The sequence below is a fragment of the Saimiri boliviensis genome, chromosome 11 (genome assembly GCF_048565385.1).
Source record: "Saimiri boliviensis isolate mSaiBol1 chromosome 11, mSaiBol1.pri, whole genome shotgun sequence".
In the NCBI taxonomy this organism is placed as follows: Eukaryota; Metazoa; Chordata; class Mammalia; order Primates; family Cebidae; genus Saimiri; species Saimiri boliviensis.
The window spans coordinates 96,591,849-96,663,937 of NC_133459.1; the positions used below are offsets into that span (position 1 = coordinate 96,591,849).

At 45.2% G+C, this 72,089-nt stretch overlaps 1 protein-coding gene across 1 annotated transcript; it reads left to right on the forward strand.

Moving 5' to 3' along the window:
• Positions 1–2,110: 2,110 nt before the first annotated feature.
• On the forward strand, positions 2,111–53,760 carry NGF (nerve growth factor). Its single transcript, XM_003933507.3, has 3 exons — positions 2,111–2,165; positions 46,659–46,782; positions 52,869–53,760. Exon 3 carries the CDS (start codon positions 52,881–52,883, stop codon positions 53,604–53,606), a length of 726 nt encoding a protein of 241 aa, XP_003933556.1. The 5' UTR covers positions 2,111–2,165; positions 46,659–46,782; positions 52,869–52,880; the 3' UTR covers positions 53,607–53,760.
• The last annotated feature ends 18,329 nt before the right edge of the window (positions 53,761–72,089 follow it).

Here is a 72,089-nt window from a genome sequence, read left to right on the forward strand (position 1 = left end):
TGTGTGTGTTTGTTGTTTACATGTGTCAGGGGCAGAAAGGAGCTCTTATTAAACCAACATGAGCCAAAAGAATATGACCAACAATTTAGGGGTTGCGGATGGGGCATATAAGCAAGCTTATGCTCGGCTTACATCATTTAAAAATTTCCCCCTTAACATACCACATAAAAAAGACCCACAAATGCCCCAAATCCTTTTGTTCTTCTGAGTGATGCCACAAGAACACACACAAAAGCTTCCACATTCAACAACCAAATTCTCTGTTATTCTAAAAGTTTAATTTCATACCCAAATTCTCTAGCAGCTATTATGTAAGGCTTGGGGCTAGTGCTTTCCAAACAAGTTTATACATGACATGATTGATGGATGAATTCATCCTGTTGTCTGGAAATTCTTTTGTTTAATTGACGATGATAAATTTCCTAATGGATCACCCTGACTGTGATGCTACTTTTGTAGAAAGGGCCATTTACGGTGTTCCCTGGCCTCTTGCCCTCACCTCCAAAGACACCAGCCTGCATCTGAACAAGTCAGAAGTGGACAAGCCTTTGCTGGGAAACAACAAGGTCACACTAAAGTTAAGTCTGACTTCCAATTCCAGGGCTTTTTGCCTGCTTCATCCTTCTCAGAGCACGTGTAAATGGAATGAACTTTCTCATGGAAGCGAACGTGAAAATAGAAAGAAGTGAGACCCCAAGACTAATCTGAGTCAAGGGAGTTGGAAATGCCTACTCAGGGCTTTATTTCACTCAAGTGCCATCCACTGGGGGCAAAGGACCACTCTTGGACCTAGGAGTCCTCTGCCTCACTAAATCCCAGCTCCCTGGAGGGTGCCCTTCTGAGTTGCACTGGCTGGTGTCACCAGCAACAGAGAGATCTGTGCCTCACTTTCTCTCTCTGTTGCTCTCCCCACACCCACTTCTCCATTGTGGCATCCACACAGGGTAGAGGTCCAACCTACCTTTGCTAAAGGAAGAAGTGAAGACACAGACAAGCTCAACACAGGAGGAAGTGGGGCTGGAAATTTCCAAAGAGCTATGAGTCCCCTGGAATGTTACAATTAATGATGCACATTTGGTGACAAATCTGATTTCAGGGCTATTTCTCCCTTGCTAATTTTAGGCTGGGGTGGGAACAGCCCTGGCAGAGGGGCAGGGGTAAGTCAGGCAAGGTACCCTGTCAGGCTGAATCCAGGGAACTCAAGAAATCTTAGAGGGTCAGGAAGAAGATTCCACTTCACTTAAGGTGAAGCAGTGAGAATAAAGGGGAATTTGTGTGGGGCCTGGAGTGTGGAAAGCGGAGCATGGAGGTCTGGGCAGAAAGTTAGCTGGCTATGTCAGTGTGGGGTCACAGACCCGTTGCAAAACTGACAAAAGCTGCGGACCTTTGACCTGGAAAAGAATATTAGCCCTGCGCACAGTTGCGCACAAATCAGCCTACGGTTTCGGAGGGGCCAGGGACTCCGGAAGCTCCTGGAAGCCAGGGCCTTAAGTGAAGGTCGGGGTCTAGCACCTGACTCCTGAAGTCCTCTGCCCCTTGTCCCCATGCTGGACTCGCTGCTGCCTGGGGGCCTTCCCTTGTCAGAGGAGCTTGGGCACCTGGCCGTCGCAGAGCTTCCCCTGGGTGCTCACCTATCCCGGGGTGAGGACAAGCACCTCGGAAGAAAAGCTCCCTTAGACCGTGCCTGGGGCACCGAGGGTGACGCTGGGCAGACCAGAGAGGCACTGGCGACGGGCAACGCGTGGGGGCAGGGCGAGGGGGTGAAGGAAGCTTCGAACAACTCCGCCCAGCCCCAGCCAGTCGGCCCAAAGACCCCCGTCTGTGCCCCGGAAAATCCCCCTCCCAGCTTTGCGCGCACGGCCCCTCAGGCCCCAGTGGGTTTCCCTTTGACCTCTGGAGGTTTGAAGTCCTTCTCTGGCTGGGTCTGGCTAACCCTCCAGGAGCGATCGGTCTCTAGTCCCAGGACCCCCTCCAGCCGGGCACCACCGCCCAGCCACAGCAGGTGCGGGGCTGCGGGTGGGGAGCGGAGGGATGGGGGCCAGGATTTGGAGTGTGTGTGACTCAAGAGTCCGGGAGGAGGGGCTAAGGATTCAAGAAGCCTGTGTGAGAGCAGCTCGGCGCTCCGGCACAGCAGAGAGCGCTGGGAGCCGGAGGGGAGCGCAGCGGTGAGTCAGGCTGCCCCGAGCCGATCCCGAGAGGGGCGCAGCGCGGGCGCGGGCCGGGGTGACTGGGCTTCTCGGGGAAGTATGCGAGGATACCGGTCTGGTGAGCTCTCTGGTTAACCCCCGAGGCTCCCGAGGGCCGAAGGGCAGCCCTAAGAAATGTCCCAAGTGGGTGTGGGGGCGCGGGACCCTCGCGGGAGGACGAGTCGGACCGAGGGAGCAGCGTTCTTTCTGGTCGTGGAGTTCCTAGTCCTGGGGTGGCCTGAGGTCCAGGGGGCAGCCCTGGCGCCTGCAGAAGCCCACAGCCATGCCAGGGTCCAGCTCGAGGGCTGTAAGTGGATAACGCGCAAGAGAGGGAGAGCGAATGGGCGCGGAGAGGGATGCGCCGGCTGCAGGCGCGCGGGGCGGGAGGAGTGGTGGCCTTCACCGCCGGGGCAGCGCAGAGCGCGCGGGCCGAGGTGAGCGCCGAGTCGGGGAAAGTGCTACGCTGCCCCCAGGTAGGAGAACTAGTGGACAGGTCGGCTAGACCTAGGGCAGTTCCCTCCGCGTGACTGGAAGGGCTGGGAGTCGGGACTGAGGGGCCTGGAGGTTAATGCAGGAAGCCTGCGAGCCAAGGCCGGGGTCCGTCCGGCATTCCAGAGCCCTCCACGAAGCGGAGCTGGACAACCTCAGGCCGAGGTCACCAAGGTTCAGCCCTGCCCCTTGGGCCACACGCTTCATCTTCAGCTGTCTGCTGCCAGGTGTGGGAGAAGCTGGAGTGGAAGGTTGGGGCGGGCAGCACCTTGGGTTCAGGCGAGGAGGATCTAGGGGAAGGAGAGAGGACTCAAGGGTCAGGGAACTCCAACTTTGAGCCAGCAGAAACAAGCAGCTTAGCTCCCTCTAATTACAAACCTCCTTAAAAAAAAAAAAAAAAAAAAAAAAAAAAAAAAAAAACAACCTCAGATTCTTAAGGAAGGTGTTTCGCGCTTGAACTTTTTCTTCTCTTGTGATTTGAGAGATTAAAAAAGAACCTGCTTGCTAGGCTGGTTTTTGCAAGTTGTTCCAGGTTGGAAGTTGTAACAGTTCGAAGGATAATTTATGAGTTTTCATGCATTAAAGTGTATTACAGCAAAGCCTTTTGGGTGCTGTGGGCATTAAGGAAAACTTAGTGCACGTTCCCAGCTGGAAACCAAAATAGTGCTCTCCTGGGTGCCTCTGCCCCATCTGTCATCCGGGGCCAATGAAAATCCTGTAGAAAAGGCACTTGATTAATTGTCCTGGCTCCATCCTGTGGGCACACCCGCCGCCAGTGCCAGTCCCCTCCTTTCCAACCCATGCACAGCCAGCTGCATTCTGCAAATGTAGAAATGACAGTGGAGGCCCCACCAGTAACTTCTCTCCAGGGTCTTCAAACTCTTGAAGCTGTCAATTAAGTCTGCGGGAAGGGAATCTTTCCCCTTCTCGAGGCAGTGCAGAAGGGCAGTAGCCACTGGCCCCTGCCAGCCCTTCTTACCCTGTGTGCACTGTTTCCTCCTGAATGTCTGAAACTTTCTCCCTCTGCAGAATCACAGAAGAAAGGCTATATCAAACCTGATGAGTCTCTTTTGTTGAATAAGTCATATGTCAACCTGAGCAACCCAAATGTCCATTCATGACGGGCAGTGTTCCCAGAGGGTCAGAGGAGTAGGGCGGGTCTGGGGGCTGAGACTGGCCTGGCTGGAACTGATTCACACAAAAAGTAAACGTTCCTCTTGTTGACAAGGGATAATGTCACGTGTTGCCAAACTCTTACCGCACTTTTTCCCCAACATCATTTATGCAGGTGAAAAAGAGAATCCTTGAAGGGGGCAGGGGAAGCCCCCAAAATAGGAAGCCAAGATCACTGGGGCATGAGAACAGTAGTTTGACAGATGTATAGGAGTACCTCAGAGGATTTTACAACAAGCTTCTGGCACCACTGCATTTCTGACAGCAGCCCAGGCTCACCAGAGAAATGGAGAACTAGGCCTGCTCAGGGCAGGCATTCCATGTTGGTGGCCCTCTCCCTCCTTTTAACCCTTACCAAGGAATGAGGTTCTTGCCTTCTTCTATTGCCCACCCTAAAACTCCCCCACCCCAAGGGCCAGTGTGAGCAAGGGATGAGGCTTCACATTCTCATTCTCTTTCAGGGAGAAATCTGTGCCTTGGCTGAGAAGGGGGCCCTGGCTGCCGACATCAGCAGGGAGAGTAGGGTAGGGCAGGGCAGGGCTGGAGCCCGAGGGCAGTTTCTCATCATTACCAAGATTAAACTGATGAAAAAAACCACACAACTTTACTTTTTAAAGCACGCTGAGCACTCCTGCTGCTCATTCATGGAGTGCTCTACTGCAGCACCCTGCATCAGAGCAGCAGGGAAACTGCACAGAGATTCGGCCACTGCTCTTCTCTGCTGGGCATGGAGCAGGGCCAAGGCCCAGATCCCCAGGCAGATGTCAGTGCCAGACCCGGGACTAGAGGCCCAGCCATTTACCTTTTCCCAGTAAGAATTTTCAGGGACTTCAGAGTCTAGAGCAAGCCTTAAGAGACCTTTGCTGGAAGCAAATCCTCTGCTCTCAGGAGGCAATGGAAGGTTTGCTGAGGGCATGCATAAAATCTCTGGATATCTGTGTACAAATAACACCTACTCCCAGAAAAACACCTTTCTGTGACACAGAAAGAATTCCTGTGTCTTTCTTTGACTTGCACCTCTGATCTCACAAACTATCAGCTCTCAGGCTTAGCCAGTCCCGAGAAATCAATTCTGTAGTGGACCATTTTGAAAAAACAGTGTATGTAGCATCGGATAAAGTAATGAGGATGAAAGACCCTTTGCTAATCCATTCCCATGACACCTCGCTTGATAACAGTGGGGAAACAGTTAAGATCCTAACTCCAAATAGCAATGAGATCAGGATGATCCTGAGGCTGATAGGCAAATGAAGAAACTGAGGCTTTGGGGTCCTAGGTCTTCCATTACGGTGTGCACAAGCATAGAAATGTCACTATTTGAGCCCAGGAGAATAAACCTTCAGCCACAAAGTTTAGGGAACACCAGAAGAATGAAAACATACAATAGAGAAGACACTGGTGGCTCACCATATTTTCGTTGCTCTTCTCTGAGCTACTTTACATGCTTTCAGGGCCTCAGACTATGACACAGTAGGAATCAGATTAAAATGTTAGGATGATTCATTGATAGTCTTCTCCTATATTTTGGGTAAACTTCTTGCTCTAGTTTCCTCACTCATGAGAAAGGAAGAGAAGTACCTTTGTGACCTTGAGCAAATCACTAAACTTCTCAGGCCTCACTTTCCCAACTCATTAGGCAAGTATATTGGATTAATATTGTTTCTAAATGGAGCTGTCAGCATCTGGGGACAATTCTTGGTTAAGTATTATGACCAATCTGCACAGTTCAATAGTTTAGTATCCCTCTCTTACCTCCTAGGTGTCAGAAGTCATAATAGCAACTCCAAATGCCCCTCATAGAGGGCTAAGAGTATTAAAATATACTGCTGCTCCTCGTTGAGAAATCTTTTGGAAATTATCAATAAGGGCCCTATTGTTGGGTTGTCTATAGTTAATCATCAAATTGGGGCTTCAGAAGTCAATGCCTGGGCTTCATCCTCCAGGAGCCAGCCAATCCGACTCTAGGCCACCATCAGCAGGGACCTCAGTGCTGTAGTCTCATCAGGTGTCACCTTTTGCCTTTTGTGAATGAAGCAGACTACAAATGACACATGGGAAAAGAAAACCAGGAAGATTAAGGTGAAGAGACAGGTGCTATTAGAGCATGGCCACTTCCTTCTCTGCCATATGTTATTAAAAACACGGGCAGACTGCCTACCTGCAGAGTCCGTGGCACTGGGAGGAAATCCTTCCCTCCTTTACTAAATGGATCACACTCTAGCACCAGGAGCTTCCTTCCCTGAAGAGAAGCCCCCCAGCACTGACTGCACGTAATACAGCATGAGTACACGTTGACATCAAATTAATACAACTGTGCCCAAGCTGCGAAAATAAATGAGAATTGCTAATGTGACATTTCATTGAAGAAAGTGGGCTAGCAACACTACACTGGAGGGCTGGTGCTTGTGGCACTGGATTTATTCTCAAGTAGAATAGCTTGTTATTCTCTCCTCTGTCTCAAGGTCTCACTGGAGACAAAAAATAGAACTATTTATTTGTGGTACATAGGGTTAAAATGAATAATATCTTCAGCAGATAGGAGGGTATTATAGGAACACATGCTTTCTACTCCTGCCCCACTCATTACAAGTAGGAGTGGAAATGAACTACAGAGCTTGGAGCTGATTTCTAATGAGCCAAAAATTAAAAAAAAAAATGAAGGAAGGAAGGAAAGAGGGGGGAGAGAAACAAGAGAAAGAAAGAGAAGGAAAGAAAGAAAGAAAGAAAGAAAAAGAAAGAAAAGAAAGAAAAAGAAAGAAAGAAAGAAAGAAAGAAAAAGAAAATAAGGAGGGAAGGAGGGAAGGAAGAAAGAAAGAAGGAAGGAAGGAGAAAGAAAGAAAAAAGAAAGAAGAAAGAAAAGAAAGAAAGAAAGAAAAAGAAAGACTCTAGGAGACTTAAGGAGTTCCCTCCCCAAATGAGGTTAATCTGATGATGAAATCTGTCAGATGAAACTAACAACAAAGCATTTGACTTGCCTGAGAGTATAGCCAACGCATTCACGTGTGGGAAGTCTTTATTATTATTATTATTTTTAGTAGTGGTACTATTAGAGGCAGACAGTCAGGATTTCCCTGAAAATCCACCACTAGACTAGGCAGATTGAGACATTTTGGTACTTTTGGCACTTCCTGTGGTGGCTTCTGCAGGTGGAAGAAGCTGGCTATGAAGTCAGTGGGAATAAACCCCCCAAGTTTCACACAGAAGCCCTTCCACATTGGGCAGTTTCAATTCACTACTACAGGAATAGGTTCCCAGTAACAACAAAGTATTTGCTATCAGTACCGATGGCCTGATTTTCCTATTTCCTTCGGCTCTTCCTCCAGTAGTCAGGGTTGGGGGTGTAGGTCACCTCCCCTCTATGCGGTTGCTAAGTGAGCCCAGGGAGGATGGTCTCAAGAGCTCAGCCCTTCCCCAGGTTAGGGGGTCGGGGAGACTGCCCTGTCTTCAGTCCCTCATCATCACAGATGGATTACAACCCTCATTAGCAAATACAGTGACTTGCATGTCTCACTTGCTCAGTCTGATGAAATGCCAACTCATGTTTGGATCTGAGCAGACCTGGCTCAGAGGTCAGCAGACTGAGGTACCACCTCATCGCTATGGATGACTGTGTGTTGAACCCCCACTGTGTGTGGGTGATGCCAAGTGGGACAGGGTCCCTTTGGATTATGAACAACACTTTCAGAAAAAGAAATCATGCTGTTTCTAGCTGCCTGAGATGTGCTGGACTAGATAAGCAGAGGGAAGGACAGAGCACTCCAGGGAAGTGGAGACATAGGAGGGCCTCTTCTGTCCCTGAGTTTTCTCATCTGTAAAACAAAGATATTAGTAGTAGCTGTACTGTCATCTGGCTGCTGTGTACATTAAGTGGGAAGACGTAGGGAGAACAGCAGCACAGGCCTGGTGGCACAAGGTGGGCACCAATGAACATGAGCTTCCTCTCCTCACCTTCTCCCTTGGAAGGGCTGATCTGAGGGGGAGCCCCCACTTCATGGTTCTTTTTTTTTTTTTTTTTTTTTTTAGATAGGATAATACCTTCTTTGTATTTTTTATTTTTTTATGTCTCTGGGCATATAAAGCTTTGCTACATTGGAAGGAGGAATTCTTTTTGGTGGCATTGAAGGCGTCTCCAGGAATTTACTCACTGATATTTTGACCTTCTGTAATTAACATTCTCATTTTGATAGAATTTTACCAAAACATTTCATCTTGCGAATTATCTTCGCCTCATAATGTCTGGGTAAGAGGAGACTCACGGAGGTTCTACTGTAATTTTCTTTCAGAGGCAAACTTTTCCTTAGACTTTTATTTCAGAAATGTTATGCAATGCTCTCTAAATAAGGCATTTCTTGAGAATGACCATTTTTGCTGGCAGCTTTAAGAGTGTTTTGCTTTCTTACTCCACATAACAACTCCTCTGTGTCTTTAGGATTTTAAATGTCTTAGGAATTCTTCAAGTTTACAAGGGAAGAAAGAGAAAGTGAAGTTAGCTATGGCAGTAGGGCATTTGTGCTCTCCCAGACCAAGAGCCAGGGGTTAAGCAGCTGTTGCTGAATTACATAGAACCTGTGGTTAAAGGAGAAGATAGTTCCTGCCCCACAGGGGAGGAGGTCCACCATACGTCGGGCTACTGGATAGATTTCCTTCTCTCAATTCGCAGTCTTATTAATATGCTACCTGGGAGACTGGGCACTGTGGAGACACAAAATAAATATAAATCATGATCCTGCCCCAAGGAGCTTGCTCAGGAGTCATAACTACAAGGCTTAATGGCTCCTTAGAGAATATAAATAAGCTGAGGCCAGAGACTGCTGGGGCTGTGAAAAACTTGAGAGGCTATGCCTCATTGTTGAGGGACAGGTCAGCTGTTGCCCTGAAGGACTGTAGGTCCAATGTGGCCAGATCTCTTCAAGAACTTTTCAAGAAAAGTCAGAACTTTGAGATTGAAAAGCCAAAACTTTGAAATGTCTTCATTTTCCCCACATCTGTAAAGACCGAACAAAACTCGTCTGCAGGCTTTTTTTAATCTTCTTATCTAAATTAACACGCAAAGCAATGGCAAGCAATATCAAAACTGGAACTCGTGAAAGCACTAATTCTGTGACTGCATGACCTCCCAGAGGGGAGCGGTCTGGATGTCAAGGAGACTTTCAGGGAGGCTTCTTGGAAGGGAGCAAGGGACTGTCCCATAGGCAGGTAGGATTTTATAGGAGTCCTGGCACACAATCAGATACAACTGGATTTAGGTCCAAGTTCACTTCTCATTAGCTCTGTGAGCACGTCACTTAACCCCCATCAGCCTCAGTTTCTTCATCTGTGAAAAGGGAGTAACGATGCCGACTGATTTTTGAAGGCAATTGTGAAGGGGAAAGTAGAGAGTGCTGGAAAGTTCAGACCACAGAGCCCCGAATGTAGCCAGTGCCCAGTAAGCTGGGGATGTCTTCCTGATGGGGACCCCTCAATAGGCATTGAGGACAATTGCTTGTCAAGGATTTTGAATTGCTTTTTCTGCCCAGAGAAAAGCACAGGAGGGAGGTCTGGGTTATTTTTCTCCTCCTGCCCTCTTCCTGCTTCTCCCCAAGGCCGGTGGCTGCGTGCTCAGTCACCCTTTGTCAGAATCCCACCCTTTAAAAACCTGACCTGGGCCACAGCAGAAAAACACAACCCTACTCAGTAAGGAGGAAAAGTACTCCGGGAGGCTGTATAGACACGCAGGACAAATATTTAAGGAATTCTTCGGAATAAAAAAAAATTCGTAAATCTGGATTTTTGCACGAGGCCATCACAGGAACATGTTTTCTCAATTAGTGTGCACATTGCTTGGAGTGAAGTCACCGAGTCCGCAGCCCATCAGGGCCGACTCGAGCCGAGCCACCTGATCAGACTTCACTTTCTATGACCTAAATGTGATTCAACCAACACTGCCACTGCCCCTAGCTGCCGAAACAAAATCATCCCTGAAATCCTAAACCAGGGTGGAGATGTGCATGCTCCTCTGAAAAGCAACCTAATTTCAGATCCTGGTTGTATTCACCACAAATTGAGAAAGACAGCGCTACTCTGGAGGGTGACTGATAGAGTCTCCACAACATCTTGCACATTTCTTTTCTTTTACCATTTGTTGTTAGATGGCAACTGTGTGTAGCCTTTCAGAACACATGAGCTCTTTAGGTTCTGAAAGCAGAGAAAATAGTTTCTTTTGCTAAAGCATACATCAATTGTCTAAAATATTATCAGTCAGTGCCTGAGATCAGTGATTATATATTCTGGCTGGTTTCCTGGACTGACTCTTTTCCAAGCAAATGGCTTTGTCAGATATTTGTAATTTCTGAAATATTTTATTAATGATGTCCCCTCGCCAGAGGGATGGTCCAGAATACACAATCAGCAGCATGCCTCAGAAGCAAGATACTGCCCAGCATCCACCAAGATCAAGCAGGAGTTCAAAGACACTTCTAATCAACTGCCATAGAGCAGAGAAAAGACAATGTTTTCACAAGTTGAACACCAGGCTTAGTCTCTCATGCCTGCAAACCCAGAACTTTGGGAGGCTGAGGTGGGAGGATCACTTGAGGCCAGGAGTTTAAGGCCACCCTGGGTAACATAGTGAGACCCCACCTCTAAAAAAAAACTTTCAAAAATTAAAAATTAGGTGTGGTGACATACACCTGTAGTCCTAGCTACTAGGGGGGCTGAGGTGGTAGGATCACTTGAGCCCAGAAGGTTGAGGTGCAGTGAGCCATGATCACATCACTGCACTCTAGCCTGAGCAACATAAGACAGACCCTGCCAAAAGAAAGAAAGAAGGAAAGAAAGAGAGAGAGAGAGAAAGAGAGAGAAACAAAATACAGGTTGAGATCCATCATCAGGTTGTGAAATCAACTTAGTGTGCAAGTCTCATTAGGGAAAAAATAAGAGAGAATAGAGTAACATTTTCAAAAATTAATATGCATTGCATATAGCAAGGGAAAGTGTTTGTGAAACGTCTGTTTTAGTTGTATTGTATATATGTACATATACTTATACATATATATGCAACCTGGCTCATGATGGAAAGTGTGTTTTTTTCTACTATAAGTCATAGTCGAAGAAAGTGTGAAAGCCACTGGCATAGACAACAGCATGATTTCCAACGGGATGGCTCTGAAGCCAGACAAGCTTGGGCTTAAGTCGTAGCTCTATGATTTGCAGCTGTGTGATCTTAAGTGACTTCCATTCTTTAAGCATCAGTGTCCTCATCTGTAAGGTGAGACTAGTTTCTCCCTTGTACAGCTGTTGTGTAGATTAAGTGACAAAGATGTATGAAGTACCAGGTACTGTGCCTGCCACCAAAGACGCCCTCAGTGAGTGAGAGCGGCTGTCATCACCTGCCTCCCCCTTGACCGTTTCTCCTTCGCTTCTTCCTCTCCTTTTCCCTTCTCCTCTTCCTCCTTCACTTCCTTCTCTTCCTCCTTCTCTTCCTCTTCCACCTCTTCCTCCTCCCTCTTTCTTATCTTCTTTGTAACTCTTCAGCTCATCAGAACTATTGACAATGTATTTATCCCTGAGGTTTGCTTTTTCTCAGGCGGACGCAGCAAAGAAGCAACAACGATCATATCTTGGCTTTGTCACCGCCTTCTGCACCATGCTTCTCCCATTTCATGCTTGCAGAGCCATCTTTCTGTGGTTCTTTTCCCCTAGCGTGACCATAACAATAATTGTTCAAGGGGCACAGGACATCCTTCTCCCTATTACTGGGCACCAACAAGGGTAGCATGGCTTTTCCTGGCCTTGCCACCAGGATAAACGCTTTGGTCCTAGTGTGGGTTCAGTGACTTTGGAAGGAGTTTCTGTTCCCACAGAATCATATCCTTCCCCTTCAGCATATTTTTAAAAGAACAACAGGGCTAAGACACCATTAAAATATTGATATTGTCAAAATTCTAAAAAAGTTCTGACCAGAGCAGAGATCCTAACATTCTTCCCCTGAGCGAGGCTCCAGGCTGTCCCAATTCAGAGGGTTTAAATTTCTTCTCTGGCATAAATGGTTTAAAGGCTCTTAATGTGAATGCTGGAGCTGACACGTTCAGGTAAACCCCGATCCTAACTCCAGCCCTCAACCCAATGGGCAATCTATCACTGACCTGGGACCTTTGGTTCCCAGTGGAGGGCATGTGAAAGAGTGACCCACACCAAAGGCCACAGAGGTGACATGTCCCAATTTTCTTGAGAGCCTGGCTAATGTAGCCTCTGAGGACAGATCAGGGATGATGAACTGCTTACCTCTTAGTTCTCATGGAAGCTTTGCCTGCCCACATTCTGCATTCACCCTTGTTCCCCTGGGGCTCATTCCAACTCTTTTCTAGTAAAATGCCTGCCCACTGGGCCCCATTTTCACCAGTAGGACTCAAAGGGGATCATTAGTGACATCTCTCAAATGCCGAATTCCTGGCCAGACCAAAGATTTAATGCTGCTTTTTAGGCAGCAGCTAAGACATCTCTCTATTTGAGGTTGCAGCAAAGTGGGGTAGAAGAGGAGAAAAGAGACCTGCATCTAGAGATAATTTTCATCTCTTTAGGAGTATCCTCTTCCCTCCACTGCTCATTCCACTATTGTCACCAGACCAGTTGCACATTTTAAATAACATTTATAGCAGAAGAGAGACATTTGTCACATCATGCCCTGCCCCTACCTTCCAAGCAGGTGGATGATATTGAGCCAAGCACTCAAGGAGCTGAGTGGACTGCAAACAAGCCAGCAGAGAGATGTTTAAATTCATTGCAATTGCACCTGTTTTTAAAAGAAAAAGCAAATGCTGACTTAACTTTTTTTGTGCCCAAAAGGTCGGGGAGGGAATAGACTTGCACCCTTTCTGAAACTTGCAATGGCAAATGGAATCAATTGCCCCAGAAATGACACACCACTGAGAATGTTTCTTGTGCATGAAATGAATTAGCTTTCTTTTCACCTGGGTTCAAGAGTGTTGTATGTGTGTTTTCACGGGGAAAGTGTGAACCCTTAGAAATGTTTTCATTTTCTATTTTGAAGAGGTCAGACACCAAAGCTTGACTCCAGATTTCATGCTCATGTGTCAGCATCTCTGTGTCTTGGAAATGAAAGAAAATATTTCGGGGGTGGGGTTTTCAAGTGCTGTTGTTTTTGAACTTTTCCAAAAAAGAGCAGGAGATGTCAGAAAGCAGAGAGCTTAATAAAGCAACAAATATGTTTAAAAGGTTCTTTTTAAAGCATCTTTATGATTAAGCCAAAAAATAATAATTTTAAGTTGACACAGTGCACAAAATGTTCATCTTCCAGTCATTTTGACTTCTTAAATGACTATGAACCTATTACAGAATTCTGACAGGCAATAATGGTGTTTAGAAAAAAGCTGTTCATATTTTCTTTCTTTTATGGTTTGAGAAAGTTATTATGTAAGAAATAAAAACAAATGGCTAAGTCAAGGGTAAATTATTTCAGTTCAATAATACCTAGATTTAGTAGATGAGGAATTTATTCCTGGTTCAGAATTTCACTAGCAGTATAATCCAAGCAAATTACAGAACCTCTCTGAGCCTCTGTTTCTTAATCTGGAAAATGAGAATAATGCTATTACCCCACATGTCTGTTAGGGCTGTTGGATTAGATAGGGTTGATTGAAGGGGAAACATCTTGGCTGAAGACACAGAAGATAAGATGGAAAAACCTGGACCAGGAGTGTGAAACTCCAGTTGATAGTGCTGGCTCTGGCCTTAGTTACATGAGGGATCTTGACAGTCACTTGCCCTGGATGAGTTCCTGCTGGTCCATTCCAAACGCAGTAGCAGATGTAGATGCACTCACGTAAACCTGTGCAGAGATGAGGTATTCCTGCCATGGTCGAAATGGAGGCCTGTGCCAGGCATTGGGCAGGACCTTGTGAGACAGAGGCCAAGAGCACGAATAGAAAAAGCATGACTGTGGAAACAGACTTTCCAGGGTTCCAATCCCAGGAGTTGTGCTTAAAACGCATGTGATGGAAAGCAAGTTGCTATAGAGCTCTGATTTTCAGTTTCTTCGGCTGTAAAGTGGAATCAGTAGTACTTATTTCTTAGTGTAAAGATTAACAGAGGTGGCTTTTGCTCAATCATTTGGTTGTCTAAAACTTGAATATAGTACATTATAGTAGCTCAGTACCATTGCCACCACCACTGAGCGCAGATGAGTACCTGAGGAGCTCCCCAACTACTCAGTCAGAGGCAGCTGTAACAACAGTGCCAGGATGCCTTGGGGACACGCATGTCCCTGTCCCTTCTCCTAATGTCCCTTCTCCCTCATTGGTCCTCCTCTTGTACCTCCTTTTCTGGCTTCTCCTTCTCTGGACCTCTAAATTTGGAGTGCTTTGGAGCTTAGCTTTCCTTTCTAGATCACTGTCTTCCCGGATGATCTCATCCTCCCCAGGCATGAGCTATAATCTGTGACTTCCGGATGCTCATTTCCAGCCTGGACCTCTCCCCTGGGCCCCAGACTCTTGTATTCTACTGGCATGTCCGCTTGGATGTCTAAAGGACATCTCAAATTTAGAATTTTTTTTTTACTCCCAAACTACTTTTCTCCTAGTCTTCTCTACTTTAGATAATGACATAATTATTCTTACAGAATAATCTAGAAACCATCCTTGATTCTGCCTCTCATCTCACCTTCTATAACCAATTCAATGGCAAGTTTGTTGGCTTCACCCTCAAAATGTAGTGGGAATCCAATCACTTCTTACCATCCACTGCTCCCTTTTTAACCTGAGCCAGGGTCACCTCTCACCTAGACCCCTTCCGGCATCTCCTGCCTCTGCTCTTGTTTCCCACACCCTTTTAAGCCAACAGCAGGCAGAGTGCCTTTAAAAATGTAAATTCCAATGGTATTTCTGAGCTCAGAGCCTCCCATGGATTTCCGTTATATGTAGAAGAAAATTATCTTGCCATGGCCTTTGTTCAGTGGTTCTTAAATGAGGGAGATTTTTCTCCTGGGGGACATTTGGCAATATCTGCGACCACCTCATTTCTGGTGGTCATAAAAGGGATAGCGCAAGCTTGGGGGTGTTACTGGCAGCCAGTGGGTAGAGGCCAGGGGTGCAGGAAAACAGCATGCACAGGACAATCATCTGCAACAAAAAATTATCTGGGTGCATCTCACGGATGGAGCAACAGCGAGTGCATACCTGAACAGGGGAGAGGAAGGGGTTCTTATCCCTGACACAGGTAGCTCCTACTTGTGTCATTCCCCTATTGGCTAGGGTTGGACCACACAGTCTAAGCTAATTCCGACTGCCTATTTTAAAGAGAGCAGGGGTATGAGCCAGAGTGGCAGGGTGAGCGGTCTGGTGGGAAAAACAGTTATGGAACAGGTAACTAAAGGTGACTCAGGTCAGAGTAGGTAACTGAGATGACTCAGGTCAGAGTAGGTAACTGGGATGACTCAGGTCAGAGCAGGTAACTGAGGTGACTCAGGTAAAATCAGGTGATTGGAGGTAACTCAGGTCAAAGCAAGTGACCATAATGAGTCAGGATGGAGCAGGTGACCAAGGGAACAGATGTGAACTACTGATTAGAACTGGTGGCAAAGGGTGTTTACTGAAACTATGAGAAAGTTAGACTTTAAAATGAAGGACAAGGAACTGAACATACTGGCATACTGATTCTTTGAAGAGAAATTTAGAACTCACTGTATCCAACAATCTGCCTCAAAATGTTGATAGTTCTGGGGTGGAGGAACCCTGCCTTCTGCGCTTGGGACCCTGACTGTCTCCAGCATCTTAATTGCTCCTTCCCTTGTGGCTGTGTGGCGGCCACACTGACCTTTCTGCCATGTCTTCAACATGCCAACCTTGTCATGGCTTGGGGCCTTTGCACTTTTAGCTTGCTCTATGTGGGACACTCCTCCCCACAGATCACGTGGTTAGCTTCTGCTCAACATTTAGGTCTTCTCAGCCATCACCTCTTGATCATCCTCATCTAAAATATCTATCCCACCCCCACCAGGCCCTGCCACTCTATCCCCCCACCCTGCCTTAGTTATTTTTTAATACTTAATTTCGTGATTGGTTTTCTTATTTTACTATCTGTCTCCTCCACAAGAACATAAGACTGATGGTAGGAACTTTACTGTGTTCATCAAGAGATCCATTCATCACATAGTAGGAGCTCAGCAAGTCTTTGTCAAATGAGTCATTCAACAAATAATTGCCAAGGACAGCACAGGCATGCCCTGTGACAGAAGGTTAGCAGAAGAAGAGATCAGTGGTATCTTGCATTTAGGGGAAGGCTCTCTGGAGGAGACCTGCCATGGGCTACCCTGTGAGTTTCTGGAGTCCTCCACCCCTCCAGATGATCTGGCCCTAAAATGGAGAAGGGCTTCCTCTCAGGCATACACCCAGTGTAGCCTTCTTATAGGTTAGAGATAGCTGTGGACTTTATTCTGTGATAGGACAGAGACCCAAGCTGTAGGACTCAGGGGTCCAGGCTCTGATAGGAGAGAGGAATCAGGAAAGAAAGTGAGTAAGAGAGAAGCAGGACTAGAAAAGAGAAGCCAAAGCTCAAGTTAGCTCGGGTCAGGAGTGGAGCCCAGTATAGAGGGAAGGGAGGGGCCAGGGAAGGACGAGCAGACAGCTACAGGGGAAAATCTCTGGGTCGCCTCATCCTGGGATGGGTAGCCAATTGGGGAAACCGTGAACTGGAAGGCAGATAAGGGACAAAAATCAAACCTTTTGTGTAGCCTGGCAGAGACAGAGTCCTGTTTATACATAGTGGCCCGTATAGACCTGGTACCACATGAGAAACATGACTTTATGACAAACACAGTTAGTTCCAGGACAGTCTTGATTCCAAATGCTCTGACCCATCATCAGACATTGATCTTGCTCTTCAGTTTCAAAAAGTCATGACAGTAACACCACATGTAACAGTGTTTAGCAATGCCAGGTGATGCATAGGTGTTCGCCTCCATCCAGGTAAGCCCCTTGTGCCATCTCAATGATACCGATGTCCAGTTCTTAAGGAAGACGAAGTGAGCAGAGAAAGTCATAGATCATATTTCCAAGGTCCCAGGATTCCAGGTTATACAAATTCTGGGGTTTGCAGATCACAGAATCTCCAATGGGAGAGGGATGCCTGGTGGCGTGTACAGAGCTCTGGCCATCCCAGCATCATCTCCAAGAGGCAGGGTATGGTCAGGGTCTGTGCCCTCAGGGCCACCTCAGGACACTTACTCATAACTCTGGTTCATTTTGCTGCCTGGATCCTTCTGAGGAGATGACTACATGTGATTAGCTGGCCAACACCTCATTTTATTAGTCTGTTAATGTAGTTTTAAAGTAACACACCTAAGATGTAGACAGCTTACTCCAGCCTAACAAAAATGTCATTATGAAAATTTACAAGGTTTACAGAGTGATATAATGGTGATGAAATTCAGATGTGTCAAATTACCCTCATGTTTAATTTCGCCCTGATTCAGCCCATAGAAATATGGGTTTTCCCACAGACGTAGTCTCATAGCTGCCTGGGCACTGTGTGCTTTGGGGTGCTGAGGCTATGGTAAGGTTGCCTATCCCACAGCCTCAGAAGTCATAAAACAGCCTGTGCTGACCATCCCTTCCTGCTTCCTCAGAGAGCTGATGACAGGCCATTTTGTCTTTTCATTCACAAAACGCACCTGCCAACTGGTCTCTGGGATCCTCTTCCATCACTAGGTCCTCTTCTTGGTAGACACAGATTTGATACCCTCAAACTTCTGTTCCATTGAAACACAATCCCTGGATCTTCGTTCCTGAGAAATACAGGGCTGATGAAGGCTCAGGCCCACACTCACCCCACAGGTACATTCAGAGCAGCTGTCAAGTTCTCTCGGTTAGAAAGGCAATAAACCCACTCACCAACAATGGAACAAGCAAAAGTCTGGCCCTGACTCTTCCTTTCTGCTAACGATGTGACTTTCAATAACTTGTATAAACTCCCTCTGATTCTTGGTTTCCTGAACTGTAGAACCAGAATAATAATAATACTCCCTTATAAAGTAACACTTAGCACTGTGCTTGGCACATAAGAGCCGTTCAATGAATGGCAGCTCTCCTCATTATATTATTAAAATCTTGGAAAGTAAGATTTCACACATCAGTCAATGACTCATGGAAATGTTTTGGAGCTTGAGGTCTTTGCAAAGTGAGAGGGCAGGAAAGTGGAGTCCAAGACATAGGGAGGAAATCCCCATGCAAGGAATGCCGAAGGTCGTCACCATGGCATCATGGTGACTGACCATGCATTTGTGGGGTAAATGAGGGTAATAATAATGCTGTTGCTATAACTATTAAATATAGCAATGCTTGTAAAATGGTTAGCATAGCTCCAGGCACATAAGCCTCAAAAAATTTAGAGTTGTTGTTATCACAACCAGTCTTCCCTTGCTAGCTCCTCTGTCATCTCTTTACACTGGTCAAGCCGCTATTTAGAAAGGTCCCCCCAGGTTCCTAAGGCACTATTTCACAATTGAGTGGAAAACAGTGCAGTCCCCACCCCAAAGCTTTCTTAGTTTTACAGGGCATTTGTAGCCTCCAAAAATCATTCCCACAGATTTCTGGGGCCCACTCCTCATGGCCTCTAGGTAGCTTTGTCACATGTAAGGGCAATGTCATGCTATGCACAGAAGGGGAACAGCCCCTTTCCTTTCTTACCATGGTCCTGGAATTGGTCCCTCCTGGCTGTCACCCTTCATTCCTGGGATGGTCATGAAAGCAAGGGAGCCATACCCCCTGAAAGGAATTTATTCAGCACCAGCAAAGGGCAAGGCGCCCAGACTTTGCTTTTGCCGTGGGGCCTGCCAGAAAGTGCTGGGCAGGGACAGAAAAGGAATTCCAGAGACAGGGGTTCTCTAGTGTCCTTGGACTTGGGAATAAGTAAATTGTAGGGTTGTATTATTTATGATCAAAGCTACGAAAACTTGATAAAATGCTGTGAGGATATTTTGTCTGTGTTCCTAAGCAAACAGAAAAATGGAGGAACATTTTGAGCCCACCAAAACTGATAGGATGAACTCTTCTCCAAGGGCTACGTCTATCTCAAGCTAATCATGCAGCAGGTATGACTGCATCCTCACTGTGTGCATGTGCTACTCTGGGCTTTCAGTGGCTGTAAGAACATTTAGGACTTATGTCTGCCCATAAGGGGCTTGCCATCTGTTTGGAGCTTCTTATTTCAGTTTTAATTACAAGGAAGACTTTAGCCTTTTGGGAAAAAAGTCACTGGAATGAATCTAATACTACAGGGATGGCTGTCAAGCAGATTCTTTCATGACCCTGTGGCCTTGGACATGAAAGGGAAATGAAAACATTTCATCATAAGGTTTATTCTCCCCTCCTGCATGATGCTCTGCCATCTTCCCTTGGCCATGACACAACACGCACTTGCATGTTCACACACACACACCCAACACACATCATGCAGAAGTGGAGCCATTTCTCAGGCAACTGCAAATGTTAACGAACTATAGTCCTTTTTCTGACCCCCAAATCCATAGAATCCTAGTATTGAAAGAGTAATGAGAAATCATTCCATCATTTGGTTTTTAACTAATGCAAAAAAAAGAAGGAAAAACACTCAAAAACTAGTGGATGAAGTTCCTTGATTAAAAATCACAGTGTTAGTAACAGCCCACTCAGCCCAGGGCTCAGTTCAGTTCTTCCTTCCATTCTTTCATCAGCTATTTACGAAGCACCAACATTGTACCAGGAGCTGTGCTAGCCACTGGAGATACAACGGTGGAAAAAACCATACATAGTTCTCTCCCTCCTGATGGGGCTTACAGACTAGACAGGAAGATAATCAGTGATCAGTCAGCACAAAAAGAAAAGGCCATTTCCACCTGCTAAGTGTTGTGAAGGAGAGTCCCGCATGCCGGTCCATGCTGTGTCTCAGCGGGCAAGGCAGGCTTCCTGGAAGAAGGCATGATTCATCTGAGGTCTGAAAGATGGACAGGAGAGGGAGAGGAAGGATGCTCCAAAGATAAAGAAAAGTCCCCCAGGGAAATGTCTCCCACAGTGGCAGGTTGGAGCTCGCTCTCACGGGCTTACCTCTGCTCCACCGTAAGCTGCTCTTCCCAATTCCAATCCCAGCGAGGCCACATTGCTAACTTGGAATCGGCCATGTTGGGGGTAATTACATGGCAGAAAGCAGCAGGTGCTTCAAATTAGGGCTTCTGCTTCCTTCTGCTTTGGAGAGCCATTTTTTACCAATGCTGCATGGGCTTCATATACAGTGGTCCCCACTTAGCTCTGGTTTCGCTTTCCAAGGTTTCAGTTACGTTTGGTCAGCTGTGGTCCAAAAATATTGAATGGTAAATTCTAGAAATAAACAATCTATGTTTGAAATTGTGCACCATTCTGGATAGTGCCATCCACTCTTTCCCGCCGGGGACATGGATCAACCCTTTGTCTGCTCTCTGGGCTACCTCCCCCTTAGTCACTTAGTAGCCTGCTTGGTTGTCAGATTGACTCTCACCCGTTAGCCACTTAGTAGCTGGTTTGGTTATCAGATGGACTGTTGCAGTATGGAAGTGCTTGTATTCGCATAAGAGGAGTGATGCTGGCATTTTCTTATAATTGCTCTATTTTATTGTTATTGTTGTCTATCTCTTACTGTGCCTAATGAATACATTAAATTTCATCATAGATTACTGATGTTTGGGAAAAAACCGTGTATATAAGATTTAGCACTATTTACACTGGGGATCTTGGAACATATCCCCTGCAGATAAAGAGGAACTATTGTATTCCACCTGTTTTCAGGCTGAGGGCAACACAAACACTGTCCTTTAAGCTACCAAATGCCTGGTCCTGCTCCTTCAAAAACTCTACCAAGTGCCTATTCCCAGAAAGGCACTGTCAACATTAGACAGAAAGTGCCTTTCTGTCCACTGACTTGGACCTTGGGACTGTTTATTTCAGACCCTGGGCCATCTGGCTAGTTTCTGGCTTCTTCCAGGATCCAGAACATCCCAACAAGTTAATACCAAGCAGCTAAGAGAGAGCGTGTTCTGTGGTCTTCGCCACCCCCTTGCCATCTAATGATATTTATCAACCACCCACGCCTGCCCAGTGCTGTATAAGACACTTGGCCCGGCAGATCACAAGTCAGGCTTTGACCCCTCAGGAATTCAGGGCCTGGCTGACGCTGCTAGGCTGACATTGTTCCTCCTTAATGTAAGGAAGTACTCAGGCTGACGGGGGCACCAGAATCAGGGCTGGGTGCCCAGCTGAGGGCATGGTTTAGGAGACAATACTGCTGCCATTTTTTGTTTGTTTGTTTGTTTGTTTCTAGGCAGCAGAAATGCAGGTGAATAGGGGTTAGAGTTCATATTATGTATGATTTGGTCAAGTTTTAAAAACAACCAATGCTACCACCCTTGTACCCCTGCTACCATTCCACTTCTCCAAAGAAATTTGCCAAAAGAAATTTGCCAAAAGAAAGAAAAGGTGAGGTTTTAGTTCTTACTAAGCTTGTCAGGAAGCAAGGATGAGTGGCCAACCCAGAGATGGGGGTTTTGCAGTAGCAGTGTTTTGTTTCCAGACCATGTGTGTACAGGTGTGTGCATGAGTATGTGTATGTGTGTAAGTACATGTATATGTGTGTGTGTGCTTGTGTGTGTGTAAGCATGTGTGTGTGTGTCTGCAGTGCATACACAGTGTGGAGAGCAACAGTGTCTGTGCTGTGGTTGCAGCGTGCAAAGGAAGCAGTCAGACGAGGCTGTGAGGTGGAGAATCTTAAAGAAGAAGGCCAGTCACCAAGTCTGGTTAAGAAAAGAAACCAGCCCCACTGGATGGAAACAATTCCCTTCCCTCTGGTCATCTCTCAGCTCTGGGAGGAAGCGAGTGACTCTCACTCTTGGCCCGTGTTGGAGAAGGCATCCCCTGCACTGTGGAATGCAACCATTTACTATCTTAACCTTTAGTCAGACTTAAATGCTGCATAAGACTTATATGTCCCCCCACCAGGACTCTAGTGACAGCCAGGCAGGAATGTGCAGAGTATGAATCTGGGGAGTCCCATGAAACCACTCAGCAGCATCTGGCCATAACCCTACTGTAAGTGACACTTGGGTCGACAGTGTGTCGCCAGGAAGCTTCCACCCAGAATAATGAGAAGTGACCTGGGTAGCATTGCCAGCTACTGACGGCTAGTCTTGAATTCATTCTCAGATTGTCAGCTGCATGCTTGGGTGTGGGGAGCAGGTGGCGTGGGCTGAGGGGAAAGGCTCTCAGAAGGGTGTTCTGTTGGGAGAGTAGAGACCAGTAGCTGGGCTGCCAGGGAGGTGGGGATGAGATGATACAAAAAGTTGCTATTTGAAGGCTCTGTGTGGAGTAGAGAGGTAACAACAAAGAAGAGCGGGTGGATGGAGATCACAGAGCCTCGGGTTGGCGGCTGGTGCGGGGAGAGCAGACAGATCATTGGAAGGTGGGTGGCCATGAGGATGGCCCTCAGCTGCTTGGCAGAGAAGCTTTGCCCCCTCCCAGGCCCTGCTTCCTCCTTTGCTCTATGCTGATGACCTGTCAGCACAGCTCATATGCTGCTCCTTTCCCTGACACTGCTTTGGAGCTTGGGGTTACCTACTGACACCCTCCCTGCCCCTGCAAAGTATAATTTGAGGGTCCTGGCCCGGACAGTGGGAGTCAGTGAGAAAGCCTGGAGGGGAAGCCCTGTCCCATTCTTGGTAGAGGGACTGTAGGCAGAGTCACCACTACAGCTGTGCAGATGGTGTCCTGTCTAGGGCATCAGCCCAGGAGATGAGTTGGGCCTCTGCTCACCAAACCATGCCCCTGGTAAGAAGCAACCTCTGCCTGAGAAAGGGGCATTTCTTCTAATTCACACAAAGCTTCCGCAGGGCCTAGCTGCAGCCCCCATTCGGGGAGCCCCTTCAGAGAGAATGGAAAGCCCAGAGTAGAAGAGAGAGCATATACAGTGGGGTCCCAGCAGAGGGGGCAACCTTTGGAACAGGGAAAGGTGAAGACCAATATCACCCACTTTACAAGTCACTGAGAGCCAACCCGGGGCCATCCGTTTACTACACTAAAATACATGTGGTCTGAAGATGAAGGGATGTTTTCATTGTTAACATTGAAATAATTAACTTGTTTATGTTATTATGCTTATTGTGTAAACATTGTTTAATAAAACATCTTATTGCTGATAATCATCCAAATGTTACAGTAAACACGGGACTCCTGCCAGTGGCAGGGATGCATTTTGAGTTGCACAGTGAACACGCTGTTTGCTTTGCTGCCAGGATCGCTTGACTAAGGTCTCCTGTCTGTAGTTTGGTTGTGACTTCTTATCAATCCCAGGTGAACAGCATTCTGATAAAGAGCAATTTATTCTCTGTGGTCAGATCCCCAAATACGTGGGTGATGAACACATATGGCATTGTTTCCTTGACTGAGTCTCGTTTCCATGTGTGGGAGGAATTCCAGACTTGAGAATTCTGCATCCAGACTTCATAGATTTTTTTTTTCTAATTGAGACAACATAATTAATGATAAAGAACAATACCAGCCTGGCTTCTAAGCTCCAAAAGGCTCTGGCTTAAAACCTGACCTCAATAGGGATTGGAGAGGGTCCAACAGCAACTACTGTCTTCTGTTGTCAAGCTAGACCCCAGGCTCCACAAGACTAATGTTCTGTTGGCTTCTGGAACATGGAGACAGAGCAGATGTGCCTGCCTGCTAACGCGCTGTAGGATGGAACTGCTCGTGCGGCTTACTGAAATCAGATGCATGACACTGTTTGCCCTGCAAACAGATGGCGGCTCCACGCAAGCGCCATCGCATTGGAAAATTACAAGGACCATGACTCCATCCCCTCTCCACCATGCAAAACTGCATTTTAACCAGTTGGGCAAGAGAAAGTCCTTCTCTTCTCCATACAACCACTCTGAGGGGACAGGCCCATGTGAAATAAAGCACTCCTGGATCACCAAAGTTGTATGAAAATTTGAATACAATGGACAATTCTGGAAGGATGTACCCTAAGTATTAACATTCGTTATCTGTGAGTTGGAGGGAATTGGAATAAAAAAGCAGCATGGCATATCTGGACTTGTACATACTTGTCTGAGAAAATTACATCCAATTCCCATACAGTATTCAGCTTGCCATAAACAAATCCTGAGACTGTTTGGAAATCTTTTTTTAATGTGCAATATCCTTTAAGAAATTTTTACATTAAAATTCTAGATAACTATTTTAAATGGTCTACATTTTCAGTTTAATCTAAATAATATTGAATTTCTTTGATATTTTCTAGTTTAAAACTATGTATTCTGAGTAAAACATTAAGTTAGAGTGAGTTTGTGCATTGATTTTAGAGATTTGCATAAGCAAATATGTATACATAGATAGCTTCAGTTTCCTCCTCTGTGCAAAAATTAAACAGTTCTATTCATAGGGTTATTATGAGCATTAAGTGAGATCATCCATTTAAAGTATTTACCACAATACCTGACTATACAAGATATATAAGAAATTGTAGCTATCGTTAGCTGTATAGTTTTCATTTTCTTTTAAAGATGACGTCAATTTCTGAAAAATAAAAAAGAAAAGAAAAAACAAGTGGACAATTAACAAGGAGATATCAAATGTCTTATTTTCTGAATTGACCCAAGATAGATGTGAGTGCGAAACAAATATCCAGGGCCCTACTCAAGTCCTCCCGCCCCCTTAGCTCTTAGATTTCTTCCCAGCCAGCCCCAGAGGTAATGAATGCTTAATTTGGTGTGGTAGGAATCTAGAACTAGAAGAGAACTTTGAGATAATCAGTCTGGGTTGTTTTACAGATGATGAGATTGAGCCCAGATGGGTGATGACTTCCCCATGCCACAGAACAGCAAAGACAAGACTCTAGGAGGACCCTGACCGCTCCTCTTCACTCTGACAGATGGTCTCTCTGGTTGATGGATAATGACATTGACTCCTGCTCGTGCCTTTTGCTACATTGTGATATTGCACAGAGCATAGCACAGCCCTGGGTGCGTAGTCGGTACCTGATGAATGTTGCTTAATCTGCTGATATGCCAGGTGTATGCTTCACAGTATGAGACAGGAAGTCAAATAAGACAGAATCCCTTTAGAAAGCTTCAAGAGACTGATGAGGATGGTCACAGCAGGGGACGAGGGGGTCTTAGAAAGGGAAGATTTGTTTAACTTCAATAGAACAATGAGCGTCAGAAGTCGAATCATGTAATGAACCTCAGTGAACTCGTTCTTCGGACTCCCCGTGATAGACCAGTCCCAATGCTGCATATTTGCCGAACATACATTTGTAGCCCTTGACTTCCCCCCTAACTCTACCTGTCTATATCAACCGCCTATTCAAATTTTTCCATGTATATGTCCAGCATAAGGTATCTCAAATATAGCTATCTCAGTATACAGGTGTCTCAAATTTGACACATTCAAACCTAAACTCTTGATTCTGCCTTCCGTCCTGCTCCTCCTTCGGTGTTCTCCATCTCAGTAAATCTCACCTCCTGTCAGCTGGGTGCTAAAAAGTTTGGCATCACCCTTGATCCCCCTGTTCCCTCACTCCTGCACATCACAGTCCATCAGGAAGTCCTTTGGACCCTATTCCTCCGATACACCCCACTTCCATTCTTTTCTCACCTCCTCTACATTGCCATGAGGGCCCAGCCCATCACCTCCCACCTGGAAAATTATGGGAGCTGCCTGACGGATCCTCTAGTTTCTTTTCTTGGTCCCCATTGTGAGTGCTCCTCTTAAAATACATCCAGTCATGCCGCTTTCTGCTGAAAATCTTCTAATGGCTTCCCATCTCCTTAGAAATAAAGTCCAAACCCACCAGCTCCATGAAACCCAAGAACTGGCTCCAACTGCCCCTCAGCTCTCGTCTCCTACCACTCCGCCCTAGCCACAGGGACATGTTTGCTGTTTTCAGCCAAGCAGACTCCTGCCTCAGGACCTATGCTGGACATCATCTCTGCCTCAAATGTCCTTCCCACGTTTCTGCATAGCTCTCTCCCACACTTCATTCAGGTCTCTTTGTAAACATTGCCTCATCAGAAAGACCTTTCCTAAACTCACACTTCAACTTGTAATTCCAAAACACTTACTGTGCTTTGTTTTTTCCAGCACTTACCACCAACTGACATTTCTCGGTTATTTGTTCTTTGTTTTCTGTCCACCTCCATGAGACTTTAAGCTCCCTGAGAGCAGCATTTTTCTGTTCAGTTCACAACTATATCCACAGTATCTAGAACAGTGCTTTGCTGCATAATAATTGCTCAGTATCTAGTTACTAAACAAGGGAATCAATGGTGAACTCTCATTCCGTATTTCAGCTTAGTTGTTTGTGAGCTTATCTGTTACCCCTACTGGACAGGTCTTATTCACCTGTAATTCCTGCAGTTCCAGGCATGGTGCACCTGCACAGAACACGTGCTCGTTACGTGTGTGTTGAATTAAGTTGAGCAATTGCCAAGCACTAGCCGCAGATTTCGTGACTTAAATCCAGTTCGTATCATCTACAAGAAGCGTGCCCAAAGAGTCTGTTAATTTTTCTGAGAGATAGTCCCAGTGTTTCATTAGACCTTAGGCAGCAGCTCTGGGAAGAAGGCGCTGCACAAATAGAGCTCTGTGTGATGGAGAAAACAGGAGGTGCAGTCCCCGTCAGAGCTGTTAGCAGCAACCCGTTGCCAGGACTGAGCATGCAAAGCCAAGCTCTGAGGAGAGCAACAGAAGGGTGGATTGGATCTGAGCCACAAGGTCACAGAGTCTGTCTTGCAGGGGAAATGTATGCCATGCGTCTGCCACAGAACCACGTAGACAAACTACAGCGAGTCAGACGCATCAAGATTTTTGATCCTGTTTGATTCTGCTACACTTCTACAGAACCAAGCCACTTTGTTCCTTGATTTTGAAATCATGTCCTCATCTGTTTGAGGTATCAGACTGGGGTCTTCCACCATGCCACCCTCAGGACCCACACCTTCAGGTCCCAGTATAGGCTGTGCTATTAGGTGGTCTTTTTAATAACTGGCTCCTTTGGAAGGAGTTCAGCTGCAGCCCGAGTTATACAAATTTCAGGGTTATAAGTAGGGCTAGAACATGACACAATTTACTAGGAATTATTTTACAAATTCATCTTAAAATCAAAGCTACTTGCAAAAAAATGGATTTAGCTCTGCCCTCAACTGTTTCCTCAGGCTCAAATGTTTAAATAGAAATAATTCGCAAAATGTGTCACTATCAGTTTGTATTTTACCCTCATGGCAATAGAATGTTACTCAACTCCCCAGATCACCATCAATTATTTTTAAACTGCTTTGCCTCTTACTAAAAACCCTTTGGTATCTGGAAGATTTGTTTCAAAAGCTGATCAGAAAAAAAAATTATGCATTTCAAAAATATATTAAACTAAAAGAGAAAAAGCTTTTAATTTAAAAAAAAACTTAATATGATGAGTATTTTTGCTTTTACCTTTTTAGTGGGTGGGTGCCCAATCCTTGTCATTGCAAACTATGCCGGGAAACCCTACAAAATTAAAGCAAGTGCAGATTTACAGAAAAACAAACAGCAGCTGTCCCAGATCATTGAAGGGTCTGGGCCAGCAGTCTGCTGAAAATTCATCAAGCTCAATTGAACAGTTCAAGGCAAAAGACATTTAAAAAATAAAAGTACAAGCCCCTTGGGAATATTAAGAAAAGACTCATCGAAACTTTTTTTAAAATGTGCATGCAAGGCTTAAACCACTACATCAGACCAAAGCAGTACTCTCTAAACCAGAGCTGCAAAACAGCCACTTACGAAAGCTACTTACATGAGACATCAGAAGTATCTGGGTCTTTCCTTCACACAGAGCTGGCCTAGAGGGACAGAACTTTCTTTTTCTTCTCTCTAGAAAATCCCCAAACCACAATTTTACAGGCTGTATTATACTGATTTTCAAAGCATTGGTCAACTCAAAATGCCATTTTCTTTGGATGGTTTAGATTATTCTTTACATTTTTTTTTTTTTTGGTGTATTGATTCAAATAAATGTTACCAAATCATCAGTAAAAAATGTTTACATGGTGAAATAAGTATGACCTCAAACAAATGAAATCTTTTTAGAGATTCCCAATGCATACGGAAAGCTCTGAGCAAAGAAAGCTGTTTCTAATCCAACACTTCCCAGATACGTTTGACCACGGAGCCTTCTGTTCACTAAGCCCCTTTTGACATTCCAAGGGTGGGAAACACTGATTTAGACATTTCTGCGACTTCAAAGTCAAAATTAAGATCTATTTCCTTTTGAGATCATTCATTCACCTAGTAAGTAGGCATTTTGTTAGTTGGCTTCTGTAGGCCAGGCTCTCTACGTAGACACCAGGGCAAGTACAAAGGAAGTGCCGAGATCCAGCAACTCTGGTAGCTGTCAGGGTAAAGCAAAAGACAAAAATGTACGTAAATATCAGCGTTTTCATGTGACACAGGCTTCTCTGAACCCCGTCATTGCTTACAGTTCATACACAGATTTAGATCCCAAGTTGTTCACTAAATATTTCCTATGCATTTGTCATGCCTCTTCCTCTATATTGTTTATTACTTAAAAGCAAAGGTCATGCCTTATACTTGTCTAGTATTCCCTGTGGTACCCAGCATGGGATTGGACACATAGTAGGTCATCCAGTGAATACTGGTTGATTGACTAGTTAAAGACTAGACAGTCACTTGAGTCCTTTTCAAGTTTGCAGTTCTAAGTCTTTTTGAAATACTGGTGGAATCTTGTGCCTACAAATTATGGTGAACCACAAAAGTACCGAATAATTCATTAGCTCTAGTTTACCAAGAGATGTCTTAATGCCACAAAAGTTACAAAAATTAATGCATGCTCCCCCATCAAACAGACGAGCCACTGCAAACTGAAGCAATTCACTGTCTACTTATAGACACAACTTGAGTGTTAGAACTTAAAATTTAGCGATTTGACCTTGTAATCAGAAAACAGTCAAGTTCTGACTTTACTTATGGGAATCCTGGGAATCATTTAGCTATTCATTGTAGAATTTAATGCAGATTTGGGTTAGCCACAATTGGTAACACTTGGGGAGTTGTTAATTTCTTGCTGGCAATTTCACTGTAACTTCCCTTCATAAATTTCAGATTTAAACCTGGCGTTGTCATTCAGACTTTGTGCACATTTATTTGATTTACATATGTGGAGAGGTTCCTAACTGTATGCTCAGTAAACAGACAGCACCTCTGATGCTTTATGTATTTGAGAATTTTTCAGAGCCACAGTAATTTAATTTTATAAATGAACAAGGAAGTGAATTTCCTGAAGATAAATTATATTAGGCTTTACTATGATATGGCAGGATTTCTCAGCCTCTGTACTACTGGCATTTTGGGCCAGATGATTCTGTGTCATGGGAGGCAGTCCTGTGCATCATAGCAAGTGTGCATCATCCTTAGCCTCTACCCACTGGATGCCAGTGGTACCCCTCCTACCCACTTACCAAAAATGTCTCTAGACATTGCCAAATGTCCCTTGTGGGAGGAGGGAGTGGGGGAAGTCTTTCCTAGTTGAGAGCCACTGATGATAAAAGAATCCATGAAAAAGCGAATTTTCAATGTTGTGGATTATTGGTTAGTATGTTCCCAGAGAATGAAAATCAATGCTTATTGTGCTTTGGAACTAGATAAATCTGTCTTTTTTCTAGCCTATGTGGCTTGGAACAAGTTACCTAGCCTCTCAGAGTCTCAATTCCCTTGTTTGCCCAAAATAGAATACCTACTTTACATGGTCTCAAGCATAAGTGAGCCATACATTGAAAAGCTTCTAGTATAATGTCTGGCAAGCACTAGGCGTGTGTTAAATATTTGTGGCTTCCTCCTCCTACCATTCCATGTGTTACTCCTCCCATGACCCCTCCCCACACCCCACACCCCTTCCTCCAATTCACGGGATGAACACGACCCATATATATGCTTGGTGGATTCTTTCCTGTTTTTCTTTCCATAGCACAGATAATCAAGAGCTGACATACATACAAACCTTATGTGAGCTTTGGAGGACAGAATAGCTTAACTCAACAATAAATAAAGGAGAATCTGAGTCCTCAACTCTTAGCATTTCACGCTCAAGAACTTCCAGTTACAGGGAATATGTTCACACACATTGGACCAATTTATCAGTTTCTTATTCTCTGTCCAACATGGTAAGACTATAACTTGACCAAACAAAGGGGCTGCTCACAGGTTGACCATATTTCTTACTCACACCCCTCAAGCCATCCAATAGACCTGATCTCTTTTTCAGCAACACTGACTGAGCTATTGCCCTGAAAAGACCCAGGCTCGGCACTACGGTGAGAATACTAACATGAAAAGTATCTGTTATAGTCCTAAACCTGAAGGATTTACAGAAAAGACATATGGAAGGGCTTATGGACCCTGCATTCATTTTAAAGGCATTATAACAATGTTGCTAGCCATTTGGAAAATGGGAAAGAGAGGAAGGAGATCACCCAAAGTTGTAGCACTCAATACAACTGTTTTCATTTTACATATTTACTTCCAGGCCTGGTTCCCACACACGTGTGATTTCCCTTGGCTGCAACAATTTCATACATATTCTCCCCAACCTGTTTTGCCCCCACACTGCATGAGATGACAGGCATTGTCTCTGATTCTTATTGTCTTCACAGTTTTCACATTTAATGACTGCATAGAAATTCTTGCAGATTTTCCACAAAGCAACTATTTAATTATCCCTTTATTGAAGAATGCTTTGTTTCTGATTTTGCAATTATAAATCATTTGGTAGCAGGAAAAAAGTTCTAAATACAGCTTTTTCCTTCTCAGAACAAGTATTCTTAGGATAAAAATCTCAGAAGTGGGATTAGTGGGTTAAAAACTACAGACATTTCTACAGTTTTAAGTATAATATTGTCTAATTATTTTAAAACACATGATTCTGTTTATAAAAGCTATTCATAGTTCATTTCAAAATTATAAAATATTGAATCATATAAAAAATAAAATAAAAATCACCCATTATCTCCTAATTCAACTACTGCTAACACATATTATATTTCCTTCTAAGTCTTTATTCCCCTGTGTCTGTCTTTAATATACGCATCTATCTAAAATGAGTTTTATTATAATATTATCAAGTCCTGGCTTCCTAAATGAGCAGGTACTAGCCTGCCCTAAGGCAGTCAGATGAGTAATTCTAGCCAGCATAAAAAAGAGGTCTTAATAATAGAGTACAAAGCATTGCTCAAAGGCTACCTGACTGCATCAGGTATCCCAGCAGCCTTCTCCACGTTATTCTGCCAAAGATCACCTATCTTCCCTCTTTGCCAATAGGACTGTCTAGCATTCCTGTTAAATGAAGCCTAACTGATCACACACAGGGCTGCATTCTAAAATCAGTATCTGAAAGGTCTTTGAACTGCAACCAAACTTACCTTGGAAAATCCCTGAGGAAGGACCTGTATTGGAGAACCATTAGCACCTCTCAGTAAGTCCAACCAGGTAGTTATTCCTCCAGTGGGAACTAGTCTCTTGGGTTGAGCACAAGACAAAGTAGATGGCTTATAAGGGGCCATATTGCTTTAAAAACACAAATCTCGTAACACCAATATCATGCAGAATGAAAGTTAAATGGGAATCAACTCTGACTGAAGAATGGTGTGTTCAGATCTCAACCTCACACACTCATTTGTGGAACGACACTAAAAATCACACTTACTATTTAAGTAGTTCTTCTTTCTCACTCTTTCTCTACGTTCTGTTTTGTTTCCTCCCTGCCTTCCTTTCTTCTTTTCCTCTTTCACTGCTTCCCTTTTCTCTCCTTTTTATTTATTTATTTATTTTTTGATTACATATAATTGAATCCACACAAATTTAATGCTCACAACAAGAGGCCATGATGGTCACTCATACTGAATTAAACACTGCTCACAACAGGGAATTCCAACACCACTGGCAGCCCATTTCTTTAGTTGAATATCTTTACATACTCATGTTGAAGTAGCACTTGCCTCTCTTCCAGTTCTGCCCATTTACCCCCATTGTGTTTGCTGGAACGATGGAGAGCAGCTCTTCTCAGACTCCCTGTGAAAGCCTTCCAGAAGTTCTAACATCTCTGCTCCATCCAACCCATTTTTGTTATGATGTGGTTTTCAGATGCCTTAACTTCCCGGTTTGCCTTTAACACGTGCCACTCTGGGAAGGGAAGGACTGTGGGTCTTAGGATGAGACTATAGCCTTCATCAGCCTGTTCACTGACCAACTGCACAGCCGTGACAGGGGCACGGCAGTGGCACAGAGGAACGGTAGGAGCACATCCCTGAGACAGCCTCTCTGCAGCCCCAGCTCTAGCAGCCTGCATCCCAGATTTGCGGATGGCACCTGGTAAAGCAATGATGCAAACTCAATGTGAAATCCAAGTACATCATCATCTATCTCTGTTTGGATTTGGTTTGGGGTTTTATTAATGACAGAGGATGTGATTAAACAAAGTTTACACTGTAAGTAACTCCAGCTGGATCCAAGCATCAATGGGAAACCCCAATTCCCCTGACGTCGTCCTCATGCCCTTTCTACTCACAATTTCATTTCCAAGGCATTTTCTCTGAATCTGATCATGGTGAGGTCATACAATCTCATTTATTTGAAGAGCCAGTCTGGCACACCCAGCCCAGTGGCCCTGCAATGAAGGACTTTTGTGTTGGAGAGTCTGTGAGCCCTTGGCTATGGCTTTATCCTAACCTATTGAATGAAATCACTGTATCATTCTGCCAAGGCAATGTTATCGTTGGGTTTGGGCTTATATTTGAAATTTTTCCAGCAGAAATCATATTCTAATAGACTCTAAATTGAAACCTCATCATGGATAATCTTGTAAGATTACCCAGAAGCCGGTTCAGGGAAATTTGGGTTCTTTTGTTGTTGCTTATTATAAAATGGCTATGATTACCTATTCCTTGGACCTTTTCTCTAGGGAAACTCAGGAATCACATTTCACCAGCACAAGCTGAGTACTGTAAGTCTGCTTGTGATTTGTGCAGTGATTTTTTCCTCCTCACCAGAGATGAGGTTGAGATTATCTTCAAAGTCTTTTCTCAGTCTCTGTCTCTTTCTCTGGTTCCTCTCTCAGCTACTCTCTCTCTTGCTGAGATTGCTCCTTTGCCCTTTGGATCTCCCTTCACACCCTCCTTTGCTTTCTCCACTCCTCTCTGCTGTTTTCCTGCTTCCCTGCTTCTCATTTACTCTTTGCTCTCTTTCTCTCACTCCCCTCCTCTCTCAACTGCGTGTCACTATGGCTCCAATGCTCTCTTTCTACTATTTCAGTTTTGCTCTATAACAACGTCAGGTTTCCTAAGGGTAAGACAAATCCCAGGTGCTGAGTTTGCTCCAGTGCCTACAGGTGTTGGGGTGCTCTGATTCCATCTGTTCAGGACTCATCCATTCATGCCACCACACTCAACAAGCTCCAACCTGATGGGACATGAGACAGCCATTTCTCCCTCTGTCCCTGACCTGGGCTTAGCCCCAGGATGGCCCCTAACTGGAATCAGCAGATCCAGCACCAGGCCCCGGACCATCAATCATCAGTGCCAACATTAGTCAGATATCCCATAGTGCCCAGCGGTGACAGAGCCAAACTGCATAATTAATGGCCATGGTGTGCTTGTCTGCCAAAATGTCACTGTTACCCTGTAGGTGACAGCCATTGCTCACTGATGAAGAGCCTTTCTCTGATTTGCACCATCATACTCACTATTCTTGAGAAGCTAAAAGGAGATGGTGGCTTTATCTCTTTTAAACAGAGTTTCTAAAGGCAGGGGGCCGATGGGCTAGTGCAACTTCCAGATTTTCACCCAGTGCTTGCCATGAAAACCACCAATTTGCTGTACACATAGCAACGTAATTCCTAATATTAAGCCATCAACTAAACTCACTATGGAAAATCAGAAGATAGTGCTTTCTCTTCTGACTATGTTTTTCATAGTGTGAGATTTTTATTATTCTAGAAAAAGATCATTTCACCTGCTAACAATGAAAGCAACTGTCTTGCCTAAAACAAACAAGCAACATACCCCTGATAACTCAACCTCCTCTTTTTTGTCTTGTGATTTACTTCTGTTACATGAAGGACTCACGGCTGAGAGCATGAAGCCTGGACAATTGAATCCTGATTGAGCAACTCACATGAATACTGGGAAATAAAGTCAACAATTCACAAATTGAATCCACCTCTGAATGTTCATCCACCAAGGACTCTTGACATTTGATCTCTTTGCATTTCTGTTCAATGTTTATTGCTTTCCACTTGTCCCTCAAACCAAAGTCTTTGCTTGGTAATTTCTTGTTTTAGAAAGTGACAAACAGACCAAGCAGAGAAAACACTGTATGTTTTGGACTAAAACTGAAATCATTAGGGTAAGTTTCTATTCTTGTCGACTGGAATTCTACTCTGGTTTTGATTAAGCTCAACAAAGATATTATATTCGATGCTTTCCTGTAAATGTATGAGATGGTTTGCCATTGCATGTCCATGAATGGAAATATTCACAGTCCCCACTTGGCTCCATCAGCCTCTGGCTTGGTCTTCACACCCAAAAAGCCAACCGACAGAGAATCACATCTTCAGCCTAGAGTGAGTGGTTTCTGTCTTGCCTGCAGTTTTTCTTCACAGGCTCAGAATTAAGAGTAAGTCTTATAAAAATGCATGAAATTAAATAGAATAGCCACATTCTATTTCTATAAATTTCTCAGTCAGGAACAACTTCAAATTTCTAAGCATCTATCTTTCATGGCTATATTCCTTTTTTGTTTGTTTGTTTAAGATGGAGTCTTGCTCTTTTTCCCACACTAGAGTGCGGTGGCGCAATCTTGGCTCACTGCAACTCCACCTCCTGGGTTTAAGCAATTCTCCTGCCTCAGCCTCCTGAGTAGCTGGGGTTACAGGTGCCACCACGCCCAGATAATTTTTGTATTTTTAGTAGAGATGGGGTTTCACCATTTTGGCCAGGCTGGTCTCAAACTCCTGACCTCATGATCCACCCGCCTTGGCCTCCCAAAGTGCTGGGATTACGAGCATGAGTCACCATTCCCAGCCAGCTACATTTCTATCAGATTAATGGGTCCTTCCAAAATCTGTTACTTCAGTGGGGAGGGAGTATGGTGTACGAGCTCCCTCAAGGCTATAAACAAAGAGAATGTCATGACAGATAAGTAGAGAAGCCAAGATATTTTACAAACTCAAAAGCATGCACTAATTTTTTAAAGCAATTAAGTAAATTCAAGTATCATAGATGCAGAGAATCCCAGCTATGCATTATCCATATCATGGAAGCAGAAATTGACACTCAGAACAAAACCCAGAGGACAAAACTGTTGCTCCCTTGAATTAATCAGTTTTATGAGCAGTGCAGAGTAGGATTAAAAAGGAGTGAATCGCGGAGCAAGGGACCTGGGCTCTGGTCAATCATGCCACCCACTCAGCAGTGTAACCTTGTACTTCCCCACTGCACTACTGAGGCGAAGTTTCCTTATCTGTCAAATGAAAACAATACTAACCTCGAAAGATTTTTAAGGAGTATTTTAAAAGCAAACAAATATACAGGAAGTGCTTAGTATAGTATCTGGTACATAATACATAATACATGTTATTGATTGTCAGTGATAGTAGTTATATTCATGTCTAACCCACAGTTTATGCTAATGGAGTAATTAACATATTTTAACGCATATATTACATTTAATTTCACACATAAAATATAGGTCATTCTATCCTTATTAATACTTCTAATACAGCCTAAGCTGTAGGTCAAAGAGGACTCTTTTGGGGATTTCTATCCTATCCCTACTTTTTCTTTCCACAAACCCAAACTCAAACTCACAATTTTGGCATACTCACCCTAGTGATCCAGGAGTCACTAGGAACTCCCTACTCAGTCACGGAGGAGCTGTCTAGGCCTCCTCCTCAGACACGTGTCCTGCCACTTCTCTCTCTGGGGTAGCAGGAGAAAGCTATGCTCAGGGCCTGGCCTTTGACCCTCAGAGCTCCTCTCTTACAAGTGGGAGCCATTGCTGTCATGGAATTGGACTAGCCAGACGAGTGCCTCCTTCTGGAGGCTGAGAGGAGAGGTCAGGGACTATGTCCCCTTCTTTCAGAGGCCCAAGCACAAAGTCCACTTGTCTTCAGATGTGCAGAAACTGAAAAACTCAACATGGTCTGAAAAAATTGTCCACCTACATTTAATAGATTGTATCAGGCAAATGAAAGAACCTACCTCATTTTGGAGGACCAAGATACATAATTCCTTACCTGCTTTTAAAAATACTTGTATGTGTACATGCACGTATCTATATATAAATGTTCTTGTGACCATTACAGGTATTACTCTTTTGAGATAATTCTAAGATTTGTCAAGGTCTAAACTGAAAAATGTTATAACCAAAAAGCTAACAAAAGAAAAGAAAAATCTCAGGATAAAGAAAGAGAAAAAACAGCCCCAGAATGAGTGCTGGAAAATAGTATAATGAAATATATGGAGAATCAGGAATATTGATTTCTAGACCCAACTCTATTCGCCACTCAGTTGGAGGTTATATGGACCTACACAATTCATTTAACTACTCTGGAAGAGACTAAATGATCTCAAGGCACAGCTACCTTCTGCCCCTGGTGATTCTACTGATGGCCTATGAGGAGGCCTTGGAGAACACTGGTCAAACTTCCATGACTCCAGAGTTCTTTAACCCTTTGGAGGTGGTGAGGATAGTGGTGATGGTGATGATGGTGATGATGGTGGTGATTATGATGATTGCAGTAATGGTAATGGCAGTGTTAATAGTGGGGGTGGTAATCATGGTAAAATGGAAGTGGTTATGCTGGTGTTGGTGATAGGATGGTGGTGGTGAGGAAGTGTTGGGGAAAATGGTGGTGGTGATGATGATGCAGGATGTGGTAGTGGTGATGGTGATGGTGATGGAGAAAGTAACCGTGACGATGGTGAAGGAGATGGTGGTGATGATAGTAATGAAGGAAGTGGAGGCAGTGATGGTACTGGTGGTGCTCTATAGATGCAAATTCTATACTTGACCTATCTAAACACTGTGATAGACTTCAGAAGTGGGAAGAGAGGGGAAGTACTTAGGCCCTGGGACTTAATGATTAATTCAGGTGCACAGACAGCATTGGTACTGGTCTCTGCCCACAACCATCACATGTGCCTTTTGAAGTGATTCCTCTGGGACAATGCAGGCAAAACATACATGCTCAGGCAAACACACACTGTTCTACTGGTTGTGAAATTTTTGGTGTTTGTTTGTTGAGTTTTTTTGTTTTATTTCTTAAACTCATTTTTGCTTTTTATCCCCCCAAAGTTTGAATCCTTATTTTGAAAATACAAGAATCAAGTCTGTGGAAAGAAAAAAAAGTTGAAACAGTTAAAAAGAAACCAGGGCTGAAAGTGCTGGACACAGATGAGGGGACACAGTACAGGGAGGTGACAAAGGGAAACCATCCTCACACACCTGAGACCAAACTGTGGTTTAGGCAGAGCTTACCAGTAACTGAGGCCAATGTGTAACCATACAGGATAGGTTAAGTGGCCCTGGGACAAAAGTTGAGAGCTGGAGCCAGGCCTGGTGGCTGTGGTGCAGAGGGAGCTGGGCAGTCAGTCAAGTGCACCGTCCTGGGGACAAAGAGTGACACTCTCTAGACCAGACAAGGCAGAAATAGTCCCTGGAGGACCTTTGAGGTGCAGCTTCCTTCATAGAGGCCTGGTGCCAGAAACTCGGCTGATTCACAAAGAAAGAAGTGAAATGCTAACAAATGGTTTTCATTATCATCATGCAGTCTCCACCCTCATTCTGTATGTGTGCTGTGTTTTTTTTCTTTCTTTTTTTCATCTTTTCGTGGGTTGTAACTAAACAATGAGGTGATTACCATCCCAGTGGATTGCACAACATAACCAGCGGCTGGGTTGGAGCATAGCCTTCTCCAAGGAAATTCTGGACAAGAAAAATAAGCAAGCTGAAAGCAAGGAGGGTGTTTGTTTTGCACATCACCTGTGTACACTTTTACTGCTAGTGAAAGAAGGTGGAACTAGGGTCTTCGATTCTTAGTTTCTCTGCAGCACACCCGTCAGCCCACCAATGTGGCAGTCTCCTTCTTAAATAAAACTCCAAATAGCCAAAGTGAAAGAGAGGCTTGCCCAAGTTATCCAAGAAGGTGAATCGGGACCACTTTTTATTTCCCAGTATGACGTGAAATAATGATTTACTTGGGTTGAATAAACTGGCGCAGCTGTGGGAAGAGTTTCCAATGCTGTTCAATAAACATTCATTGTCTACACTGGGACAGCCCCATCGATAGAAATACACCTAAGACCTCAAGAAGTTAATCCAGCAGATGCCTAAACTTGTCCCAAATCCCTGGATAACCAAGGATAAATTTGATCACGAGGATACCTTCCATGTTGTATTCTCCTTCTGATTCACTTTTCCTGCAAGGCAGCAATTACTTGAGCAAAGGTGCTATTAACTTTACAGTGCCTGGCAAGTTTTCGCGATAGCTACAGATCGCAGCACCCCGACGAATGCAACCATAGCTGGAGACGTTTCCTCCCTCTGACTGCGACATGGCTGAAGAAAATGGATCGTTTCAAAAACAAATGTTTCAGTTTGTTACTCAGCATCTTTGTTGGCAAATGATTGCAGATAATCGCCCCACAGCTGCAGGCTAAGCGTTCCATTGCTGGGTTCCACTGAGCATGCGCGTGGCCAGCCATTCCAATCATGACTGGGGCACAAAGGGGCGATTTCTTCCTGCCAGAGAGGGCTAGATGGGGGCATGGGATGAACAGGAGGTATCACTTGCTCTTCTGCACCCAGATCTGCCAGTAACTAGCTGCCTGATCTGGCCAAATGTCTTTAATGATATTAATAAGAATAGCTGACGTTTATGTAGCACCAACTAGGTGCCAGGCACTGAGCTAACTGCTTATTCATTGTAACCCTCTCAATAATCCAATATGGAGGGTTTCATTGTCTGACGTTAGAGAGAAGATGTGGCAGGGCAGAGAGGCTAAGTCTCTTGCTAAAGACTGAGAAGTGTGGTGATTGTGTGGTGATTCAGAAGGAAAACTGGCTGTCCTCATCTCCGGAATTCCTAATTACCCAGAATGTTCTGAGTCTCTAGAGACAGATGCTCTCTGTGGGTCTCTCTTTAGCTCCGAAGTAAATTTCCCCAATGCAGAGTTTTTATTTTGTTCATGTTGTCATGATCAAATAAACCCTAAAAAAAGAAACACTAGAAGATTGAGAATATTCTGAAATATAATCATACGAGAATCAAGTGACTTTAGAAAGGACAGTAGGTTTTCATCTCTCCTGACCTTTCCTCCTGAGATAATGAAAGAGCTAGATGAAACTCCTTAACATAAGCTCAGAAATGCCTGTCAAATAGCCCTGCATTACAGTTAGCCACCCTGATGGCATTCTAGCATTCCCCATCAGTCATATGTGTTACTGCATAGTAGGAGTCCATATGGGACTAAGAGAGTTAAAGCCACACACAGGAGTAGCTAAAACAGCACAAAGCTGCCTGACAAACACACACATGGAAGTAAATTCTTCATTTCCAGCTCTTATCTTTGCCTCAGGATACCTAGGATTTGCATGTGCTGCATGCCCGGGCAAAGCTGGGCTGAGTTATCTCTTTTATGCCTTGAGTCAGATTTTCTGGGTGTGAAGTCAGCAGACAAGCCAGGAAATGTCAGCGCCGAAGAGCAAGGGAGCTCAAGATGCAACAGCAGCTGTCACTCCAGAGTGGTTCGAAGTGAGATGGTATCTGATGTGTCCTCAGACTCAGTTTCCTTTGGGATGTGTTTGGTGCTGACTGCTTGTGATCCATGTTTTCTTGGATGCAGGTTGATTGAGGTACAGCCATTTTTGCAGTGAAACTGAAGTCCAGCTGCTCAAACAGAAATGGCTTCATCTAATGGACACTTTAATGAGTAAGGGTGGCATTTTACTTGAATCCTTACATTCAAGTCCCATGACTCATCCCTTATTCCTCCTTAGTTGAAGGATGGACTGCCTGACTTTTTTAAAGCACTAGAATCCCATGTGTCAGATGAGCCAGTATATTTCCTGGGCTATGAATCTTTACCTTGTCTTAATTTCTGAAGTTACATCTGAATCACATTATAGACTTATGTGTTGTAACATTTCTTGACCTATTGCTTAGAAAACATACCACACACTGAGAGGAAAATGCTAGCTCAAGAAAAGCTGAGGACATTTAATCGTATAAAGCAAATCGAATACAAGGCTTGGATCTGAGTTAACATTCACTGGCAGCGTTGTGTTTTCTTTCATGTGTTCAATCCTAGGTGGTCATTCAAGGTCTGCAGTAGCCTGGAGACCTCCATAGTGCTGTTATGATTATGTGCGAACCTTGACTCCTACCAATCTGAGAGTCTTTGTTGTTCCCAGTACTGCTATCTGCTATTAGTCCCAAGTACGGGAACGACAGACCAGGGAATGGCCAAAAGCATCACTGAAATAGATCTTTTTGTGTGTGTGGTTTAAGGATCAGCCAGTTGGAACCAAGGAGATGTTTTCTTAGGGTCTCAGAAAAGTTTGAAAAATTATCAGATTGTTTTTGGCACTCAAATGTAGATGGTAAATATATGACTAGTAGTACTAAGCTGATGAGCTGTACTACAAGGACTATTATTTAGCCCTACATTCTTGCAAAATATTCTGCCCTCAACTCTGTAACAGAAGGCTGCTGTGTGTTTAGATGTGTTATCTTCTACCACATTAATGTTGTTGTAATTACCCACACTTTGAAAACCTCCCTGGGGTGTGGACCATCAGACAGCTCATGAATTCCTCCAGTCAGGTAAACATACGGATTGTGTTTCACCACACACAATAGAAGGCTACTCTCATTCATAGCGAGTGCCCTTTGATTCTGAAGTTCAAGGTCGGCCAACCATAACTGCTTCTTCCTACAGCTGTCTGACTCTCCGGAGAAGTGCTAGAAAGGGTTTTGTAATTTGCCCACAAATTTTTTGGAGAGCCATAGGACAATTTCTCTTTTAGGCAAATGTGCCAGGGTGCTTTAGAATTGTGAGCACTGAGACTTTTCATCGAAAAGAATAGCAATTTCACTGAACCTTAATGTCTTCCTAAGTCCTTGGTACCAGATGTATTATTTTCCTATTGGATGTGCCCAAACCACTAGATAGTTAAAACACATCAAATCATCTTGAAATGGCCAAAGGTGGTTTTCCTCCAAAAAAGAGCTCCTTGTCAGCAAGCCTCATGGTTGTATTTCATATTAGAAAATATTTCAAATTTCTTTCCCCATGTGGACAGATTCAGAGTAAGAGCTAACAGAGAGAGGGCGAATTGAGGGGAATGGCTACAGCCAGGAAGATCACAGCAGTCTCACCAACAATTATTCTTATTTCCTCAACAACATGTCCTTCATCCAAGACATTCCTAGTGAGTTTCCCTATACACAGAGCTCTCCTAGGTGGAAACTAGGAGAAAGGGGTTGCAGCTGCCCCAGCATCTTTGGTGTAGTGATCGATTTGGCTATTACCAAATAGTGGGTTGGTCTATTATTAAATCCAAGGACCACGTGCTGAAATTTTGCATACCCAAGATGTGAGGATACTTGACCAAAAAGACCACTCCTCACATATGTTCCAAAGCAATGGCTAGTCCCAAGAGCAGCTTGCACTACATCCAAGATGCCAGGGCAGCTGCAGCCCACTTTCTCCTAGTTTCTATCCAGGAGAGCTCTGTGAGTAGGAAAACTCAGTAGGAATGTCTTGGATTAAGGACGTGTTGTTGAATGTATAAGGATAATTGCTGGTGCGATTGCTGTGATCTTTCTGGCTGTAAAAATTCCCCTCAAGTCTCGCCCATCTCTGCTAGTCCTTACTCAAAGTCTGTCCACAATGGGAAAAAGAATTCGAAATCTATTCTAGTATGGAATATAACCATGAAGTTTCCTGACTAGGAGCTCTTTTGGGGGGAAAATCAACTTTGGCCATTTTGAGATGATTTGATGTGCTTGGTAATGGCCTTAATAATGGTCAATAATAGGTAATACCAAAGAACATTTTAAGTGGCATGCAAGGAGTAAAACAAACAAAAACTCTCCAGTTCACAAATGTCAATGATATCTAGACCATTAGAGCATGGCGCAGTCAAGAGAGACGGGGACAACATTCCCGAGAGAGTTTGCCAACTATATTCTCAGACTTTCTTGTGGCTTATAATGTGACCACATCTGCACTTTATATTTTCTGAGATATATTTATTTCGTGATAATCTGTCTTAATTACTAGCTCATCAAAGACAATTCCAAACTTCCCATTCATCCTGTGCAGCAGGGGTCCCCAGCCCTGGCTTTATATTGGGATCACCTAGGGAGCCTTACAAATTCCTGATGCCCAGGCAGCCCTCCAGGTGAATGAAATCAGAATTTCTGAAGGTGAGACACAGACAGCAGGAGTGTGGCAAGCTGCCCAGGAGATTCCAAGTTAGAGCCAAAGTTGAGAACCACTACTGTGGTTCAGGGATAGAGGATTCAGGGACAGCAGAAAGGAGGAGCCAGGGAGGTAGACAGAATGCCCCACAAAGTCTGAGCATTAGACGGATTAGTGGGATTGGTGATTGACAGTCATCAGGTTTCAATAGCTGCAGCTAAGGCCCATTACTCCCTTACAAGCAAACAGAAGAAGCACAGAGTTTCCTTAAACCAGGCGTCCCCAAACTTTTTACACAGGGGGCCAGTTCACTGTCCCTCAGACTGTTGGAGGGCCGCCACATACTGTGCTCCTCTCACTGACCACCAATGAAAGAGGTGCCCCTTCCTGAAGTGCGGCGGGGGGCCGGATAAATGGCCTCAGGGGGCTGCATGTGGCCCGTGGGCCGTAGTTTGGGGATGCCTGCCTTAAACTATGTATTAATTGGATTTTGAACAATTTGCCATTAATCTACTCTTTATGGCTGAAATTGACCAAAATATTGTTAATTAACCTCAGGGTTCTGAAGAAGAGCCCTCTCTCCTCTAGCTCTAGCAGGATCAGGGCTGGTTGGACATGGGTTCTGAGATGATAAATCCTAGGAGTATGGTCTAAGAGAGGGAAGAAGCTCACAACATACGTTTGACTGTTGTAATGGAAGTTACAGTCAAGGAGGTGGCCCACAGCAGTGGACTGGCTCTGGGTTGGAACTTTGTCTTGGTGATGGATCCTTCACCCCATGAGGAGGTTGCATTTGGAGGCGAACAAAGGTGGAAGCCCTAAAGCAATGGTTCTTAAACTTATGTGACTATCAGAATCACTTGCAGGGCTGGTTAAATCACAGATTGCTGTGTTTCATTCCCAGAGTTTCTGATTCAGTAGGTTTGTGGTGAAACCCAAGAATTTGCATTTCTAACATGTTCTAAGATATTACTACAATACTACTGTGAACCACACTTTGAGAATCACTGCTTTAAAGCATGAAACCCAGGACAGGACAAGCTCTAGAAGAGGCACACAAGACTTTATTAGGATTCCTTTGTGCCCTCTAAGAAGGAATAGAACGTGATCCTAAAATGAGCTGGTATTTATTTTCATGCATTCATCAAAAGTGTGAGAGCTGATTTCTGTTTAAGTGATTACCCTCTGGAAACAGACAGGGTTTTAAAAATAGATCCGCATTTGGGTTGTTTGTCCCAATGCCTTTGCATTAGAAATCTGTAATATTTAAATGGGATTTAATTTTAGAGCCCCAACCTTCATTAGCATGAGGCTAAAAAAATGACAATAATATCTATAAGAATAATTTAGAGTTTCAGTATTGTGGACAGGGAATTTCTCTCTCCAGTAGCAAACTGCTCATCAGAATAAGAGAGCGCCAAAGGCACAGGAGATGCTGCACGTGGTTTCAAATACAGCAATCAAGCATCCAAAGTAGATTGGCAGGAGACCCTGGCCCTGGCATGCACCAAGGTAACTCGGTCCAGAAATTGCAGATACAGGGCCAGGGAATCTATTGTGGTTGGCTTACAGTAAACACCCTAAGAATGCAGATCTTCCTAGGCCATCCTAGCTTGTAGTGGAACATCCAGAATATTTCCAGAGAAAGTCACTATTACTTCTCTGGCTGCCTCGCTGATTAAAAGCAGAGACTTTTTGTGTCCTGCAGGAAGAATTTCAGTGGGCAGGCCACAGCAGTGGGCATTGCAAGTCTATTAGCACCTCCTGATGTGTAAGGCCAATTCCATGCTCCTCTCCCCTTCCCCACTCCTCTTGCAATGCCATGGTGGACCTCTACCCAGTTCTTGAATTCTAGGATCTTCCCTTCCCTTCTTCCCTAATGAGCTCCTATTCATCCTTAAGAACCCTGCTCAGATGTTACCTCTTCGATGAACACATTTCTGATTAGTCTTGCCAGATAAAACCAATTTCTCCTTCCACTGTGTTTCCATCTCATGTCACATGTATATCATACTTATCACACTGTATTTTAAATATTTGTTTATATGTGTGCCTTTTCCTATCTCTAGGTTACTTGCTTCAGGAAGTTTAGTATTATGTCTTATTCTTCTTCCTGTCCCTCCCACCTACCACCTAATGCAGTGACCAGCACAGGACCTGCAAGTTTAAGTGTTTAATTAATAAAATAAATGAATCCCGATTTGGGAGTGAGGGAAAGCACTACTTATTCATCTAGTAGCAATGCAGCCTGGAAAACATTTAATATCATAGACTCTCAGATGATCAGAACCAAAGGGTACCTTAGTTGTCACCTGTGCCAGCTTCTCATCCTACAGAGAAGAAAACTCAGAGATGCTTAAAGATGCCAAGCAACTCACAAAAGGATCAGAGTGAACTGAATCAGGATGTAGGTGTGTGGGTTCCAGCCTGCAACCTTTCAGGTTTAGCCAAACACCCAAATGAGGGAATTATAGACTAGATGAGACCATCTTTCCCTTGAGTAATGGGACCAGATCATGCCCACCTCTTACCCTGGGGACACGCCATTCTCCTCTCCCATGCTAAGTCCAATCTGGGAAAGCATGAAAACGTTCTTTGTCACAGAATGTAACCCTTTAAAAGAGTGTTTGAGTATGAGTTTTTATCTCTAGCCTTCAACCCCAATTGAGTATTGAAAGGTTTTTCTTGTACTTTCTGGGGCAAGAAGACTATTTTGAGCAGGATGGGAAAGGAAGAAGAATAGAGACATCCCAGGGCTTAATTTCATGATTTCTAGTGGCTTGAAGACCACTTCAGAGGTCCTTGCTACCTCTCCTGTTTTCCAACTCCTCTTCGTGGTTGGCGTCTGGGGAGCTGTGGTGGCTTCTGACATTTGTTTTCATTGCACAAGATGGGAGAAGGTTGGAGGAAGATAAGTGGCAGGGATCCACACTGGAAAAAGGCATCACGGGGAGAGGACCTTTTGGAGTTGAAAAGAGAATGTGGAAAGGAAGGCTAAGATGTTACTCTAGAACTTTATTGGGAGGGCATCCTCACCCTACAACAAATTCTGTGACAGAGACAATCATTCATTCATTTGTTCATAAATATCACCCTCCTACTCAAAGCCCTCCCTCCCTTCCTAAGCCCTCCCTCCCTTCCTAATATCTTGAGGATAACACCATAGTTCCTTGCTGTGTCTCTGTAGACCTGGCTCTTTCTGGATCTCCAGCTCATTTTCTAGGTCTCATTCCTTCATGTTCATAACCTTTGACTTGTTCGGGGCCTTTGCACATGTTCCTTCTGCCTGGAATGTTCTCTCCCTCATTCCTTCTCATCCTGCAGATCCCAACTTGAAGGCCATCCCCTCGGAGAACTCCTCACTGAGCGTCCTGTCTATAGTGGCCCCTTGATACATCCTGCAGTTGCCTTTGATCATCAGGCCCTGTGATAGCTTTCATGGCATATAAAAAGTCTGGAGATAGCTTGCTTATTTACACATGACTGTAAGCTCCATGAGAGTAGAGGTCTTCTTTGTCTTATTTACTGCTGTGTCCTCAGCATGAAAAACAGTGCTTGGCATATAGTAGGTACCTAGAAAATATTGTGAATGAATGAAGTGCCTACATAGATTAGGTTATAGAAGTGAGAGGAGAATAAAAACCTTCCATTGTTGCTAGAAACTACAGCCTAAAATTGATTTTTTAAAACTGTATCATCTCCATAGCTTCCAGTCCTAAAATCTGACTTTCAACACGGTACTCTGAGATTCCTATCTGATTCTGTGACAGCTCCATGTTCTCTCTCAAGTGGTCAGGCTGCCTTATTTGTCACCATTACTCATCTACATTTTTATCAAAGCACCAACTTGCTCTGAACTGTCAGGGCCTTTGCTTCTGAATAATGCATCCTCGGCTGGTTCAGCGTTGGATCTACTACATCTGCATTTGCAACATACTGAACAATTTCCACTTGGATGCTAGATTAGGGATCTGCTGGGCAGGACTTTGGCGTGGGTCTGGAAACACCTGCACTAGGTGCAGGATCAGCCATGGACTGCGTCCAGGCTGAAACCAAAAGGTATGGTGCAAGAGTGAGAGGCATGTGCCACCACAGGACCATGAGAGGCCAGGACCGGGTAAATTTTGGTGGCCAAACTCTAGCTCCTTCCTGGGCCCTGATGCTGGTAAAATCCCAGAAATCAGGGAAATGGAATTTGTCCTGTTGGCACATCCCTCCCCACTGTGTAGGGCACAGGGAAGGTGGTGAGGTCCCAGTTTAATGTCGGCTCTCTCCTTCCACAGAGTTTTGGCCCGTGGTCGTGCAGTCCAAGGGGCTAGATGGCATGCTGGACCCAAGCTCAGCTCAGGGTCCGGACCCAATAACAGTTTTACCAAGGGAGCAGCTTTCTATCCTGGTCACACTGAGGTAAGTGCCTAAGGTGCCTCGGCCTAGCCAAGGTCCTGCCTCTGCAGCTGCCAGAAGCAGGGGTCCCAAGTGACAGAACCTGAGAGGGTGAGTCATACACAACTGCTGAGCAGTAGGGGCCTAGAGATGCTCTCAGTGACACAGCAAATACAGCCCGCCTAGCCCACGCAGGAGAGGAAATCTTCTTTACCCTCAGTATGGCCCCACAGCCTCCAGGGACATATCAGGAGTCTGAGCTACATCAAAGGTCTAAAGTCACAGAACACAAGGCCTTGAACAGACAGCATCAGTCAGACCCTCCACACAACTCTCTAGTTCGACTGAGCAGGGAACTTGTGAAATGGAAGGTTCGCAGCTGTTCTTTTTGCCCTGGGCCGGTGGAGTGGAGCATTCAGATCTGCACACGGGAGGTCTGACTCTGAGTTCTACTTCTGCTTGGTGTGTACCTGTAATGCAATTACTTAATCTTACTGCAACTCTGGTTTCTCACTGGTAAAACAGGAATAATATGGCCAGCCTCCCAGGCTTGCATAATGGTTAAATAGAAAATTATGCCCAGTAAATAATAATCATTACAATCTCAGCTTATTCATGTTAAGGTATTCTCTAAGAATTGAGATCCGTAGATTTGATTCCCATTCATGCAGCCAGCACACGTGCCCTGCAAGAGCCCAATGGCCCCCCAAGGTTCATTTTTGTCTTCTACAAAGTTGAAGAATTAGGCTAGACTCATGGCTCTTAAAATGTGGTCCCCAGAACAACAGCATTAGCATCACCTAGAAACTTAGTAAAAATGTAGATTCTTAATGTCCTCCTACCAGACCTAAAGAATCAGACATTCTGGGGATGGAGCCCAGCAGTCTATAGTGTAACAAACTCTCCAGATGATTCTGATGCCCTGAAGTTTGAGAGCCTCTGGACTTGAATCTCTGATGTACCTTCCAGGCCGTGCCTCCTCCCAATAAATCCTGTCTGGGAGATACTAACAGGGGCGCTGGATTTTATTCTGTCAATGTCTCACTCTGTTCAGCCCAGCCCAGGGCACCTCTGGGGTACCTTGCTGGGGAAATGAGGAGCCAGAGAATTCCTCTCACACTCCACACCAGCTCCAACCCCAAGAGCATTCGAGCCTTTTAAACTGAAGACAGCAGCAGCCAGTTAACATTTAGAGTGAAGGCCAAGTGTACAACACGAGATGACCCTTGACCCACTCTCAGAATGTGGCGAATGAGATGGAGGAGGACGAGGCTGGATTTCCTTGGCCACAAGAATTTTCTCTCTTGCCAAGTTAGTGACCAGGATTCACGTATCCAGCCTCTAGCTCGAGAATCACTCGCAGCTCTTCGCATGGCTCTCTCTAAGGCAGGAATTCTCTCACTCCCTTCTACAACACACCTCCCCAGGTATGGGTGCCAAGCCTCCGAGTGCCATCAGGCCTCCTAGCCACAGATATTTGGGTCAGTTGCTTGGTTCTGTCCAGCTGCTTCATCACCTATTCAGGTGAGGCAGAATCTTTGAAGATCATTCACCTAGTGCAATAAATTTCTTCTATTGTTGGAGTATGTGAACTGTTAGAAATCCACAGAATGTACGGCTGGTTCAGGACAGGGCAAGAGGGCTGGGCAGCCCATCAGTGGCTGGTTATAAAGGCATCCCAGTGGGCCACCCTCTCTTAGTCATGGGTCTTCCGTTCTGGGTAGGAATAGCACAATTAGAGAGCATTCCCACATTAAATAGAACATGCTCGTTCACGTGAGCCCCTAACTGCACCCTCCCCGCAGATCATTCAGCTTGCAGAGCTCTGCTTTATGAAGCCACACAGAAGGCTGTCATCTGTTCAGGAGAAAGGTTTCAAAGGGTGTTTTTAAAAAATAAATAAATAAAACTTTTCCCCTGGTTCACATCAACCGAAAAAAAAGAGAATGTTCTTTTCTAAACTGTGCATTATATCACTAGAATAGAAGATGCACTCGATTTTTCTTTTATCTACTGATAATTTTTGAGAGTTTTTTTTTTTAACTTAAAAGTTTGCAGGGACACACTCTCATGAGTAAATTATTTTTTTTTTTTAAATTTAAACCTAAAATCCAAATGAGGGATATACTTGAGACATTTTCAAGTCTTAATGAAACAATCTGCCTGTGATACAAATCTCCATTGTGATTAAATGTGACCGGGCACCATTCGGTATCTTCACTGTGAGTTGAGAAGCAGTGTTAGAGTTTAAGAACTTTGTGAAGTCAGCTCAGTCAAACCAGTAGATGCAAGGCAGAGTAGAAAACTTCGCAATTGCTTAAAATCAAAGAATATCATAGTGGGAAGATACCTTAAACGTTATCACTTAGATGGACAACTAGGAAACACTGGGGGCAGGAGACTTTATATGTTCACAGGTTCTTAGGGGGGACTTACCTGGGAGTTCTAGGTCACCTGGAGACAACAAAGATGAGTAGGAAACTTTGCTGCCTACAGGGTGTTTGTTTTCTAGAAGGGAGGATAAGAGAGTGCAACTGCCCTAAGAGAACATAAAGGGAAGGCTTTAAGACATAGGGAAGGGAGTTTGTCTCAGAATAAGAAAAAGCTCCCCAGTGGAGGCGGCATTGAAGTTGTTGAAGGACAACAGGAAGGATTCCACCAGCAGAGGTGGAGAGCCGAGAAGGCCCTGGGAGAGCAGGGGACCGTACCTGGAGGGGAAGAGTCTGAAACAGGGCAGCGGTGGGGAAGCCCAAGCAATGGACTGCCCCCAGGAGTTGTATGCCCGGAATGCAAACTATGTGAGGGGAGTAGAAGGAGGCAGGATCCCATTGCAGTCCCTACTGGCTTATAGACAAGGGGCTTGGCACCAGCTCCTCTGAGCAGGGTGATATGATCAGAGCAGACTTTAGGAAGTTAAATGGGGTGGCCAGGGATAAGAGGCATTGGTTGGAAGAGGAGAGATGGGGGTCCAGGACATCAGGTGGGAGACTGTTCCCATTACCTGAACTAGGGGCCCAAAGATGAGAATGGAAGGGAAAATACAGTTTCAAGAGAATGCTACCAAAACAGAACTGAAAGGGCTGGGTGGAGGACAGGGAGGAAAAAGCAGAGCGATAAGCAGAGGAATGGAGCTAGTGGATGAATGAATGATGGTTCCAGTAACAGGAAAAGGAAACTGTGAGGAATTGTGTTTAGAAAGATGAGGAGAGAGGATCAAAAGAGATGGTAGCTATGAAACTAATTGTCATATGGTCCAAAATGGGGCTGCTACTGTTGTATGCAGAGAAGGAAGATGGATAGAAGATGATCCCAATGAGGATTATGAATATGAAGATTTTTTGTCCTGGATGTCTTCATTTAAAATGCCAATATCTATGGAGAATTGCCCTTAGGAAGCTGGAGGGCAGAAGTAGCTTCAAACTACAGTTGACTAGAGATCCATGGGAGTCAATTGCACAGAAATTTCAATGAGCTCCTTAGAAGAAGAAGAGCCCACCAAAGGAGAGACCATGAATGAAGTGGGAACCTCTGGTAATGGGAAATAGGGAGAGGTATGTCCCTTATGTCCATCAAAACCCTTTTACTCCATTATTTTCATTTTCGTATCCAAATTCCAACAAGGTTACTAACTTGGATATAAAGGGATGAATTTCAGTTTTCTTTCTTCTCCTTTAATCTACCTGATAAGAGATAGCATGTGCTGAGAAGAAGAAAGAAATGAAACATGAAAAGGAGCAAAAGTAAAGGGCTTAGATTTGCTGCCAACTGAATATTCAGTTCTCTAAGAGTTGACCGGACATTTATCTGCAAGACCATTAGCCAACAGATCTGGTAATGGTCAAAACCCCAGATATGCCATTGCCTCCTTTGCCTGGTCAGCTGGAGAACTGGAGCAAACAGAAACATTCTTCAAAGAAACCAAAGAGAAAAGAATTTCAGCTGGAAATAGAATAAAAGCACAGTATGGAAGAGAAGAATGTGTTTCTTTAACACAGATTAGAAAAGCAGCGTGTAGCTATATACACAAAGGCCAAAAGAAACCATGTACTGTGGTGGAAAGTCAGATGGTGAGCTTCTCTTGCCACTCCCATTCATTCTTTCATTCATTCTCCTTACATTTTTTGAGTACCTACTACACGCCAGACACGGCAAATGCCCTGGAAATACTGAAATGCAAATTGTCAGCTTGCAAAGCACTCTCAGGGAGACAGACAAATCAGTGATTATCCTCAGCCCTAGGAGAGGTGATAGGGTTATGCACAAACTGCCGTGGAAGACAAGGGATGAAGTGCCCAGATACGCAGGGGGATGAGACACAGCTCCACCCTCGAGCACCTCACAGTCAGGGTGAAGCAATAAAAATGGCTTTGAAGGAAGTCTGAGAGAGGTAAAACCAGCAGTAGAAAGTACAAAAGACCAAGTCCTGGGCTACAGGAGACAGAAATAACTCATAATTTACACAAATTTTGTGAGCACCTACTTCATCCTAACAACTACTCTGGGAAATAGTGCTTTTTGCCCACTTCCTATCAATGAGAATGCTAAGGTGCTGGGAAATGAAGTGGGTTTTCTTCTGCTAACAGGTAGTTAAGTAGGAATCCAAACAAGGTTTTCTAACCCCCGGACCCAATACAGAGTTCTTGTCATTACACCGATTTAGTAGGAGAGAACACACAGACACATCTGCACACACACATCTGCATAGACGGTTATGCTGTAGTGAAGTTCAGAATGGCAAGAGATCATTTTTGATTGAAGTGATCTGAGGTAAGTCTTTGAGGAGTAGGTGGGATCTGGAAAGGGAGCAGAATGGCCCACGAGAGTGGGAAGGAGAGATGAGAGAAAGGACAGAATTGGAAATGTGTAGAACACTCTTACAGGTGATATTTACAACCCTACCAAGATCTGTGGAAGCTTTACAGAGGAGCTAACATTTGCTACACATCTACAAGTATGCCCAGGAGTCCACAGAAGCCAGTGAAAAACCCTCCAGGAGCAGAATTACTTTCACAATGACTTGACCCAGTGCTGGGGATTATTTATGGGGTAACTGTAGTGCAGCATGGAACCTTCTTGGGGACATAAGCATTTGATCTATAGTCACCTAAGAACAAATAAGAAAAAGAAAAGACGTGTTTAAGAGTGAAAGAGGAAGGGAGGGGAAAAAGAAGGAAGGATAATGGAAGGACAGACTGGCTTAGTAAGGAGTCAACTTTGGATTCTATTCTGGTTCAGTTTTCATTTGTGACTTCAATGTTTAGTTCATTTTCTGTGAATCAGTTTCATTGTATGTGAAATAAATGTGATAGATCCTAACCAAACTCATACTCATGAGAAGATGGAAGTGAACACATTTGAGAAACATTAAAAACATCACACAAAGAGGAATTATCATGTGGACCACACTTACATATGTTGGGTGGTGTCTGAAGAGGTGCCTGGACCAAGATGGTCCCAGAGCCACAAGTTTTTTGCCACACATGATGCTTTGTGAATTCATAACAAGGGCTCCAAGTCACCAGATCTTAGAGCTGACCCAGTGCACTGTCTGAAAGCGGATGCCCAGTGCCGAGGTCTCAAGACATGTCCCCAGCAGATCTTCCCAGTGCCTTCCCAAGGGATTCAAAACTGTTGAGCAGGACACCACCATCGCTTCAAGGCACAAGTGCCAGGAAAAGGTGTCAAACTCTCCCCACCAGCCTCCCTGCTACACACGGGGACACTTAACACCTCCCTCAGCTGCCTTAAGCTGTCAGAGAATTCAAAGGATTCTGTGAGTGATGTTTCCAAGCTCATACCAAACTACTGGGCAAAATTTCAGGGGCTCTGTCACTTCTTGGAGAAGCCCAGATGGGGTGACCACACATCCACACTGCCTGAGTCGCCCCTGGCTTACGCCTGCTGTCCCGGCGTAACCATTGTTAGCACACCCTTTCATGCTCAGAAGTGCCCCTGTTTGAATGATAAATTCTGGAGCCTTCTCCTCCATAGACTACCTGTTGAAACCTCTTCGTGATTCCCTTAGGAGGTCAACTCTGAGGGACCCAGAAACTGCCTTCTGGCTGCATTTAGTACTCCATGAAGTCACCCTCATTTCTTTTTCATTCCAGGTGCATAGCGTAATGTCCATGTTGTTCTACACTCTGATCACAGCTTTTCTGATCGGCATACAGGCGGAACCACACTCAGAGAGCAATGTCCCTGCAGGACACACCATCCCCCAAGCCCACTGGACTAAACTTCAGCATTCCCTTGACACGGCCCTCCGCAGAGCCCGCAGCGCCCCGGCAGGGCCGATAGCTGCACGGGTGGCAGGGCAGACCCGCAACATTACTGTGGACCCCAAGCTGTTTAAGAAGCGGCGACTCCGTTCACCCCGCGTGCTGTTTAGCACCCAGCCCCCGCCTGAAGCTGCAGACACTCAGGATCTGGACTTCGAGGTCGCTGGTGCTGCCCCCGTCAACAGGACTCACAGGAGCAAGCGGTCATCATCCCACCCCATCTTCCACAGGGGCGAGTTCTCGGTGTGTGACAGCGTCAGCGTGTGGGTTGGGGATAAGACCACCGCCACAGACATCAAGGGCAAGGAGGTGATGGTGTTGGGAGAGGTGAACATTAACAACAGTGTATTCAAACAGTACTTTTTTGAGACCAAGTGCCGGGACCCAAATCCCGTTGACAGCGGGTGCCGGGGCATTGACTCAAAGCATTGGAACTCGTATTGTACCACGACTCACACCTTCGTCAAGGCGCTGACTATGGATGGCAAGCAGGCTGCCTGGCGGTTTATTCGGATCGACACAGCCTGTGTGTGTGTGCTCAGCAGGAAGGCTTCGAGAAGAGCCTGACCTGCCGACACGCCCCCTACCCCCTACCCCCTCCACACTCTCCTGGGCCCCTCCCTACCTCAACCTGTAAATTATTTTAAATTATAAGGACTGCATGGTAATTTATAGTTTATACAGTTTTAAAGAATCATTATTTATTAAATTTTTGGAAGCATCCCGTGTACTGACACTGGTAATTTTTCTCAGCAAAATCATCTGCAAGTCTCAGGAAGATGCAGGGGGAATTGTCCGAAGAAGCCCTGGCTCCCTCTAAGGTGCACCTGTAACCCTCACCCCACCCCTAGTCAGAGCTGCAACCTCAGGAAAGGCTAACTGGTTTCAAATACTAGCCTAGGCCAGGCATGATTAGCAAAGGAAGCCTGCTGGATTGCAACTTTGTCCTACATTCCAGAGCTAAAGCTACCTAATCCTTGGATTACCTGCCCATGGCCTGGAAGCATGGGCCCTGGTCTCCTCCCTTGGGGAAGTTAGTGGAGCTTCATCAGAAGGCAGATCACCACTGGGCATGGGGCTGCCCTGGCCTCAGAGGCCCAGGCTTAGTCCTGCAGGGACTTGATAGACGGGAAGAGGCTTGCACCAAAGACCTGTGTGCTGCTCATTTGTAGGGGGAGATGCGCTGTCTGGAAAAGTTGTAACACAGTAGTCTCACGAGTCCTGTCAAAGTAGATCTGTTTTCATGTTCAGCTGGCCTTAGTACTCATGGCCACTCCTTGGTTTATCCCTCAGCAGCCTCCTGCAGAAAGGCTTCATTACCCCAAGAAAACATTAGTGCCTCTGACACTCCTGCAATCCACTAACAGCCACAGTAGCAACTTCCAAGGGCCCCAGCATCGGCCCACAGCCAGGGAAGCCAGAAACATGAAAGAACTTCTGAAACTTTTTCTTTTTTCTTTTTTTTTTTAAGATGAAGTTTCGCTCTTGTCACCCAGGCTGGAGTGCAATGGTATGATCTCAGCTCACTGCAACCTCCGCCTCCCGGGTTCAAGCGATTCTCCTGCCTCAGCCTTCTGAGTAGCTGGGACTACAGTCATGTGCCACCATGCCGAGCTAATTTTGTATTCTTTTTTTTGTGTGTCCATATTTTCTTTCTTTTTTTTTTTATTGCATTTTAGGTTTTGGGGTACATGTGAAGAACATGGAAGATTGTTGCATAGGTACACACATGGCAGTGTGGTTTGCTGCCTTCCGTCCCCTCACCTGTATCTGTCATTTCTCCCCATGCTATCTCTTCCCACCTCCCCACCCCCCCCCGTCCCTCCCCCATTTCCCCCCAACGGACCCCAGTGTGTAGTGCTCCCCTCCCTGTGTCCATGTGTTCTCGTTGTTCAACACCCGCCTATGAGTGAGAATATGCGGTGTTTGATTTTCTGCTCTTGTGTCAGTTTGCTGAGAATGATGGTTTCAATGTGGAGAAACACTACCTATAAGAATACAAAACCATCATTCTAATTTTGTATTCTTATAGGTAGAGTTTCTCCACATTGGTCAGGCTGGTCTTGAACTCCCTACCTCAGGTGATCCACCTGCCTTGGCCTCCCAAAGTGGGATTACAGGCATGAGCCACGGCGCCCAGCCGAAACTTTTTTATTCTTAATTGGATGATTTCCCTAAGTGACCAAAGGTGACTGAGGCAATAGGGGCTGCAGAGAAGAGGGTGGGCAGAATGGCTAAACGGAGTGAGAACTAAATAAACCGGGAGATGTGGCAGACAGGTGGGCGGCGGGGATCAATGGCTTTCTGCTTCTCCCCAACAGGGGAAATGAAACAAGGAAGACAAAGACAAGGCCGGGGGGCGGGGGGGTGTCGGGAAGACGAGGGGGAGGACAGAGCAAGAGGAGGAGGAAGGTGTGACCTCTCATCTTTACCAGCACTCTCCAGCCTCCAGGAAAGTGAGCATCCCAGGTGGTTCTTATAGGGCTTTTTGAATGTGCTCATCAACACTGACCCCATCCAGAGCGTCTTAGACAGGAGTGTAGGTGACAGAGGGACTCCAGAATTCAGCCTGGAGCAGGGCTCCACCCAGCCTCACAGGACCCCCTTCCCCTGCAACTTGCATTTTGTATTTTCCCTGAAGCCACAATTTTCCCCCAGACAGAGCACTTACATTGAGACAGAAATTTTCCCCTCCTATCCATCCTGTCTCCCCCACCGAGGATGAAATGCCTACACTGGTTTTCAAGAGAACAGGCCCAAATTGTCCATCCGAGAAAAGAGCAAATGGTCTTATTCATTCCCTCTGTAACTCTCGCTGTCCTGCCCCACCCCCACCCCCATCCAAATAGGGCACATTAGAAACGTAGGGAGCTTTGGCATGAGAGCCATTTGCTTACAGTAGAAGCACGATGAAATGTGCCCTGTTTCTTCTGTCAAAGCTACTGCAATTGCAATAAAGATTTATGTTCAAGAAACACCAGCTAGAACATTCCGTGCTGAGATTCTCGGTGAGATTAAGGCCTCGGGGAGGAAGGCCTCCCAGTCATCTGTGTCTGTGGCTTTTTACTGGGGTCCATCGCCAGTGGCCTCAGCCGTCCTAGGTGCCCCTACAAACAGTTTCTGGGGTGCCTTTCTTTCTCTTAGGGCTGAACTTCGGGTCTGGGATGGAGAGGGAGGCCTTCAGGAAGCTCCCGGTCAGGAAGGCTGGCTTGTGAGCAGCTACACCAACAAAGAGGGTCCCGGAGTGCTGCCCGCGACACTGCAAGACACCGGGACATCTGAAAAATGTCTTCGGCTCCCCTGGGCTGCCCAGGGCGAGGCCTCTGAGCGAGCACGGAGGCTGAGGCCCTCACTTCCAAGTGGGCTGCTCTCGTGCACGTCCGGTGAGAGGAGGCCCCCTCACCCCAGGAACACCACCGCCAGGCAAAATCTTCACTAGGCGGAAACGCTGGAGCCCCAGCGTGGGAGCCAATGTTTTCACACAATATAAGGGATATCAGTTTGGCTGAACGGCATCGGAGACGTCCAAAAACAACCCCGCGCCCGTGGTTTCCGCAGCTTGGGCTCTGTTCCCACACACGGGGCTGGAGGGAGCTCTGGCTTGCAGACCCACCCAGGCTGCCCCGGAGAGGCTGACCAGGGTCGCAGGGCCCAGCCACTTGAACACTTCCAGAAAACAGCTCCAAGCCTCCCACCGCACTCTGCTGAGGAGCGGCAGCAGCACATTTTGCAAACTTTTTCTTCCTGTACTTCACTGAGATTTTTCTGCCTGGGTTCCCCAAGAGCCCAGAAGGTGAGGGCAAACCCTTCTCCCCCCAGCAGCTTCCTTCGCTGGAAGGCGTCCTCCACCACGCCCACGAAAACCAGCAAGGCCCAGGCCCCGGCCTGGGAGACAGTGGGGTGCCTGCCTGACTCTGGGCTACCCTCAGTCTGTCCCTCTAACCCCCTGCCCCGACCAGAGCACCAGCCTCCCCCGCCTGACCCCCTCCCCTGCTAATAGAAAGCCCACCATGGGGACGGAGTTTCAGCAACAACCCAGCAGCTATTCTCATTTCTGTGAAACAGGAGTGTTCTAAAAGCCTTACCACGGTCTCCTAGCATCACCCACATCATGGGGGGAGGATCCGCCCAGAGCTGCAGTCGAGGACAAAAGGGCACCCGGGTCTTTGCTCCTTGGAGGAGAGACAGCTGGGCGGGAGAAGCGGAACCGAGCGGAAGCGTGGGCGATGGAGGGAGAACCCAGGAGCCTGGGCGTCTTTCTTGCACAGGCCGGTACAAAACAGTGAGAGGCGACGGGTGCTCAGAATCGAGGTGAGCAGCCAAGCCCGGAGCCGAGGAAGCAGCCTGGTGTCATGGTACGAACTCTGGGCTTGGTGTCAGCAGAGCTGGGTTCTGGCCCCAGCTCCCCCATTTCTATCTGTGAAACTTTGGCAAGCCACAGTTCTTCTTTGAGCTCGGTTCTTGCAGCTGTGAAATGAAAATAATCATTCCTATATCCCAGAGTTGTGAGCATGAAGCAAAACCAAGCATTTGAAGGCAAACAGTGAAGTCCTATGCGAGTGTTCGGCAAAGGAATTTATTCTAAACGTAACAATTCCTGTGTTGATTATAGGAGAGAAGCAACTATGTTGGTACTCACTCAATATTTGTTTATTGGCACGTGTATGCATTGGATAAGGCAAACCCTCTGGTCAGTGGACATCATGGAATATAGATGTGGCATTGCCAGGCTATTACAGATAGGTAGATAGGTAGGTGGGTAGGTAGGTAGATCAGGCATAGCCTGCTTTTACCCAAACAGTAAAAGCTAGAACCGCAGGTATTCAGCTTCAGATGCCTGGATCCGAGTTCAGGTAGGCCACCTGAATTCTAGTGATTCCAGCACAGTGGTGGGCTTTGGAGTCAAACTAGTACTTCTGCTAAGGCTGTGTGACCTTAAGCAAGTTGCTTGACATCTCTGAAATTCACACACGGAAATTCTGACAGTTTCTTCATCTGTGAAATAGGGATGACAATAGTGCTTTACTCAGAGGGCTGAGAGATCATTTAATGAGACAATATACGTAAATATACAAAATCACCTAGCACTTAAGAAGTGTATAATAATTTATTTATTTATTTATTTATTTATTTTTTAAAAAGATGGGGTTTCACCATGATGGCCAGTCTGGTCTTGAACTCCTGACCTCAGGTGATCCACCCACCTTGGCCTCCCAAAGTGCTGGGATTATAGGCGTGAGCCACCACTCCTGGCCATAAATTTTTGTTTTGGAAAAGTAGATTAGCTGAGAAACCCTAAAAGAATGTTAGAATAGAGTGGAACAACTTTCCGCAAGGCAAGGAAGTTCATGGACAGTTTAGTAGGTGCATACTAGGTTTATTCTGTGACAAGCAATGCTAATAATGATTTTTGTACTTAATAGGAGCTTGCTGCATTCCAGGCACCGCACTAAGCACTTTACGTGGATTAGCTCTGAGCAAGCCTCTGTGTTCTAAAACTAACGACTATCTTAAGGCAAGCGGCCGGGAAGGCTGTGCTTTCTGCTTATGTGCCTCAATGCTAGAGAACTACTCCACAGTTCTCTGGGATGTGTTTACTCCCCCAGCCCTTGGCAAGCTTATGAACCACTGGCTCTGAAAGTTGACACGTGTCAAGCACGTGGGATCTGTTTTGCTCTAACTCACTAGGGCCTGCCACTGAAAAGCTCTGACCTTCCCAAAGTTCACCTGGGTGTGTGAAGATGGTTCATGGGGCACAGGGCCAAGAGTAAGTTGGGCAAATCTTTCCCCCACCGCAGCAGCCTGTAGAGAGTTCCTCCAACCCAGGGCTGCTCCTTAAAGTCAGGGATGCAGCACGTCTGCATTCCTTCAGCACCTGGACCCAATCTTGCATGTAGCAGGCAATTAGTGTCTTAGGGAAGGCAAGACAGAACTTAGTTTCCCTCTTTTTCACCACCCCCACTATCCCCACCCTGTCTCTTCCTATTCCCTGCACCTACCTTGTGTTAGCCATAAATGTGTTAATGGTCTCAATTGAAAACAGGGTCCTCCCTGAGGCGTCTGGGTAGTTTTCAGAGGCTGGTGTCAGGAGCAAGATCAGACTATTAGGGGTAGGGCCTGGCCTCACTCATAGCTTGGCTGAGTAACACTGGACAAATTACTTCTCTCTCTGCACTGCGGTTTTCTTATATGTAAAATGTAGGTGATAATAAGAGAACCTACTTCATTGTATTGTAAGGCATTTGGTTCAACGTTCGGTACATAATAAATCATTGTCTATGAAACATATGTAAATATACAGTATATACAGTTATATATATACACAGATATAGACAAAATATACAAATATGCACACAAGGATAGTGTGTGTGCATGTGTGTGTATGTGTGAATAACCCCTGGAAGCTAAGAAGCAGCCAGGAAGTGTACATTCCTCACTCACATGCACCAACACACTGACTTAAAAACACAGTGCAACATACAAATCCATTCAATAAACATTCTAAATGATGACTACAGTAATAAGAAGTAATATAATGGAAAGAGTAAGCCAGGAAATACTTCCTGAAGAAAATTACTTAGAACTGCATGTGGAAAAGGAAGCCGAGTAAAATTATCATCCCGTGCTGGGACTTACTCCAGAATTATGAACAAGGTGAAATCCAACCAAGAGCCTGCCCAGCCCTGATGGGAGAGAGATAGCTAATAGCGGTGAGAGTCTCTCTATTATCTCACCTCATCTGAGCTACAACTGGCAAAGGAGTTAGCTTCTCCTGTGATTACAAACCTCAGAAAAATTCAGAGAATAACCCTGTGAAATCCTGTAGGAAGACACACTTAAAGTCCCCACATGGTTTTCACAAAATCTTGTCTCTGTTGAGACCAAACATCGAAGAGCTGGTCAACTATCTTCCTGAAGATGGGGCCTCCTCCAGCCATATCAGCTGCGTTTCCTCGATCCCCAAAACAAGAAGAAAAAAAGGCTCTCAGAGTAGGTACCACGCGCCCCTGGCTCCAGAGGGAGACTTGGGTTGGAGAGGCCAGCCCGGCGCCTTGGCTAACATTTGGTGCCACGGCTAAGTGCAGTCTCCAGCTTAGCGGCCTCTCCCCCTTTATCTCGCCCCCACCATTCCTTTCACTTTGACATAATGAAAGTGCGACTTGCACACTGTCTCGAGATTGCATATGATAATTGGAAACATGTGTCTGAGCTGGCATCCCTTCAAAGGGCTTTGGAACTCTGACTTGGGCCGTCTTCTGATTGCAATAGCAATCCTCCAAGCTGGCTCTCCAGCCTTCACATTCCTTCAGCTGCACCTTACTATTAACTCTTGCCAGGAGAAGGCTGCTGCAAGCAGAGCTCATTCCTGAGGATCTGCAGAGGCTGGCAGTAACGGTTTCCCAAGCGCGCAGCAAGGCTCTGGGCTTGGCATCTGGGCACTGACTTTTCGGACAATAACAGCAAGAAGCGGCAGGTCCATTTTCCTTTTTGCAGAAATGGCACATTGACGAATTGACACCCATGCAGAGGCCTGGGTCTCTGGGGGCGTTGCCTGGACTCCCGCAGGTTCTGATACCGGACTCTTTCTAATGCAGCAGGTGCTTTTTTGCTGAAGAAAATATCAAAATGTCATTATGTCACCAGGACACTCTTGAGGGAAGTACAGAATCAACGGCGACTTCACTGTGATCACCTCAAGCTGTGTGATTGACAGGGCACCTTATTCAGTTCGCAGACACTGACTGCACATCTGTGATGTGCAAGGTGCCACGCTAGGCCCAGAGTAGACAGAGGAGTAAGATGGGGCCCCTGTCCTCCAAGCCCTTACATCCCAGCTGGAGACTGAAGAGAGAATTGGGTGTTACTTTCAGCTTTCAGACTGGATATGCCCACAGACCACATACCGACAGCACCTAGAGGCAGCACCGAACACCCTCTGGTGCAGCAATCGCCCTGCACACCCCCACACACACCTTGGCCTCCACCTGCTTGTTGCTGACCTGCTTCCGCTCCTGTCTCAAACCTACTGAGTTCCAAACTCTCAGCTAGCCCTGCACCCCTAACCCTAATCCTGCCCTAGATTCCCTATGGAAGTGTTTCTCAAACTTTCAGGTTCGCCTGAATCAGGTCTGATTCAGTAGGTGATGGATGGAGGCCCAAGGTTCTGCATGCCTAACAACCCCCCAGGTGACATACGCCTGCTGCTCTGGGGACCACACTTTGAACAGTGAGGTCCTACACCACTCATGGCTGCCTCTGGTCTCCACCTGTTCTCACTTAGGAACTCTGACAAGGGACATTTCTTTGGTCCTCAGAGGCCAACTGGCCTTGGACAGAGCAGTCCTGGCTTGAGCTCCACCAGTGGGAATCCAACCTCTGCCTTTGATAAGGAGAAGTCAGAAAGAGGCCCATCTGCTGCCAACGTACTGGGGAAAAGGTGGTATGCATGACAACCAGGTCCCAAGAAGGAAGGAAGCCATCCCGAAAGGAAGCTGGAGGCGGAGACATGGGTGGGGAGGAGAGGGTGTGCGTCAGCCCTTGAAGGTGTATTTGGCAGAGGAAGAAAGAGCAAGGCACCTGCCACACAGCACCAGCCTTGGTCCTATTTGCAGAAAAAAGACCTGGTGGCAAGCAAAGCACCACAGTGGAGGCCTGGGGTGGAGTTTTTCCTTGAAATACATCCGAGCAAGCGTCCTCTCTTCTCTTATCCTCAGTTTCCTCCTCTTGTTCTTGTTAGCAAAAGATAAAGAGTCCTCCTTCTCGGTGTCAGACATTTTGGACTGTCCCAAAGCTTCCCAGAGGGGCTGTTTTTACTGCACCCAGGACAGTTTACATAACACTGACATCAGCAATGGTTGTAAAAATGAAAAATGTCACAGTTCAATGTGTAAAACAAGAAGCTCCCATCAGTCCCAGAGTTTGTCTTCCTTCAGCTTCAAGTAGATGAATTCCATAGACAAACCATGTCAGGAGTCATTTGAAGCATTTGAAAACCCAAAACCAGGCCTCCTGATGGCCGTTTGTGGGGTTTCCACCTCAGGCTCTTATCCTCAAAGGGCAATATACAGTTTATTTACAGTTTGTCGTTTTTGAAGAATGTTCTTTAAAAATAACCATCAGTTCTATTCCTTCTCTCTTTAGCTGGCTCCTTTCTCAGCCCAAAGCAGTTGTTGCTGTAATCACAATCTCTCTTTCATCCATTAAATAAAAATATCACTATTTTGGGCAAAAGATCATGAACACAGTAAAAATGAGGCTTATGATTGTCATAAGAGAAGCTCAGCTGGAAAAAAATATTGCAAAGAATTCAAGCCTCCTAAAACTTATCAGAACAGATGGCCAGCAAGTTCTCTGAATTAATAGTTGCTCTAAGCAATAAAATCAAAGTAAATGTTGTCTGTGTATACTAGAAATCACATATCAGATCACCCAGTGAAGCTCTTTGGTTTACATCTAGCTATCTAGTGCCACAGATCTACAGCCTCAGGTGGTAAATATAAATGTATCTCTGGAAAATATGTTGTTTCAGAGACCGTTTGAAGTTTTTGGTTTTTTTTTTTTTTTTTAGCTTTTATTTTGCAACATGACTCTACACAGAGCAAGAGCCAGATCAAAATACGGGTGAATCTCCCCCTAAATCAGTCTTGCTCAGTTTTTCCATTAGCCTCTGGATTCAGCACAGGCAGGGATTCCAGCTGGGAAAGTTATCAGTTTGCTGCTGATTTTCTTCTGTGCTTACCTTTCACTTGGGTCATTTTCCTGATTTTTCTACACATGTTCCAGGAAGCCTTCCCTCAGGCTCCTGTCAGACAAGACTTCTTCTCCATTGGGCAATCACACTGGATAAGATTCATGGCTGGGAAAAGTGATGATAGGACTGAGGTCTGTGAGCAAGAGGGCCCAACATACATCAAAGGGTTTGGATGACTTGTGGTAACGGAAAGCAAAACTCTATTCATTGAGAGATTTACTCTACGTAGATTTTTATCATGGCTTTATTCAGTTGTGGTTTGTGTGTATTTGGTGAGTCACAGGTTTGCAAGAGGAAAAGGCTTTTCAACATTTTTATTCATTATAAAAGGCTTTGTCTTATGTAAAGCAATAAAAAAACAATTAAAATGGAATATCCAGATTCCAGTGGGATGAGGGGGGAGTGTCAGAAAAAGAAGGTGACGTTTAAATCAGAATCCTGGCTGTGCCACTGAGGAAGACAGGCTCAACCCATTGACATATGCAGACCATCTGGAGCATGGGGTAAATCTCAGTGCTATTTTCTTTTAAGAAAGACACTGCAGAGTTCAGGTGGCAGGTAGTGGCAGGTCCAGGAGAAGACAGTGAGCACCATAGCCCTCAAGACACCCACACAAGCTACGTATTTATTTCTGCCCTATACTTCTGCCCCTTATTGGCTGGGGGTAACAAATAAAAATTTAAAAAACCTACTGCATCCACTCCATTAGCCCATATTGGCCCAAACTACAAATTCACCTGTTCGTTGTTTTTTGGATTTTTATGGCTTTATATTTTGGTAGGGGAGAGGCAAGTATGGCAAAGTCAGGAGAATAAGGTATAAGAGCAGAATGCCTGGGTTCAAATCCTGGCTCCCCCACTTAATAACTTTGTGGCCCAGAGCAAGTCACCAAAGCCATGCTTCTTTATCTGTAGAATGGAGATGGTCCGTTGCATCAGAGTTTAACGTCACCTCTGTAAATTGCCCAGAATATTGTTAGTTGGCAACATCACCTTTCTCTCACACAGAAGTAAACGCTATGGCTTTATTCCATTAGGGAAACCGAGAAGGACCAGAGAAAGAAAAGGTAACCTGCGCATCATCAGTTCTGAGCAGACCCTCAGAAGGAAAGGCAGAAGAGGAGACCAGAAAGTGGGGTGCTGAGAGAAGACACCGTCTGGGTCGCTACTGGACAGCCTGGGTGCTACAGCGCGCTTTTCCTCATGCCGAACTGAACAGCTTTCCTCAACATTTTCACCTTTCACCCAAAGTGCTGTTTCTGGACCAATACATGGAGTTGGCCCATGCCATTTTCTATGTGACAAGTCTTTGAAAATAGCCATTATGTCCCCACCTAAGTCTTTGATTTCCCAGGCCAAACATTCCCAAGTCCTTTGATTAACCCTGGATGACGGAGTTTCCGGGCCCCTTCCCATCATGGCCAGCCTTCTCTGGACACACTCTAAATTTTCCATGTTCCTTTTAAAATGTGGTGTCCAAAAGGAAACACAATACTCCAGATGTGGACTGACCAAACCCTAATTACAACAGGACTATTAACTCCTTTGATCCACAGCGCGTATTTCTATGAATGGAGCCTGAAATGACACAAGCTTTGTCAGGAGCCGCATCACACTATGCTTTCATTTTGAGTTTACGGTAAATTATAGCCCCTTGGTTTTTTGTTTTGTCATGTTGTGTTTTTTGTTTTTTTTTTTAACTACTGTATTATTTAACCAGGACTCCTCTCTCTTGTGCTTTTGCCAGTAATTATTCAGCTTAAACACAGAAGTCTGACTGAGTAACGGTGAGACTTAAAGTCTTTGTGGGCAGGAACTGTGTTTAGCTCGTCATGGCATTCCCGAGCCCAGCATACTGCCTGGCTTATCCACGTGGGAGCTGCATCTTCTATCTCTTGCCTCCCCGCCGTGATGAGAGTTTGAGGAATAAAGACACCAAGAATCTTCCAGGCAGAAGCTCAATCTTTACTCTTAGTTCTAGCACCAGCCCCAAATCCCTATGACGTCTTTCACCCTGGCAACTCAGAGTAGAATACCTTTGTAGGACTTTTATGACCTCACTTGAATAAGCCTATATGATGGCAAACTCAACAGGGAGAGAAGAGAAAAGGAGAACAGCAAAGCTAAAACAGGGATGAATGAAAGAGTGTTCGCTCGGTCCAGCTCCATCTCTGTTGGCCTGTCCTTCCCACCAAGAACCCTACCACTTCGTTTTGGGGCATCTTGTGAGAGGAGTGGAGGGATCCTTGAGCTCCCACTAGAGGTTAGAGTATGGGATCAATAAAAGTCGTTCGATGCTTAAATGATCACTGATGTTTGCATCTTTCTGAATTTTGATCCAGTATTCCAACTTGATCAGTCCTCTCAACTATCAGATAATTGTGAGTTTAAGAAGGATTGGACCAACCCGGAGTTTCTAAATGAAATACTGCATGTGATCTCGGTCCGAGGAAGTCACTGTAAACTCATTTTGCCTGAACGTGAACTTCCTTACCTTGCTTGTTTGCTTGCTCCTGTCAGATTTGGACCCCAGGCAGCCTTCCACACACTTCCAGGCTTTGCATTTGCTTAACTTGGACTTTAGATTTATTATTCATTCACTTGGTCATCCAAGTCAAGGGCTGCATAGGCACTGGGAATACACCAGAGAGAAAACTCAGACATGGGATTTATAGTCTAGTGAAAGAGAAAAATAACCCACAGATAAGTGAAGTTGTAGCTAAAAGAAGTACATGGGCCCTGATCAACCACAACAGGGGGCTCTGACCTAATTGGGGAGGAGAAAGTGATGTGCAAGATGAGAAATGAACACCATCAGCTAGTTAAGGATGGAACTGAAGTGAAGGAATTTCCAAGCAGAGGAAATGGCCTTCTGCAAAAAAAAAAAAAAACCTGTTACATAAGAAAGCCCAGCAAGTACCAGAAGCTGAAAAGAGGCCAGCATGGCTAGAACGGAACACAGAGGAAGCTCACAGGAAGATAAGGCTGCAGAAGAGAGCTGCTTGGCTTGTCCCCAAGGCCCGCCTCCAGATTAACTCTGACCCATGACCCATGCCCTTTGAGCATGACTGTCACATAATTCTTCCCTCTCCCCCCGCCCCCGCCACCCCCCCACCTTGAGACAGAGTCTTGCTCTGTCACTGAGGCTGGAGTGCAGTGGCATGATCTCAGCTCACTGCAACTTCCGTCTCTCCCAGATTCAGACAATTCCCCTGCCTCAGGCTAGTTTTGAATTCCTGACCTCAAGTGATAGCCTGCCTTGGCCTCCCAAAGTGCTGGGATTACAGGCATGAGCCACCACGCCCAGCCAACTGTCACATAATTCTTAATCTGCCTTTTCCATTCTGTCTGCAAGAATTTCATGAAAGACGTTGTCAATACCTCGAGGGAATCAAAATACACTATGTGCATATCATGACCCTGATAATAGCAGTGATTCCATTATGGACTACAGACATCGTGCTTCAAAGATGAGTGAAGGTTTTTTGTTTGCTTTCCTTGTTTAACAAGGAATGTTTGAACATACTTAAAAGCCTAGGGAAGAAGTCAAGGAGGGAGAAACAATGGTGCTGGAGAAGATTGTAAAGTAGCTGAAAAACAGAGTCCTTCGTGAGGAGACACGAGGCGCCTCCCTAACGTGTTTCTATGACGAGTTTCACTTCTACCTTTAAAATCACATCATTCAGCAATACTTTTTATTTGCTCAATGTTTTTTCTTGTTGGTAGGAAATATCAACTGGTGACCATGCAACACGAAGCCCATTGTTCTCCATTCCAGGATTACTGAGTACCCACCACACACCTGTAACCAAGCAGCAGCACCCTCTACTTCTAGTCCTCATTCGTCTACTCATTCATTCTTTCAACAAATAGGTATTAGGTTCTGACTATGTACTAGACATTGGAGATAAAAATATTAGTGAAACAGAGTATTTGCCCTCAGAGGGCTCACCAACAAGTGGGGAAACTATACGGGACATAACTAATGGGTGATGAGTAGATGCAAATGTAAAAAATGGTAGCGCAAGGTGAGAGAAAGCTCTTAGATCTGTGTGTGGAGGAGAGGAATGCCTTTCACGGAGGGGTATTCGAGCTGAGACGTGGAGGATGAGTGGGAGCATGCTACCAGTGTAAGAGCAAGTCCTAAGCAGAGGAGACAACATTTGCAATGTCCTGAAGACAAAGAAAAATGTGGAGTCGTCAGTAGCTGAAAGAAGGTAGCCTGGAGAAAGTCCAAGGTGGCTTCAGGAGTCGAGAGAGAGACGAGGCTGGAAGAGCAGGTAGGAGTCAGTCGTGATAGGCATTGAACTCTGTTTTCTACAATTCAGATTTTATCGGCTAGGCAAATGGTGAAGCTCCAGTTTGCATTTTAGAAAGACTGCTCAGGCAACCATGCAAAAGATAATTTCTAATCATGAAGACCTGAAGAGAATTTCTATGCAACTTGACATCAGCAGCTGGTTGGTTCGTCTACACCGGGCAGCATACACACGGCGCTACCTTGTTTTGTTTGGCAGGGTACCTAAACCTTAATTACAATCCAGAATCTCCAGAAAAGATGTCTGTGGTTAGCTCAGTTTTTCCTTAATTGTTTTCTACAGAATGTGAGTTCTACGGGGTGTTAGTAGGTGCTAAGGGGTGGGGGTGGGGGGGTGGAGGAATGGCTACCAGATATATTTTAGGAAATTATACTTTAGGTTATTACCCTTATGGAATAGAGTGGCATTATAGGTAACCCAAAGAGATAAAGCAAAGAGAGTGCTCCTATGTTTCTTCAAAGAGCATCAAAGAAGACACATTGCAGGGAGGTACAGACATAAACATAGCCACTGGCTTCTTTCTCTGTGATTGCTTTCCTTAGACTAGTGCTAAAATGGGCTGATACTGATACTCTCTGAGCACATAACTACTCATCACAGTTTTAACTTCAGCTGGGCAGCAGGGAGAAAATTAATTTATGATTTGAGAATTTGTTGTGCAGCTGACTAACCCTCCCCTGGACAAAAGGCCAGGCTGTGTAGATGGCATCAGCCAGGCTGATCAAGGGGAGAAGAAGGTTCGAGGGGCCAGGATAAGTCAGAAAGAGGAGTGACCAGGGAAGAGAAGAGTCAAGAGATCCAGGACTTCAGTGTTAAACAGTGACCATGGAAGAATGTTTGAGTATCAAGACAGAGATGCTGAATCTGACATTAGACCTGGGCCTGAAAAGATCGGTAGGAGATTAGGTCCCAATTAATGCACAGACAGAATAGGAAGCTGGATACAACACATGAATGAAGCAAGAAGGTCTAGGCCATTTTCTGTGAATGGAGATGGGTAGCTCAGAGCATCTTTTATGAGGTACTGTCTGTGTGATATGGAAGTTGGGGGGTCACTGTGCGTTAGAGACACAGCACCTGGGTAGGCAGGTCATACTCCTGGACTATAAGTTACTAGGCAGGAATCATTTGATTCATTTTCGTTCCTGCAGCATCCAATAGAGAAATTGACCCAATAGTAGGTGCTCAGTTAAGATTTATTGAACAAACAGCTGAATAAATTCTATAATTTAAGCTTTCCTCTACATCACCAAACTATCCCTACCTCTGTGTTCAAAAGGAATTTATACTTTGACACAGTGTTTCTTTGTAGAATGGCCCTTATATCCCAACAGAAAGGTATGAAAACCAACGTTCTTTAAGATGTAGCCTTCCTATTTCAATAGAGAAATGACACCAGTTGGCAGAGCTATTTCTGGTGGAACACAGGGTCTGAATGTTTGTGTCCTCTCAAAATCTATATGTTGAAATCTGAACCCCCAAGGTGATGCTATTAGGAGGTGGGGCCTCTGGAAGCTGATCAGGTAACAAGGACAGAGCCCTCGTGAGTGAGACTAGTGCCCTTATTTTAAAAGCTGGAGAGAGCTGCCCTGCCCCTTCCACCCTGTGGGGACACAGCAGGAAGGTACTGTCTGTAAGGAACCAGGCCCTCACGAGGCAATGAATTTGCCCGAACCTTGATCTTGGGCTTCTCAGCCTCCTGATCGGTGAGAAATAAGTTTCTGTTGTTTATGAGCCACATGATTTAAGGTATTTTCGTTATAGCAAGCCAGACAGACTAAGACTGTTGCTGACCACTTTTCTCCCTCTTTCTGCTTCATTCCAGCACTAGGCTGGACTTCCAGGAAGCTAAGCAAGCAAGAAACTTGGGCCCAGAGGACAGCTTACTAAAAGGGATGTGGGAAAAGTTTAGCAATGCTACCAGCTTAGGCTTATCGATCAACTATTTTGGTAGACAAGTCGAAACCATAGAAATAAGTAATACTATGTTATTGTGTTAATTTTTGCTTTTTCCTAGCTTCTATAGTCATGGGAGAATTTGTGCCTTTTCACATACAGGGAGGAAAGGGGGCGCATGTCTTGAATAGGGTGTGGTTCCCATTGCGGCCAGTCCCTACATCAAGTGCCTAGGACTAGAGTCGTGTGACTCACAGGCAAAATGCCAGTGGGTCCAGAGCATAAGAAAATCTAACAGTGCCCACTTCCTACAAGCAACAGATGGCATTTCAGAGCGATTTTCATGGTGTCATCTTTTCCAAGGTTTATGTACACAGGGAGGATAGAGGGAATTGCTAGATGTGTTTGTAGGATTGTGAAAAAGACAGAAACCAGGCTGGCTGGCACTCAAGGCAAAAGCAAGTTGATCGTGTTGTATAACAATGTGAAACTACTTAATGCGAATGTACTTAATGCCCTGAAATGTACACTTAACAATGGTTAAACACATGATTAAAATGGTACATTTCATCTAATATCTATTTTACCACAATAATTTATTTAATGAGCAAACAGAATGAGGGGAGCAACTTGATTCTTTGTAACCTGCACAGAGGGAAGGGAGCAATGGTGCAGTTTGTTCAAAAGCATCTTTATTTGGGCGATATAGGAGCCCGTGTATGTGCTGATAATGTTCCTAGGCATGCCCGCCTTTCTCCTGGGCACACACTATCTGATAACCAGAGAAGGAAGTGCTGCCGTGCACTGAGGATCATGAAAGGAGGACGAAAAGCTACTCCTGGCCATGCGTGATCTGCAGAGTGATAGGCAGTAACCAGTACCCACCCCTGGGCAGAAAGGCCCAGCTATTTATGCACTGCCCGCACAGCTGACACTCAGCCGAGCCGGTGTCCAGAGCATGTTTGTGGGGTCCAGCCAGTGCTGTGCTAGAACACAGTCACAAGCGGAGACATCCACATGCTCACACCCAAGGTCTTGTCCTCAGAAGCTCTGTCAGTCTCTGCCTCGGGAAGGCTGGCAAAGGATGCTCAGTTCAGGGGCACCTTCTGTCCTGCTCAAAGATAAATGTGACAGCAAGTGACAACACTTAATAGCTGCAGAGTAATTTTTAAGAATAAACTTGCAAAACTGTCCAGCTTCAGGTGCCGTTTGTCACTTGCTGCCTCATGTCTTCAGTCCAACATTAGTGACAGAACAATACCACATCTGGCCAGGAAAAGAACTTTTTAGCCTCTCCCTTATTCTTAAAGGGAGCCTCCCTTCCAACATAAGAAACGTTAGTCAGGCATAGACTGTGCACTCTGTGCTAGATCCTGGGACCACACAGAGAAATTAGGTAAGACCCCGAGGTCAAGGCATTGCCAGCTCTCAAACCTCAAACCTTATGCCTCCTGGTTGTAACCTTCCCTAGAGATCTGGGGCCCAAGAGATGATTGGCTCCCAGTCGGTCCCTTGACAAGTATTGGAGGCATTGTGCTGACTCATCCTTGGTTTCTGCTGACTCATCCCTGGTTTTTAACAGCATAGGTAGCTTCTCATCCTTTTGCCTCCTCAGGAAATCTCACTCCATTGCACTCTCTCCCTCTGACCTTAGAAAAACGGACACTTCTTGAGGATACTGCTCCCCTGTCTCAGTCAGTTTGAGCTGCTGTAACAAAAATACCATATACTAGGTAATGACTAAAGAACAGAAATGTATTGCTCACAGTTCTGGAGGCTGGGAAATCCAAAATCGAGGCTCCAGCAGATTTGCTTTCTGGTGAGGGCTTGCTCTCTGCTTCACAGATGACACTTTCTCACGGTGTTTTCACATACAAGCTCCCCCAGGCCTCTTTTTTAGGGGCACAGTCCCATTCATGAGGGCACCACCCTCATGACTGAATCAGCTCCTAAAAGCCCCACCTTTTAATATCAGCACACTGGGGGTTAGGTCTCAGCATGTGCATTTTGAGGAGATATAAATGTTTACCACAGCATCCCCCCCCACCCTCTCCATGGTTTCTCATTCTTCCATTCCTCATTTACTTGAAACTAGGGTGGGGTAGAGAGGGAGAAGCACTGGGCACCGTCGCTGCTTCCAGGCCATCACCCCTCCTGCCTCCTGCAAGAGTCTCTTCTTTGTAATTTTACCACGGTGCCTCACTCCTCCTCATACCACCGAAGGTGAGCCTCCAAGGTACTGAAGAGAACTTCAGTGACATTAAAGAAAAATCTCACAAGACCTGTGAGTTTAAGCTCTGAATTTTCTCAGATCTGCTCCCCATGTCGCTCAGCCGCTGCCTTGCTGTCTTGCCTGGAACACTGCTGTAGCTTCCTCGCTGCGGGATCTGCAGCCGGCCTTGCTGCCCTCAAACCCACCTCCTCTCCTCTTCCTTTATCAAAACAGAAATACAACCGTCATACTTCGCAACTGACTGTGACCTCATGGTGATAGCTAACATGTGTTGAGGAATTATATCATGTGAGACACTGGGCTAAGCGTTTGATATGTTACTATTAACCCATTTTACAGATGAAAAAAACACAGATGAGAAATCGTCAAGATCACACAGCAATAAATTTCCCAGATGAAATTCGCAGACGTGATTCTCCAACTCTAGAGCCTAAGCAGTCAACTATCATGAGTCATTAATGCTTCTGCTCCCGCCAAGCACAAGAGAGGATTTAAGGAGGTCTCCACTTCACCCCCTTAATATTAGGAGCAGCCATGTTAGCTGCTATGATCAATGAGAGGTGAGTGGAAGTGATGTGATCACGTCCCGGTGAAAGCATTTCAGCCTGTGTGTGATTCTCCATATTCTCTTCTCTGCTGTGGTGAACCCCAAAACTTTGTGTTAAGAAGATGAACCCCCACAATGATAGAGCCCTTGTCCACCTGGGTCCTGAGAGACTGTATGAGTTGAATTCTCCATGAAGCCACAGGGTTAATGCATAAACTAGAAATAAGCCTTTGTTTTGTAAACTTTTTGGCAAGTGAGATTTGGTCATGCTATAGAGAAAAAATACGTACTCACAGTGTGACTTA

Coding starts and splice junctions, on each gene's coding strand:
- NGF (XM_003933507.3), top strand. CDS start 52,881: ATGTCCATGTTGTTCTACACTCTGATCACAGCTTTTCTGATCGGCATA.